Source organism: Myiozetetes cayanensis, unplaced genomic scaffold (genome assembly GCF_022539395.1).
Source record: "Myiozetetes cayanensis isolate MyiCay16 unplaced genomic scaffold, myiCay2020 scf12, whole genome shotgun sequence".
Classification (NCBI taxonomy): domain Eukaryota; kingdom Metazoa; phylum Chordata; class Aves; order Passeriformes; family Tyrannidae; genus Myiozetetes; species Myiozetetes cayanensis.
The window spans coordinates 18,541,329-18,613,417 of NW_026086826.1; the positions used below are offsets into that span (position 1 = coordinate 18,541,329).

The 72,089-nt window shown below is 38.6% G+C and overlaps 1 protein-coding gene across 1 annotated transcript; it reads left to right on the forward strand.

The window, feature by feature from the left end:
- The first annotated feature begins 11,472 nt into the window (after positions 1-11,472).
- On the forward strand, positions 11,473-41,911 carry PLPPR4 (phospholipid phosphatase related 4). Its single transcript, XM_050306834.1, has 7 exons — positions 11,473-11,634; positions 25,321-25,506; positions 28,926-29,055; positions 30,723-30,918; positions 33,698-33,755; positions 35,017-35,190; positions 37,160-41,911. The coding sequence occupies exons 1-7, from the start codon at positions 11,557-11,559 to the stop codon at positions 38,495-38,497; spliced, it is 2,160 nt and encodes a 719-aa protein (XP_050162791.1). The 5' UTR covers positions 11,473-11,556; the 3' UTR covers positions 38,498-41,911.
- Positions 41,912-72,089: the final 30,178 nt, after the last annotated feature.

Genomic DNA, 72,089 nt, shown 5'->3' on the forward strand with positions numbered 1-72,089 from the left:
AATGATCTCACAGTACCGAATTTAATTACTGTTTACATAACACTCATACCATTGCCTAAGACTGCAAAGGATGTTGTCTCCATGTTACAAAAGTGTAAAGTTCAGCACAGAGAGCTTATGAGAGAAAAAAAAAAAAAATGGAAAAAATTAATGAGAGAAACAACAAATGGTTATGCTCTGTGCCAATGCCAACCTTCTGCTTTTTGGAAGGTGATCCTATTTTTATAGGTTTCAGGAATATTACTCTTGGAAAGAACCACATAAATGAGTGGGAAACTGAACCACTGGAGAAACAAATTAATTACACTGAAAGAATTCTCAAATGTACAAATTAAGCAAACTGAAAAATAGACAAACTTTCTCTAATCCTCTGTGTATAGATGTTACTTCTTCAAACAGATGATGAAAATATTCCAGACAAGACACAACTACTTAGCTGAGAATGCCCATGAAAACAAACTGTTGTTTGGAATAAAGAGAGGTAAAGGTTGATCCTTTGTACCTGTCAATGTCTCTCACCACATCTTTGATACACCAGGTATTCATTACATATTCTAAATGAAAGATTATGTCAACAGTCTGGAAAAGTGTCCTTGATGTCAGTTCACAGTACTGAGAGCAATGCACACAAGCACACTTTAAATGCATTTTCCCAAACATTTGAAAACAATTAAATTGGATGGTATGAATTGAATGTAGAAAAAAAATGCAACATATCTGCATATCTGGCAAATCTAGCTAGGCAAGGGATTAGAGAAGCAGGACACTGGTGATCTGTTTGTAATTCCACCTCCATGTAGAAACTGCATGTTCTTTCTGCCAAACTTTGCAATAGGAGATACTGCTTTCCACTTAGTCCCTTATCTTCTTCAGCTGGAATGGCGTTTGAGCTGCCTGCACTGCAACATCCTACTGACTCCAGCAACTTGAGATTGTTATCCTGGATTCTATTAGCTGGTCACAGATCAACAGATAGCTCCTCGCAGACAGCAGTGGAGTTACCAGCATGAGAGAGAGAAAGGCTTCCTGGCTACATCTGCAGCCACCTGCCTGAAATGCTCAGCACTAAAATACTGAAGGGGAAAGAGATAGAAGGACACTGCGGGACGAGGCAGAACAGGACAGGATAGGATGGGACACGACAGATGGGACTGCCAGGCATACCTTGGACAGCTCCTCAGCATCACTTCAGCCGACGAGCACAGGGCGGTGCCACGCGGGCAGCAACGACCTTGGTACGGGTGATATTTGGAGGGGTATGGTAAGCACAGGGCACAGACACAAGTAAAGAGAAGGGTGTCACATTGCTCTTGCCTTCAGGGCTTAGTCACCTGGTGTCTGCTTTCTGTCTCAAATAACTATTGCCCGAAGCAAAGCTGGTTGGCTGGCAATATGCGGGAGACAGAATGACAGGGAAGAGCAAAGAACTGGAGCGCTGGGGAAAAACGTGCAGGGAGGCTGGAAACAGACATGATGAAGGTAAACCAAAGAGGGTGAAGAGATTAAAATGGAAGACTGGAAGAGATGGATGGCAGAAAAGGATAAGGAAGGGAGGATGAGGAGGAGGCAGGAAAAGTAAGAAAAGTAAGAAACTATGTAGGAAGGAGTGAACAAAATATTAAGATAGAAGAAGAGAAAGAAAAGGTGTGTAGAGAATGGAGTGACAGAACTGGAATGGTGAAATGGCAAGGAAAATGGGGTAAATATGCAAAAGAGACATGCTCAAGAGATGCACAAGCATCTGGAGAACACAAAATAGAATGAGAACATACAAAAATGTGTAGCAAGAACACAGAGAAATGTTGAACCCATATTATGGGTGGCGATACCTGCTTCTGGAACATCACATCAAATCTCCAAACACTACGTCTATACGCCAAGACAAACCAGTATTTACTATTTCATCCACTAATCCATTAACAGATGAATGGATACACTTGAACTACTGGAAAATACTTTCCATCCTCCTAACAGTGATCATCATCTTGACATCACAGTGATATAAAATGTAGCATTTAAACCTGTTTAATTAGGATGACAGGGGCATTCATTGCTTTAAACTTTGCTTTTGCACCATAAATAAACTGGCTGATGATAGCTAGGAGTCATAAACAATTTTCATCTGGTATCCAAGATGGTGATATGGTTCATCTGCATATTCATCAAGTGGCAGGCACATAAACAAGAAAGTTTGGCTGATTACTTGCCCTACTTCTTCCACTATAGTGAAATTCATAACATTTGGATCTTCTAACAGCAAGTCAGATTATCAGAACTTAATTTCAATGAGAATGAAAGGAAATATTCCCCACTCTTATTTAATTATTAACCAAGTATAGAATTTTACATTAAATTGGTAAAGTCTTCTGTTGCCAAAGCAGTGTATTAGATACAGAAAAAATAGTCAAAATAAATTATTGCCATTAGAGAGACAGATGAGCCCATTCAAAGACCAGTAAAATTAAGTATTAAAGCAGTTACAAAAATAATACTGCCTTCATCTATTTTCCTTGGGTTTAGACATGTAATTTGTCACTGGTCACAGTTCCCTATTTATCATTAGAATTTGTATCCAGAAAGCATTCTACCAGAGCAGAAAGGCAAATAACAGTAATGAAAAACACATGAAAATTACATTCTATCAAAGAAGTACTTACATTGATGTTCTGTTATCAAAGCCATTTAAACTCCAAAAAAATAAATCCTTCAATCAATGTAAATAAGCTCCTGGGAAAGATTAATAAAACTACACTATTTTATATTTGAATTAATTTGGAATTGATAAATTTTGTTTAAGTTTTGCTTCTTTGAAAATCCAACAGTTTGCTTTTTAATTTGAGTTAGATTAAAGATATAAATAAATATATTTCAGTGCAATTCAGGTGTACTGCTGAAAAGTGGGCAGGGTGACACCCCTTTGTCCACAGCATGAAAAGAGTTTTTAAACAATTTCTGATCTCTAATTAAGATGCATATCAATTTGAAATCCTGGTACATAAAATGCTGTGGGTCTTTTAGAGTAATATTTCAAAGGAGGAATGCCTCGCTTTTCATGGATTTACAAGTGTTTGGATGAAGTTAGTGTTTTAGCTCAACTCAGTTTTTAGCAAAGCAGATCACTAAGGGCTCCTTTAACCTAGAGTGAGTGATCTGTTGGCTCAGGCAGTGCACAGCTCCTTGCTCCACAGTTCACTGACAGCTGCTTGTCCATGAATGCCATTTACTCCCATAGGGTTCCAAAGGAGCTTCTCACCTTTTGTAGATCTCATGGATCTCACCACCTAACTCATAAAGCCTCTCCTCAGGTTGGAACTGCCTGGGAATGGCAGCTGAATTTTGTTGAATTTGGGCTACACAGCATCTCCCCTCTATACATCTACAAAATCAACTATAAAGACTAGGTCACCTCCAGTTATGAGCAAAACCTTAGTGCCTCATTTGGGATTTCTTACACTGATTTTTTTGGCACAGAAGCCATAAAGACATCAGATCTCCCTTTGTCTCTAGGCTGATGGATACACTGCAGACATCTAAAGCCAGCAGAATTTTCCACCAGCCAGTCTCCAAGGCAGAGGCCTGCAGAAGCTATGGTTACTGGGTGCTCTGAATGCTTCCACAGGGCGTTGCTGCAGGCAACAAAAGTGAGGTGCACTTGAGCTGCTTTGGTTTATTTTAGGTAACACTTTGAGCTGTAATTTCCTAAGATTTTATATGTAGTCTTTTTCTTTCTAGAATGTGTCAAAGTCAGGAACAACCACTCAGGGAAGGCCAGGTGCTAAATGGAAGAACATGAAGCTAAAAGCATTAATTAAGTCATCAGATATGTTTAATTCCATGGTTTTCAACATTTCTTTTCATCCTACCACTTGTGCTTACTGGAGCAGCTACACAAAACAAGAACTTACTGCCACACTATGCTGTGAGCTGCAGGCATACACACAGTCTCCACTCCTGCTTGCACTATTGCAAAACCATCTTATATCTTCCACATATTCTGAAAACGTAACAAGCTGTAGCAGGACAGTTATCTGGGGACTGAATCTGGGACCATCAGCAATAACTGCCCACTCCCAAATGCTATCTGAGAAATCTGCAGATTCTTGTAGGTATGTACGAAAAGACAGACTGAATTTAGATGCAAAAATGACAATTTGAAAATTATATATATTAAAATGCACGTGGTCCCAAGCAAGTGTAAAAATATCTATTTACTTAAATGAATTATTTATTACTAATTGATTAAAAAAAAGACAAGTTATTCCTGTCTCAAGAATGAGTACAATCACAGAAAATTATACCCATTTAACTCTCAAGCACTCATTGTACAGGCACATCTGTGAGGAGAATATGGCCTACGTCACTCAAGTCACAGAAAAAGCATCTCCATTTTTTCTGCAAGTTATGGCTGAAAGTTATAAACCTTAAAACTCAGTGGAAAGCCATAATGGCTTGAATGTGTTTAAGTTATTCCAGTCTAGGGGGATGAAGAACTGCACCAAGAGAATCACCACCTTACATGATGGATATCTTCTCATTATTATCGTTGACATTACACCTCTGTTCAGGCTTTGCACTCTGTACTTCAGCAACACACCTCTGTCAGATGAAAGTCCAGAGGTTTCTACAAAAACCGAACTTGTCACAAGAAACAAACTATTTGGAATAGCAAAAAATATGACATTTAACTCGCTGCATCGGCCTTTATTCATTGGTAATGTATAGAAACTGGAGTGCATCCAGTTAACTGTGCATATAACTACAGCCCTTGAGACTACACCTGCTGTGCATGGGCAGCATTGCTGCTTGATCTGTGTGCGGTAAATCCACATTCCCAGGAAGCACTGCAGCTACTGAATGTGTGCAGACAGATGGCGGATTCCATCACACGACAAGAGAAGGATTGTAAATTTGCAACTTTTCATGTCATTGGAAAAAGACTGAGCACTGTAGCTTTAACTGTTTGGAAAGCTAAAGATCCATTTCTGCCACTGTCATTTTATGCTATGTGCTAGAAAATATGCAGAGCATCCCAGTAAGCTGAAGAAGCATGCCTATTTGGCACACCTCTGCCATGCAGGAACTATTGCTAGAGGTAAGTTTTTAACATCCAGTGCTAAATTCTCAGTTATTTTCAGCACATTTACATCTTTCTGCATATTCAGGAATAATTAACTATTCCCCTTCTATGGTGAACACCTGTTGACTGTTTGCATCTACATTCCCATTGTTAACAAACTTTTCTACACTTATTCCAGCAATGGTTGATTTTAGCAGCTTTCTAAGCATGATCACAAAGGGGCTGAAAGCCACCGGACAGCTCTTCAGTCACACGTCACGGAACCAAGGTACAAATTTATTATGTAGCCTCTTATATTTTTGCCAGAGTGTTTATTTTAGAAAGAACACTGTCTCTGTGAATATCCAAATAGTTTTTATAATCCAGGTATTTCTATTCAACTTATTCATAGATCAGGTTTTTTCCACTTTTAGTTTAATAAAATGATAGACTGATTCCTGTACTGTGCTATTTCTGCACACTATTTACTGATAATGAGTTTTTCTGCTACCTGATGAGGTTGATTTTTTTATATATACAAATAATAAAATAGATATTCCACGGGTTCTCCCTTTCTGTTAGTTCAGACATAGAGTTCTCTGGTGCTAGAAAGTATAAATAGTTAATCCTGATATCTATTGAGTACTGTTGTGGACTTGCAGTAATTTTTAGCTGACGTGACTTCATTCGATTGTCACACTGGCTTGAGACATCATAAATACAAAACCCCCCATATCTATCTGCATATGTACATATAAGATATGTTCTTATGCCTTGGTTTTAATAACTGACAGTGAAAAATAATATTTAATGATGGGGGACAGAAGTTTTCTTCAGCTGTGAGGCCACCTAATTTGTCCTTGACAATGAACAGTGCTATGATTATAGACTTCCAAAATAATTGATGTGCTCATATGAAAGTTAATCTTGGACTTCAATACTGTAAAAATAAAATATTTTTCACCACTTTGTTAATTTGGATCATCTAAGAACACTCTGAATACACACATTTTAGTACTTTAGATATTTTTCCTGCCTATGAATAAGTCGGTATCTTCTGTTTTTACAATTCACCTGCTAAATTTTCTTCTAAAAGTCACACATGCAGGTTGCCTTTTTTCTCACAGAATTTGAAACATGCATTTTTCATTAAAATTCTGTATTTTGAGAAGGAGGCTATTTTAAGTTGGAAAACCATGACATCCAAGTCTTGGATATGCCAAAACTATGTTCAGAAGCAAATACGTGCAGTGGTTAGAAAGGAATGGATTAATAAATATCAACAGGCTATTGAAGTCCTGAAAGGTCAGACAAGTATACCAGCCTTTTTCTCATGCTATTTCATACAGACTGCAGGGCAAACAGGTCCCTGCTGGGACTTCAGCTCTTCATTTAGACAAATGGACTTTACTGTTAATTGCATGACTGCAGTTTCTCATTCAACCTCTGTCTGAGCTCATGCACCAAATGGCTGATATTTAATTAGCTGGTGATAACTTGCCTAGATTCAAGCACAATATCTGTGACAGGTCATCTCATAATAACCCAGATTTGTGCTTTATTATTATCCATATGAAGTTGCTTTAAGGAGCCATTGATATTCCAGAAATAGTCTGAGATTTTCACATTCTGACATTTTCATGCCTTCATGCCTGTAACTAAGATCTTAAGTAGAGATGTATGCAGGTAGCCAAGAATCTACCATCATCAGCATTGAAATAAAAGCAGACTGGGCATAATGAACATTGTGGCTCACTGGGCACATAGTGAACATGGGCTCTTTTTCTTGCATTGCACACCAGGCAGCTCCACTAAAAAGCCACATAACCATCCCATCTGTTGATAAATCTGACTTAAGGGGAAGCAGCTCATAGAAACCACAGTCCAGCATTACACTCCTGCAGCCACGTAGCTGGACACCCAAAACTTGCTTAAGGTCAGAAAGCACAGGCATGTATGCCTGCAAAATACTATGTAGATGTGTTCATAAACAGTATTTAAAGCCACAGATTCAGAAGAATGATCCTGGTATGACTCATGCAAAACATGCAAAATTCATTACCCAAACCAAACACTACAGTGTAAAAGGCAGCAGGAAAGCCAGGGATCATTCAGAGTCATCTGCTACTTTAAAGCCGTGACCTATATCTGGCAGCCAAAGGAAAGACATTAGAAAACAGAGCTTTACAGCAACAGGAGATTATTGGGCATAGTGGAGAAACAATTGCTTCTTGCAATTACAACTTCAAAGCAGAATTTTACTCCCCCATCTGCACTGTGGATCTCTTTTGTATGTTTGAGTTTATTCCACTATGATCTCCCAGTGCTGTCACATGCCATCTATCCAACAGTACTATGTGCTGCTCACATGGGATCTACAGATGGGTCAAAGAGGAAAATTTTGCCCAACATGAAAAAGCAGGCGAAAAAAATTTTGCACTTGAAGGAAGCTAATGCAAATGTTAACAATTAATGGGATGCCCTTGATATCATTCAGCTACCCAGTTTTGCTACATCCTACAATTTTTCCCTTTCATAACATCTACAAGGTTCATACATAAGGTGCCTTGTTAGGATTCTAGAAAAGATGTTGCCATGTTGTCTCACATGGGCTTTGTCCTGGGAGCCACAATTTTCTTTTCTCCAAATAAATTTACTAAAGCAGTTGCACCAAAGCTTAGAAAGCCTGTTAATGAAATACTTGTAAAAATGTATTTGTCTTATGACCACAACAATCTTTTAAATGGATGACTGTAAAACAAGCAATGTCCCCTCATCTTCTCAGGGCAGATTTACTTACTGAATAACATGTGAATTCAATACACACAGGAAATTCCCCCAGCCAGACATTTTCCTGAGAGACTAGGAGGGAAGAAAGAAGAATATATATACAAACACACACTGCTGCATTTCTGAATTCTGATATGGCAAGCAAAGCAGAACAAAAAACATCTGTCAGTTCCACACAGCAAAGCCCAGCTCCCATATGCCACTCTTTCTCCAGAGAGGATTACTCTTTTAATATGCTGAGTTCACATCATCTATTCCACAATCAGTGGGCAAACCAAAACCAAAAAATCCATCTATATAATACGAGTTAACCCTGATCCATGCACACATTCCCAGAGGAGGCCTTCCTGCAGGGAAATTGTGTGGTGACCAGGGGAAAGCAGGTTTTCTTGGGCTACCAAGCAACCAACAGCAACTGCAGCTGCTGCAGCGGCCTCTGGCCAAACTTCTGCTTGCTACAATCCCCCCCTCCCTGAGCCACTCTCTGACCAGGGCATCTGCACAGCCCTGCACTCAGCAGCTCTCTCTAAATCTTTGTGGTTTTATTTCATGCTGCTTTGCAAGTGCGTTTATTCAGTGATACAGCACTGGTCCCTGCTTATGCAGTATGCTTTCTGTTCCCATGGAAGCAGTGAAACCACAGTCACTGCCTGTGTCCAGCACTTACCAAAGCCTGGGAATAAAGGCAGGCTTTGCTGCAGAGGGAAGAGAGCACCTGGATAAAGAGACGATGACCTGCAGTCACATTTTAACACAGCAAACGTTGCTGGAAAATAATTTCAAATCATGTTTCTAATAACTCTGGCAGCTGCTGTCTGCCTGGCAAGTACAAAGAAAGGTGCTTTCTTCACCTAAAGAAGCTTCAACAGCAATACTTCTTTAAGGGGCCAAGGTCTTGGGTCAAACTGAGCTATTAACATTCAGCTTGGAATCACCAGGGACACCCACTGATGGACAAGTTTTCTTTTTTTTTTTTTGTATGGAATAATAAATGCTCTTAAAAACTTATTCCAGATGACTCAGAAAAGGCCTATCCTCTACATCTATGAATTTCATTTTTTAGTTCCCCAACTTCTTTAAATGTTTCCATGAACTTAACTGGTTTTGCTGAAGTTGATTGGTTTTCCTGAAGCAAAGCACAAACAAAAAATGTTATGCTTTAGGCTCACATGTTGCCATGTTACAGGGATTGCTTGAAGGTGGGTAAAAAAGCTGTCAGCGTTAGTGCAGATCCTGTACATATGACTCTCCTGCACACAGATGCATTCATAAATCATGCATCATCACACTTTCTTGTAAGACTATCTTGATTGAAATGGACAGGTGTTTTCTGATTTAGTTACTGTCAATACATTTTTCTTTAGGAGATGGTATGGATGAGCCACTCACTGTGGTGGGTTAACCCTAGGTGGACACCAGGTGTCTACCAAAGCCACTCTATCACTTCCCTTCTCAGATGGAGAGGGGACAGTTGAGTCTCAGAAAAGAACCTAAGTGAAATGTACTCTAGCCATGTCCATACTTGCCCATCACCTAATTAGACTAGTGTGAGACAAACATGCCACACTCTGGGATTGAGGCATTGATTATCCTTTTCCTCCTCTGTTTGACTAGATAAAAGGCAAAAGTGCTTGACAACGTCTGTCACTGACAAAAAAGTGACTGCTTCACTTCAGCTGACTCATAAATGACTCCTCTTCTAACTCCTTCTATCAGTATACTCACAAAGTAGTGAGAAAAAATCCCAGAGAATTAGCACAATTCTTACGGCCCAGTGCAGTCACACAGCCTGCATTGCATCCTTCCCACCAGATTCCTCTTTATAACGAGAATTTGTAGAACAGAGGCTGGATACTACCTTGTGGATACTACCTAACTATCACAGATGCACTCTTAATTGGCCTTTAGGCAGTACAATGACAAAACTTACTCACTAATAGGAGTTTTTCCAGTTTCTAAAGTTATGTTACAATGTGAATTTCTCAGTTCATTTTACCAAGCACCCTAATCCTCCTGCTCTCGCAGAATGAAGAAATCATGTGTGAAATGATGAGTGTGTGTTGATGATTTTTCAAGCCAGATTCATGATTTCATAATAATCAAGGCTCATACGGTAAACACAACCCTAAGTGGATATCACTCATTAACACTCTCCCCAATAATAATTACATATTTGGCAACAGCAAAATCTTACTACAGCTCCTCAAGTCTTGCTGTTTTACTTGGAATAACTCACCAGCAAAGTTAACAAAAAGGGACTTTTTTAACTTAAAGGCTGGAACACTGATGGGTAGGAACCACTACCGGACATCCCCACACCAGAGTAATTTCCTGGAATTTAGTGCTGATAGACAGGCACAAACCTCCTCTGCTCACAGCAACCATTCCAGCCACCTCCACTGCCTGGAATCCCCCACCTTGCCTTTCACAAAGTTACCAACAAGTGCCCTGATTCCTAAGCCAGCAGAAACCCTGGAGATCTTTCCTAGCAGGGTTATGACAAGAATATGTGTTGGTATGGCAACACGTGTTGCAGCTCTGAAAAGTCTTCTTCAATGATTTGGAGTCAGGCTACAGATTTGCCTTCCACACCTGCCTGCAGGCAGGGAGTACATTTTTGATTTTACCCTCTCATGAAATGTCTTTGCTTGTCTGCTCAGTGCAGAGCATGGATTGGCATATCCGCTCTGGATAAATGAAAAGAGAACAGCTAGAAAAGAAAAGCAGCTGATGACAATTTTCATCTCCATTGCCATAGCAGCCAAAATACTAGCAACCATCTGAACAAGAACAGCAGAACAAGAACAGCAGGTTATTTCCCCAAAAAGAGGAGGGACAGGAAATAAACGACTGCTTGAGTCACACTTCTCTCCTTGAACATTAAAGCTAAACACCACAATGCAAGAAGAAACTTACAGGCACAAGACTTTTGTAGACATTATTAATGTGCTACAAAGAATGAAAATGCTATCTTGCACAGAGAACTCCTGCAGGCCTTATCCAGGGTACCTCTCACTGACATCAACAGGAGCTTGCCTGAGAAAACGCTGCAAACTTTGATCCATAAATAGGATCTCAACACATTTCACCATGGAAACAATTGTTCAGGTTAATTCTGCTCTCTTCAAGACTGTAGCGGGAATTGCACCAGATACTTCACAGATCAGAGAAATCACGTGCCGCAGTATTGCACATGGGGTTGAAGAGCTCAGTTTGGCTCAGTCCCAGTCACACCACACCCCCTGACTGGCGCTGAGGCTGGGGTGAACTGTCGTTAGCAACTTGATCTCAAAAACAGTACACCTGCAAGAAAACACTGGTCATATAGGAATGCGATTCCCAGAGCCATTCGACTACTCCGTTTCAGAAAAAATATCTCCCAGAAACAAGATAAATGCCGCAGGCTCCCCACGGAGCATCCCGAGCATCCTCACGCCCGCAGGGATCCTGCCCAGGTCTCTCACGCCCGTACACGCGCAAATCGCCTGCCGCAGCCAAAGCCTCCCGGCGGGGGCTCCCCCCGCACCCCGGCGCGAAGGAGTTAAGGCTGGCGGGACCCCCGCCCGCCGAGCAGGCTCCTGACGTCAGCCCCGCGCTGGGCGCAGCGCTCGGCGCGGCGGCGGCGGGCGGAGGGGAGCCCGCGGCGGGCGGGCGGCTGGAGCGGCCGGGGCAGCGCTTGGCCGCGGGGCCGCCGCCCGCACCCCGCCAGCATGTCCGCGAAGGAGCGGCCAAAGGGCAAAGTGACCAAGGACAGCGTCACCCTCCTGCCCTGCTTCTACTTCGTGGAGGTGAGTGGGCGCCGCGCCGAGCGGGCTGGGCTGTCCGCGGGCAGGAGCGCGGGGCCGTTCCGACGGGAGTGCGGACAGGGATCGCCGCGGCGCTCGGTCCCCACCGGCCGATGGAAGACCCTTACGTGATGCTTTGCCTCACCGAAATCAGCATCGAAGCCCCCTATGAGGAGCACTAATAAATTAACCTCTTCTTTGCGATCTTTTGAAGCGGGAATTATTTCTAAGAATTGCTCAGAAAATGAGAGGGTTGCTCAGCTGAAGTGAGCTATGTGCACGGGAACCTCTCGGGAGGAAGACATGTTTCAAGGAGAGCTGGCTTCCAGGCAAACACCGCTCACGTTGCTGTGATAGAATAAAAATCATGTTCATAAGGGAATGCTTGGAAAAATAGAAATGTGCTCATAATTATAATCACTGGTATGTTTTTGCTGATCCCTGGACTATATGCTTTCTCTATCAGGGCTAAAAATGTCTGTTTTGAAAGCAGAATGAGGTTCTCGGCACATCTTAAAGAGCAAAACCTGCTATGGCTGCTCAGCTGGTCGCAGGTGGAGTTGCAGAGACACTGGCTGCTTGGTGTGTTACTTGGAGGCATTTAGCATCCCTGGAAAGTACAGTCACTTAGGTGCCTCTCTAAAATCATAAGTAATGTATGACATACATATAAGTACGTAGACAAAGGTTAAGCCTAAGGATTTGTCTAATGGCACAGCAGTAAGAGAAAGGTAAAAATGTTCTATGGGTTGAGCAAAGTGTTTCAGGTGACCCCACTCACAGGGAAGAGCTTGAGCCACTTTGAGAAACCGAATAACTACCTGAGAGAGATTGTGAAATAACGTGAAGAGCTTAATGGTAAAATATGGTGTAAGTTAACTATGACTGGCACTCAAAAGCATAAAAATATATACAATACTTAATGTATAAAATATTAAAATATAAAAATATAAACATTGGGTGAAATATAAAACAAACATTTTCTTCTCTCAGGTGCACTTGAAGGGCTTTGGAGGTTCTCTGGGAGGTAGAAGGGGTTGGACTGAGAAGGAGTTTTAGGTACTAGTGGAGTGTTTCTGCTCCCTAAGCACCTGGGCATGGTCAGCAGCTAACCCTAAATAAGCTTCACCACTGGAAAGCTTTGCAGAGGGTGGTTATATGGAAGCATCAGGCTCATCCTGTCAATGGAATTAGGCCTGTTCAAGAAAAACCATTTGATGGAAGAACTTGCTGTGATATATATCTTACATTAGCTTTGCATAGGAGGCAGAGGTTAGGCTTGGAGAAGCCCCTAAAATAGGTAGGGGCTTCTTTATTCTCTGTGCTGTCTTTGCTGCTTTGGGAATCCAAACAGGAAGGGAGTCTACTGTACCTCAGCTTGGGCATAACTCTAATGCAGGGGATGATATACAGATCCTGCAAGACACAGCAGAACCTATGCTGTTTGGTGGGCTGTGCTTTGGCCTGCAGAAAGGTGGGAAAAAATCCAGAGCAACAGCACAAAATGTGTGCCTGCTGCTCTTCTTAAGTGTTGCCTTATATAATATTGATTGCATACTTGTATTTCCCCTAGAAGCTCCCTGCAGCTGTTACAAGGAATAAGACAAAAGATTCTGTGAGCATTGAAGAACTTACACTGATTTCTGTGTATAATTCCCACATGAGGCAGGCGAGTTCTCTACACTGGTGTGGATTCTTAGGACCCTGAGCAAGTCATTTACAGCTACACCTATAAATAGGTGGAGATTTCTTCAACACCCAGTTGCTCTGAGAGAGTCAGAGTCCTCAGCTAATGGAATGGTCTCCTAATGAACTTTTAGGACTTCTATGTTATACAGTCACAGGAGCAAAGTCTAGAGATTACAAAAACTCTTTCCTACCAAGAGCAAGTTCTAATTGTTGAACTGCAGACTTGGGGCCCTTCTTGAACTGAGAAGTAAAAGGAACATCAGGAAAAAAACAACTGACTGCAATACACTTGAGCCTAACATTGATTAGGAAACTTTTGGTGAGTTATCAGCCCTCTCCCATTACACAGCAGGAGGATTTGAAACCATCTCTTGCCTTTCAGTTGAGTACTCAAATCATTTGAGTGAAAGGGTAACAACAATCCATATGATATTAAGAAACATGTTGGTTGTGTTCCTTGGGTGCACCCACTCTGTGCTCACACATGCACACTAACTCTAATCAGACTATTGCCAATGCCTTTCTAAAGATTTGTTGCACAGCAAATGCCAGCACTTCAGCAGCGTCAAGTAAAGGACATGATGATTTAGATTTGTCCCTTGTGACTGGCTCAAAGAGAACCAAAGATTAAGTTGTACCCCATAAAGAGGGATTTAATCAGAGATAACTTAAGTGCAATGAGAAGTTTGCAAATGTAAGGGATAGAGGAGTTCACCTAGTGTGGTTGACAGGCATTACTATGGAATATGGATTTCCTTTATTAGCAGGAGGTAAGTTCCTGATGCAATCTAACAATGGCCAACTACTTAAAACCCAAAACTTACCCTTAAATAAGGTTTTCTGAATTTTAAGGCTTTTACTTTCATGAATGGGTGATAAGAAACAGGCTTTTAACCTCTCACCTCTGAATGCTGTGAATTCTTTTATGTTTTTTTTTTCTTTTGAGACTCATTCACTTTTATTTTCCCTGTCCTGTTCGCAGCAGACAGTCCCTTCCCACTCACTCTGAATTGCAACAATAAAAAGGCATAGCCCATTAAGTTTGCACCTTCAAACAAGAAAATTAGGGTTTGCTGACATTCACTCTCCATCAAGACCTACCTAGGAGGTCTAGGCCAAAGGAAAAGCAGATTGTTTAGAAAATACATTTTAACAAAGTGCTGTTTTTTTCTCATGAATGCTATACAAAAAGATAGACTTGGAAAAAAGGATGTTGGGTTGAGGAGGAATTCCAAATTTCAAGTGGTAGAAAAGGGATGTGTTCATGTTATACAAATGAAATATATTTCAAAGAGTGAAATAATACATGTAACAACCAATATAATGCAGGCATGTAGAACTTCAGAAGTAGCAGCAAACAGATGCAGATCTGCAGGGCTTTCAGCTATTAAGATCCTTTAGAATGTGTTATGAATGAGACTAACTCATGTAAACAAATGTCTTCAGTGGCAACAACTTCAAGAGTTGGATAAAATATGATTACATAGAATATATGCAGGCCAACTGCCCTGGAGAAGAGGAGACTGAAGGGAGACTCATTGCAGTCTACAGCTTCCTCACAAGGGGAGGTGGAGGGGCAGGCACTGATCTCTGCTCTGTGGTGACCAGTGACAGGACCCAAGGAAATGGCCTTATGGCCCCTGTCAGGGGAGGTTTAGGTTGGATATTAGGAAAAAGTTCTTTCCCCAGAGGGTGGTTGGGCTCTGGACCAGGCTCCCCAGGGAGGTGGTCACAGCACCAAACCTACAGAGCTCAAGAAGCATTTGGGCAATGCTTTCAGGCACAGGATGTGACTCTTGGGGATGGTCCTGTGCAGAGCCAAGAGTTGCATGCTCATGATCCTTGTGAATCCCTTCCAACTCAGGACTGTGAACTGATGGATAATTCAAACTAGCAGGTTTTGCCAACAAGAGATATAAAACCAATATGCCCCTCTTAAGTTCATTAGTTATTCTTCATTTATAGAGGAAAAGCAAAAGGAGAGTCGGGCTAAAGCTTTGACAGACATAGAACTGTAAAGGAAAGAAAATGAAGAGACAGCTTCTGAAAAATGTGGATGGGTCATTCTCTAAAAACATCAGAGGCAAATAAATAAGTATTATGAAGTAAATCTTAACACATTTTCAGTTACATATTTGCAAGTTTTATGATTCATAAAATAAAATAACTTGATGATTTATCCTATGTCTCATAAGAATGCTTTAGAGGTTATTTTAAAGGACTGGTAATACTTCTGCTTAGCAGAACCTCTGATTAGCACACACTCGTTAGAGCTGAATAATTTCAGATTGCCTTGTGCATACTTACCTGAAGGATGTGGTAATCAGCACTGCCAGGCAGTTAGGCTTGTTTTACTCCTAATTATGCTTATGGTATTTTAGGGTTGTGTAGACTGTATGGGTTATCTGAATTTCATTTGCATAGCTGAGAAAGACGAAACTTCCCATGAAAATTCATAGTCCCTCTGGCCTAGTGGGAATTACTTTTCATGGTAAAAAGTCTACATGCCTCTGGGAGAACTTGAAGATGAGTATTCCTGGAATAAGTTTTGCTTTTTGTTAACTGACTTTGTTTTCAGCATATTCAGAGTGTATCATAATTATATTCACTTAGAGAAGAAAAATCAATGTCTTGCATTTTAATATGAACTTGGAAAACTTCCAGAGTTAGGCAGTTTCCATTCCTGGCAGAATGGTCACACTTAGGAGGCAGGACAGACAGACAGATTTCTTCTTAGTGAAGGAAAAAGACTGTCTTTGCTCATGCTAACCCACTGATATACTCTTGGTTTAAATCCTGTTTTCACAGAAGTTGCTATAAATTTTGCCTTTGACTTCAGTGGCATTACTGCTTCATCCAGTGCCTCTGATGTGGGAATGCAAAAGGTCAAGGTGTTGTCAATCTGTGTGACTTGATGCATTTATTCTCCAGCTAAACTGTGTTCCTGTGGCACAGCCTCCCTCTGTTGGATTGCTTAACTTCCAGCTACTCAAATCAGAGATATTTCAGACAATGTCCCTCGAGCAGTTATATTTTTTCCTTGCGTTGTCTTCTAGACTCTTTGTAGGATGCATGCATACAGATACAGGCAGCCTCTTTTCCTGCATTTTTCAGAGCTCAGCCAGGCCTCAATCATACCAGGGTTGTTTCAAAACACTTCTTTCAGTACTGGAAAACCACTTATTTTTCTTGTTCCCCAGAGGAGTTGGAATTCTCACCAGCAGAAGGCACAAAGATCTGTTTCCACTGTAGGACTCCAGGCTGCAAAACTCAGGAGGTCATCAGCTTCCACTGAAATAAGTGCATTTAGAGAATGGCCACTGTGTCTCAGCAACAGATGCTTTATTTCCTTTTGTTTCTGACTTACACTGACAGAGGTGGGTTTGAAACATCATTTGATGGCTCAGTGCCACTTCTCAGTTACATCTGGAATGTTTTCCAGCTGATCAGTCTCCATGACCCACAAGGTTGAAATGATAGTCACCTTTAAGTCACATATAGGTGTGACTGCAAGAGGCACAAAAAAGCCAGAGGAGTGCAGTGATTAGAATAAGAGAAGAGGGACAGTAGGCTGTAGGACTAAATCTTTCTTCCTAAGAGCATGATGTTTGGATCTAATGTAAGGATTAAGCTATGCTGCTGTGCCTTGAAGGCACATGTAGTCATATTTCTCTCTAGATTGCTTTTCTGTTGTACGAAAGTTAACTGGGATGGGGGGGGGCACCCCAAAAAAACCTGCAGAATATGAAATTATCTCCATACTGTCAAAGTAGGATAATACTTTCCAAATACATGTCTTTTTCTCTGAAAAGAGTCAACCATGTGTGAGAGCAGAGGAAGAAGGAGAAATACACTTAGCTGTCTGCTCATTGAGCTGACCTCGTCAATGTGGCTGACTCAGAGAGGACAGATGTCAGATTTTTTATAACACTGCATTAGACACCAGCATCCCCCAAATATTAAGGAGCTATCTGAGGCCTGAGGAGGCTGCTACGCTCAAAGCAGCTATATAATTTGTTGGCCAAGTCATCAATGTTGCATCCTCGACGTCACTTCTGTGCTTATAAAGAGCTGTACAAACTGCACACTACCAGCTTTTTAGCAGGAGATGACCAGAAAAGGGAGTGCAAAGGGAGGTGTCACGCCTGTGCCAAGGCTGTCTTGGGAGAACAAATGCAAATGACACAAGTTAGATGTCTCTTCTGTTTTTGGCTTTGTGCTTGGCAAGTGTAGAGTTTGAGTAGTTCTTAGTGAATGAAGGCCCTGCTCCCTTTCCAGTCCAGCAACATCCTCTAATACTTCCAGTAGTAAAAGAAGGCCTGAACATATTAGAAATTAAAGAAATTATTGCCTCTTCCAAAAATTGATAACCCCTCCTGTGATTTTTGTCTGTATTTATTAAAAATCTATTACTCTGCAGCCAAAATTAATAAAATCCAGAGTATCATGGAACCTTAACATGCACAGGAGCTGAGCTGTTAAATTGTTTCTTGACTGATGATCTATCACTAAAAGTTCAATTTGTTGGGAGTTCTGAAGTGGCAAAACAGCATGGGAGTAAGTCACTGGAGAAAGGCTGGCACCCACAGGATTAATTTCTTTTTTGTATATATGGGAACAGCATGTTTTAGAAAGTACAATAATGTGTAGCATTGTGTAGGGACTGGCAGTTTGCCCCTTAGAGATGGGGATTTTGAGGAAACTTCTAGCTGAAATTTGGTAACACTGACCTGCAAACAAACACCTTTTTTTGAAGTGCTCTTGTTCTTGATTTACCATAACCTTGCAGTGGGAGCATAAAGTGAATTTTGTAATCAACAGTATGTGCAATATCCTAAATCTTATTATGTGTAGTTATTCATTGACTATAACTATTCATTGATTTAATTAAACAATAATAATAATAATTAAGAGAATGATTCATCAATTATGTTTGAAGTCACACTGAAAAGAAACACATTAGTGGTATTTTTTGGATCCTAAATTTCTGCCTAAGGATTTACTTTCTATTTAAACACATATACGTAGTTAAATAGAAATATTTGCAAAAAATTTTAGATTATTCCTGCTTGAAAATATTTTGTTTAACAACTTTTATTTTGTTTGTCTCTCCCTGTGTAATTGCTTCACATACATTTATAAAAAATGAAAAAGCACTTTTAGGATTACCATGCATTCAGTATGCTGAGATTTCTGATAAATAAGAATTATATCACTGATATATCAGCTCTATTTTTGGTCTTACACATACAGAGAGGTTTCTATTAAGATCTGATAAAAGATCAAGACGTTTGATATCGGTTGTATTTTCCAAAGCTAGACTCTAATTGGCAGTCAAAAATAATTAAGTTAAATTCTAAAATCAGTGCTGGAAATATGGATAACTTCATTTTCCAAAATGGTAATGATAATAGATTTCAATGACATCTGGGATTTGAAATTAAATCAAATAGTGTTAAGTCTAGGAGAACAAAAGTCACTATATCATGTCTCTGCACATGAGTTCCACAAAACTTAGATAATGCTGAAGTAAAAATCCTTTAGAGAAAAGACTTAATTCCTTGTAGCTTTTGGGACAGATGAAACCTGCATCCAAAAAAGGGACAAGAAGGAGCAGAAACTTGAGTTCAGAGAGAAAAGCAAGAAACCTTTATACAGATGCAAGTCATACACTTCTGAAAAGCCTGAATGCCTTCTCTTATAAGCCTGAGGCATTTAAGAATTAAGTTTAGAACATAAAAATAAATCTAAAAATCTGACTTTTATGTCAGGCACGTCCCCTGTTCTATAGCCATCCTATGCTTAGTACTCTCTTCAGAGAGTCAGGAGTTCTCAAAAACAAGAGAAAATGGCAGAATTTAGGTGATAGCATTTCTTAATATTGACCTATTATGGAAGGATTTCAGTCATGGTTATGACCTCAGTATTCATTCCTGTCAGGATAAGAGAGACTTAGCCTCTTTCTGTTCTCTCCTCCTGTCGGTTGTGAATCTCACAGCGAAGTACAACAGCAGGGCAGTTGAAAGCTGCAGTCACTGTTAGTAGTTGGGTAAGAGAAGGAATACCTTGTTTCCTCCAACCCATCACAGCCCTCTTTCTTATCTCATCCATCTGTTGTGCCCTGTCATTTAGACCATGAATTCTTTGGCACAAGGACTGACATCGATGATAAATTTAATAAAATCCTCCACAATACCACAGCCTTGCCGTGTGAACTCGACATAGTTATTGAATACACCATCCTTCTCCCAAAGACTTTTGGCTGGTATTCTTTTCATTATGGGAAACCAATGGCATTCATTACCTATCTCCCAGAAAACAAGAGAAACATCAGGAGACAGTTCCCATGCTCAGAAATCCCTTACTTGCTGTGAACAGGTTGCAGAACAACCTGAGGATCTGAGAATTTCCCAGCCACCCTAGTCTGAAAATTATTTACACAATATGAATCATCCAAATAGTGTATCAGGTATCCCTTAACTCTTTTTTTGGACAGGTGGGCTAGTCATACTTCTTTATTCTGCATCTGGCAAATCATGTCTTGACTTCTCTGAAAGCTACTTCCCTCTTTCTGCCTACCTTTTATACAGGCAGGTAAAACTAATCAATTCCACAGCCTCTGTATTTGCATCCATTCTCAGGAAAAATCACTCAAGTCATTGAGCAGCAACTTAAATATTCAGCTATCCTTACAAGAGAGGCATTTAATTTTCCCCCCTATTTATTCTGACTGAAATGTAGGCCAAGCTTCTTTTTACTTTTGTAATCCATATTGAAAGAGTGTCTATTGGTAGCCACCATGGAAGAGATTGAAATGGTTAATGGCTTAAAGATTGTTAAAATAACTGACTTTTGTCCACAGTAGCAAACTGTGCAAAGAAGCAACTGCTCACCAAAGCCTACCCTTCCCCAAAATATGTCTACACTTTGGACTGTGACAGGACTTTGAGATAAGATAATGGTGTTATTATTGTCCAGTTATTGCAGAAGAGGAACATATCACACGTGTGAGAGACTGGAATGCTGATGGGTCAAACAGTCAAGGTGCAAAGTAACCACCCAGGTGCTGAGGGCATGCAAACTCACCCCTCAGGCTACAAGCTGGGTGTTGAACAAGAGAAGGAAAGAGGCACATCCTGTGAGGCGGGATAGTGTTTCTTTGTCCTTACACAAATGACTCTGATAACTGACTGTGATAACTCTCCTCAGGGGAAGTACCAGGATGTTCACAGATAGCCTCAAGGTGTCCATCTCTGCCAGTGGGCAATAATGGATTCAACTGTGCTGATGTAACAGGCATTTCTACCAAGCCTAAGCTAATGACACCCCTATGAATTCTGTTTTGTGGGCTTCCCTGTGTGCCAGACTGCAACTATCACTTTGACAGAACTGGGACTCTGACCACCAAGAAGACCACAAGAAGAAGACCAGTGGGACACTGTTGGAATCCATGGAGCAGTGATGCTTTTTCCACTTAATCTATCTCTCTGTCACTCTCTTTCTGTCTCCCCCTCTCTTTTCCTGTTTCTTTCTATCTCTCTCTATCTCACTTTGCTGTTAAATAAAGATCCATATGGTCTCATTTGCACCTTAATTTGGGCAGAGGCATCTCTCCTATAATTTTAATAACTGGATCATAACAAACCAACACAATGCAACATCACCACATTATCTGTATTTTAGTTCTCAATAAGAGATAATATCTGTCTAGTGCATTTAATAAAACAAAGGTCACAGAACTGCAATGTACAAAACAGGTTCAGACATTTGAGTATGTGACATTCCATAGTTGAACTCTCACAAAGCCCATGAGTTTTAAGATGTTACTCTCCTGAAGATAAATAGGGACTCTTTGCTTAGTTAAGTGCTTAGAAATACAAGAGTTAGATGTATAACTAGCAGCGTACAGTTTTGGAGAAACAGAATTTATAGAAGCCAGGGCTTCCCAGGTCCCATCCGCTCCAATAAGATTTTCATACTAAGGCTTGACCTTCCATTGACCCATTTGTAAGACCTCTGCTGTCATACCAGACCTGTATTCCTGCATTACAGAGTGTGCCGTGTGGTGCAGTTGCAGATGTAGGATAAGAGATGGGGCATATACTGGTACTGGAGAGCTCAAGGTTATAAACAACTCACCCAATAATCAGATAAAGAAATGCAGAACTGCAGCCAGCAAAACTGATTTAAGGGGTAACAAAGAGAACAAAGAACAGTCATCCAACATTACTGTTTTGGTTTTTCCTTCACTGTGTTAGCATACAGGAGGTTTTCTCCTTACAAGATCTCTGGGTATTTACATCCTAGTTGAACTCTTGGGTACAGAGAACATCTTTTCTCATGCTTAGACAATTCCTAGATCAATACAGCAAAAGCTTTTAAAATGTTAATAACATAATTATTATTAATAGCAAAGTCCTATAGCTTAATGAAGGCTTTTAATTTACAGTTTAAGAAAACAGCAGGAGGAAAAAGAAAAAAAATATTTTTAAAAAATAAATAGACCATAAATCAAACTTTTCCAGCAGCTATGCTGATTATGGTTCAAGGCTCTAATCCAAACAGAGTTTGACCATTTGAGTCAAATTCTACATTTACAGATGTAAAGTACAAGATAAACAGGGATCTCTCTCCATTAGCCAACCAAGGAAGTAAGAGTATAAAGACTTATTAGTTAAAATATGTGAATTGATGTTGGGGGGTTTTTTATTCTAATTAGGAACAGGAAAATTCCTCTTCCATTTTGTAATTAAAACAATACACATTCTACCATCTAATTATATTTGACATTTTCAAGGTGTTGGGAGTTGAAGTCTATAATTACAGAAATACTACTGCCTTAAGCAGAACACTCCATAAATATTCATATATTAAATAGCCAGTTATATATATACTGGCTGTTCAGAAGATCTTTAGAAAGATTTTTTTTTTCTTAAGAAATGTTAGGCTTTAAGAAGATGCATTTAATATTTGTGATTTTAAAAAGATTGGAAGAAAAATGTCCTGTGGGATCTAACATACTGTGTATAGCAAATTGACTACAAACCTATTCATTAGTATTGTAAGCAGTTACGTTGGAGACTCATAGTCCTTTAAAATTATTTCTTTTCCTTTAGCAGAGTGGGTAATTATAGTCAGAAATAATATGGGAGTCCTGTAGTGAAGTCATAAGACAGTAAAATGCAATTCTTACAATTCCTTGATTTTGTAATTAATAATAAAATTATAGCTTACATACAGTAGTTTAGAGAAAAGTTATCCACATCTTTTATTTTAGTGTCTCACAATAAAATACCACTTCACATATCACCTATTTTTGATAGTTGAATATTGCCATTTAAAACAATTGCCTTCCTAAGAATCCCATGATAAAAGTGGAGTTGGACTTGTGGGTAATGCATAGCCTATTGCTCAAAGAAAGACTCCCTTTCCTGATATAGAAGAAATGGAAAAATACACACTGAAGGTGAAACTCTGAAGGCAGGGTGTTCCATGAGTGTGCCTGCTCTGTGTTTCCATTCAAGGAAATGAACCTGTGGGGACATCTTGATAAAAGAGCGTAATTTCTGAAAAGAAGGGCAATAGGCGCCCTGCCTGTTTAGTCCATTTAGTTGAGTGGAATGTTTGTGTTCTGTTCTAAGATGCTTTGCCCCATGGGGCATGGACCCTGGCTAAGTCATTAGTTATGACTTTCAAATACTTAGTATTTGATAATAAAAGACGTTGCAAATGCTTCAAGAGTTAAATACGGTGCGAAAGGGAAGTTGCAGTGCGTGTGAGTTCAGATGCTGTGCAGAATTTCAGTGTCCAAGCAAGAGCAGCAGAGACTCAGTGTGAGCTCCCTGCACACCGGGACAGCGTGAACTGTGGCAGCCTTCCTTCAGGAGGACACTTACCCCAGTCAGATCCATAGTCTCAGTGCTGGCAGGTGTTGAGAGAAGGGCACCCAGGATCTGAGAGTTTAGGGAAGTTCTCTTCCCTTATGCACATAGTGACTGGAATCAGTCCAGCCCATGTTGAGTAACCATGCATGTTTGCTTTATGGTCAGTCAGGGGCTGCATCCAGCAGGAAATGAGGAGCAGTATTATATAATGTATCCAGCTAAAGAGCTGGACTTCTTCATATGGTGGGCAGGAAGCAGGACTCAATAATTATTCCATACATATTTATGTCAGATTGTATAATAGTTATGTATTCACGTAACGTGTGTTACATATTGTGTATGTTATATGCTATACAAAGTGTGTATGTGTAATACAGTGTTATGAGTGCAAATAGATATATACATATTTGGGTTATATATATATATACAGTATTTACTGAAGCAAACTTCCTAGATCCTGGTGTTATTTTTATAATGCTCACAGCACTTAAGGATGCCAGTACACATTTCCTCTTTCTGTGCAACCACAGCCTCTATACTACGTGACATGACAATGCAGTCAATTTGCACATAGATAACCAGACAAACAAAATTCTTCCATTCTCCACCTTCTTCAGATTTTGCTTGGAACACTTTGAATACACGACTTACCCTCTTTAAATGTGTCCTTCAGCACATCAAAGATAAGCTGTTCTTTTAAACAAAAACTAAGTCATATTAAAAGATGTTTCAATTAAATTTAGCTAGAACCCTCCTTCTTTAATCACTCAGTTACATTTTATGGAAAAAAAGCCTACATTTTAAAATGCTTAAATGCCTCAAAATCTGTGCCACTTAATGCGTTGTCCCTCTGCCATGTATAGCAAATTTTATTAATCATTTTTCTGAAACACATATCGATCCCATTTTACCTCTGCTTTTTTTATTGTATTGTAGAATGGGATGAATAACATTGATTTTAATGAATCAGTTATTTTTGTAAATGTGAACTGAACATTGCAAGACCAATATGATCTAAGTACGCCTGAAATTATGTTAGGTCTATCCTTAATTCTCATAATAATCCTAATTTCTCATAACCATAGGTACCTTCATTGCAGTAGAAACACTGGGAAGGAGTCATTGCATCTTCGTGGAGGAGCAGGAGGTTCTTCTAGTGTTGCCTTATTCAGGGAGGACTCTGGAAAATAACAAACAAAACGTATTTCTGAGCATGTACTAAGAGGATACAGAGAATAATCATATCGTGCTGGTCACCTCTGAATGCCCCAACACCCACCCTCAGGGCAGGGCTACCCTCTCTGTTCACTTACAAACCAATGGCTTTAAAATGTCTTTTTGCTATTTCTCTTGAATGACTTCCTTCAACAGAGACTTACTGGTTGAATCTGTGCTTTCTGGAGCTGGTGGCAAGCAGGGGTGAATTTGTCCCCAGAAGGGCCAACTCTACTCTTAATAAATTACTGGAAGTAATTACGAAGGGTAAAATCACTAAATAGCAAGAGGATAAAAGACCATAGCCATCATGGTTCCAAACAGACCGAGTCTTGCCAAAGTTAATTGCTTTTTTGATAGAATTGCAAAATGGATGTGCAAAGGCAGAACGCTGTTTTATCACGTATTTAGATTCTAGGGAAGCACTGGATACTGGTTTTCATTAACTATTACTTTGAAACTTAATGCAAACTGGCTTTGATGTAATGACTGTCATACACATGACACAGAGTTGCTCAAGGACTGAAAAGTGTGATTGATGAACAGCAGAATGCTGAGGCCCTACATGGGAGATTTCAGTCCTGGTACTTCCTTTTTAAAAAAAATTTAAAATCAAAGCTTGTCTATTAGTGATTCATAGATGAAAAGGATAAATTATGTGTGCTGAAGATTGGACTGGGTGTTTTGACTAGCTTGGTAGAAGACATGCTTATTGATATCAACTGAACAGTATAATATCTCTAGAGAATTAATTATTTAAAGATAATAAAATGGATATGACAGGAAGCAGTGAGATGTAAATAGCAAACATCACAGAGATTTATTAACATACTCTGTTGTCTTTGCAAAAGCATTGCTATTCCATTTCCAAACAGTAATTTGTTGCTTTCTTCTCTTCTAGTTGCCCATATTGGCATCTTCTGTTGTTAGCCTTTATTTTCTTGAACTCACTGATGTCTTCAAACCAGTTCACTCTGGATTTAATTGCTATGACAAGAGTCTGAGTATGCCATACATTGAACCTACACAAGAGTCTGTTCCCTTCTTGATGTTGCTTAGTCTGGTTTTTGCTGGACCATCAATTACGGTAAGTTTGAGGTGCCACTGTCACTTAATAAGGATTTTGAACAGAGTTTCAGTTGGCATAAAGAAAATAGCTGCTTTGGTTTTGGTTAAGCTGCAGACTCTCATCCAGGCTAATTACCTTAGGATTTAAAATTTGCCTTCCATTCTTCTGAAGCAAAAGGAGACACACTCCTTAAAACATCCCCTGTAGCACTTCATCTACTTTCACTATTCTGACTGTGGGCATTAATATTAAGAAACAGCATCTACAGTTGGGTGAGAATAGCTTGAATCATTCTGTTACACTCTGTAAACACTTGAACTTTAACATACAGGACATCTCCATACTCTGAGATACAAAAAATTCAAGAGTTTGTTGGAAATAGCCCTGATTTTGCCACTTTTGTTAGAACTAGCTTTATTTGATAAGAAGGTATATCAGTCTTGTCAGTGAACTCAACTCCATTTTCCTAAATAACACTGGAACATTCCTAAATTGCAAGTTAGTCATTAAGAGCAGGCAAAAAGGGGCCATTTAACCATTCACCCAAAGGGAGGAGATGATTTCAGCAGAATAGAAATGTCCTATATTATATGAGCCATATATATATATATATAAAAGAGGGAATTCATTTTGTCTGCTTTTAGCAGTTCAGATAGGAAGCTTATTCTCACACCACTCCTGACTGGCAAATGGAGAGAGAAATTCACCTTGAATGGGTGATTCCATGTACCTAAAAAGCTGAATCAACCATTTGAAAGGATCTCTTCTCTCCCGTGACAGCAGTGACTACACATCTCAGATAGGCACTTCTCGGAGGCCAGCAGCAAATGTATCTCTGCTGCCAGCTTCTCTGAATTCCCTTACATTCAACCAGTTCTTTTCTTTTATAATACTATCTGATTTACAGTTAGAAAAATCTATATAATGTGATGCCTGTATTAAAATCATCAAGTGCTGTTTTCTCTTTGCTTTCCAGAATGTTTTTATTTTGTCTTTTTTTTATTATTTTTTTTTAAACTGAGCTGTTCTTACTGCGTTTGATTTCTGTTGCTTTAGAAATCATTTTTGAAGGATTCTGCACAAGCAGCAAGCTAAAAATTGCACTCATTTAGGAACTGGGAGCTAAGACTCTCTGTGATCCTGGTGCAAATGAGTGCTGCAAACACCAAATACCGTGATCAAAACAAAACTTCAGTATTGCAGTTTGGCTGGATTTCTTAAGGTTAGACAGCGTTTCTGTTAACAGCAAAGTGGACTTTTCTCAAACAGCTACAGAAGGAATCTCTCTACACTCATTTGGGCCACAGTAGAGGGGTAAAATCTGATTTTTTCTTCAGAGAGTTTATATCAAGCCTAGGTAATATCAAACACCTTAAATCAAGATAAAATATGCCTGTTTCATTATCTCAGTCCCTCCTTATAGCCTTATATAAGTATTAAAATTGGAAGTAATTTTTTCTGTATTATTGTGGTTGATATAATAATTTTTCCCATATATAAACCCATTCACTTTAATTTTTTTTTTCAAAAAAAAAAGATCTAACATTCTATAATTTATTTTCCCAAGTCATTATTACAGAAAGATCTGTGTGGCTTTGGGGCTTTATGTTGTGGCTTTTTCCTTTGAGCTTTTTTGCTCATTATTAGTGAATAGCAAATGCTTTTAAACAGGCCTATTCTGTAGCCCTGAAGGGTTAGAAAAAATAACTACCTGTATTATTGACATATGTCTTATAGTTTGTGGCATAGATTAAATTTTGTATATGTATTCACAAACCACAGGAGACTTCAGTGTGGAACAACTGGACTTGAAGAAATTACCAAGATGGATGTTTTAAGTCTGGAATATAGATATACCTGAATTGCAACATGACTGCCATTTGCTTCAAAGAACTGTGAATCTGATCCTCTGACAGATTTTCTCTCTAGTTATTCACTCAGAAATGTTAGGACCAGTTATTTAATGGTATCAGTGTAGGTTCAAACTCTCTATCAGCCACTGATTAAAAACCTGCTTAAAAGTCCTTTCTAACGGAGATCATCAGGAAATTAGATCACATTAATCTGGGAAATCAATTCATGCAAGAGGAATTCACTGCTGGCAGTTTCAGTCCTACTGCCTCCTTGATTGGGGGAGTTTGTTTCTTTGGAAATTCCAGCCACTGAATTTTCCTTGACATAGGCCTTGTAGTTCCCCGCTTTTTTAACTCTATCACACAAGCTAAGCCATCTGTCTGCTGTTTTCCCTGTACCAGACATTCACTAAAGCTTGGATAAAAACTATTAGAATGTCTCAGGCTTTTAAGTCTGAAGTGCTGCTAATTTCTTTGGGAAGTTTCAGATCTAAATTGATCCAGTGTAGACAGATAATAGTGAACATAGTTCTCAGCTAATTAGAATTCCTTAAATAACCCTTACCATTGACTTTTCAATGTCATAAGACAACCTTCAATACTTCAGTTTTTCTGGCAAAGAAATTTCAGTTTATTAAAACTTTAGCTAAAAATAGAGTTAGACTAAGCTTGTCCATTTTACCTCCCTTCTCCTTGGGTGAGGGGTGTTAGTGTGGACAAACTTCACTGGTAATTACAGCAGATTCAGCATAATTCAGATGCTTTAGCATCTCATTGCATTGTAAGCTTTGTGCATTGCATGTATTAGTTTTCAATGCAGTTGTGGCTAGGCAAGCTGAACCTCCTGTTAGTGGTGAGAACTGCCTCATTAATTTCAGTATTTCAATCCAGCCCTTACTCTGAACTCTGTACAAACCCTGTACAGATTTCCAAGTGGTTGTGTTATTGAACAAGGTAAACAATAAAATCTGAGACTCCAAATGTGTAAATAAGTCTGGATTTTCCAGCAAGTAACGCCATTTTTCATTCATATTGTTCCCTTTATAAGCTGTTGTCTAGGACTTTGGTCATAATCTGCTTTGCTTGGTGTGGTCAGAGGGACCATAAGGACAGAACTTTTTCTGCTGCTGTGGATCTGGTTAAAACCCTAGCCAAATTAAACAAGTACAGAAGAGCAGGCTGTCATGTAATTAGAAGCTGCTAGGGATTGCTAGGCTTGCAGCCAAGACTGAATGCTAAAACCACCTCAGGAGCACTAGGATATTGCAGTGGCTCTGGATTATTTTAGAGGTGAGATTTTATGATTATTGCTTTTTTATTGTAGAAGCATTAAGCTTCAGCTGTAGATCAAGGCCTGGAACCACTGAGCACAATATACTGTATGCTATTTGCATTTAATTTCAGGCCACCTCCTTGCCTGCCCTCACTCAGGCTGAGTTGCATTGCTTTATGTTCACATATTGATACAAATTTTTTAAAGGGATGACATTGGTTGTGCTACAGTTATATTTCAGCCCTTTAAATTCAATCAGGATCTTCTGAGTAAGTACTACTTTTAATTTAATGGCTTCTTTGTCATTGCAGATAATGATAGGAGAAGGAATTCTCTACTGTTGCCTGTCCAAAAGAAGAAATGGGATTGGAACAGAGGCCAATATAAATGCAGGAGGATGCAACTTCAATTCTTTTCTTAGAAGAGCTGTCAGATTTGTTGGTGGGTTTCAAATGTTAGTCACAAAGTAGACCTTTCCACATGGATTTAATTTTCACCATGCAGGTTTCCTTCTCTGAAGCAGCCTTTCAGAACAGAACTGTCATGGGCATACATCTTCTTCTGCTAGAAAATGTGAGAAGAAACTGTCAGGCTGCAACAGAGCAGCCCTGTACTCAATAATGCAGCATCTACACACTCTGTTTTCCCAATTCTCTCCTGTACTACTGTCAGTATTTCTAAAAGAATAATTTGTTTTTCCTTCCCTGCCCACCTTGAGCTGGCTGCCTTTTAATGATTTCAGTGTATAGTTTCCCCTGCCTGTCTTCAGTGCATCATAAGGATTCAACCCACCTGTCACAGTATTCAGCCTGACAGTGAAAACTTGTCAGAAGCTCAGTAGGTTTGACATTCTTTTTCTGGAATGTGTTTATCTTCCTCTCAAAAAGGGCTGGAATCTGGCAACTTAAATGATAGAGGAACATGTTAAATTGTTTTGTTTTACTTGGGTTTAACTGTCATTAATGAGAAACTGTACTTGAAAAGGCAACTGGACTTTGATTCCCTTCTTACAGTTAATTCCCTGTACTGATGAGAGGCTAAAGGAAAGGTTTACTCTGTTTCAGAAATGCAGAGAGGGCAGCCTGAAAACCTGCTAGGACAGCTCTTCACTGGGTTTCTGTAGTCGTGCAAGCAGGAAGGTAGTGGCAGGCAAGGTTATACAGTCTGTGACCAGCAAAGCACCCTCTTGAGAGCAGCAGTGAGGAAGCAAGCAGAGGGTTGGTACATTCCAACATGAGCAAGGATACCCCATGTCCACTCCTTCTCCTGTTTGGTATTCCTTCACCAAAAAGACAAGCTCAAAGACACATGAATTTCATTCCTAATTCATAATCTGGATTAGAAGATTCTTTCATATTTTAATGACTTTAACATTCTTTCAATTTTAGGATGAAAAACAGATTTATCTATATGAACGCAAGTAGGGAATTTTGGGAAGATCTTTAGGAGAAATGCATTTGAAAAAGTTCAGGAAAGCAATTGCATTACTTCAATTGCCTTGTGAATTTGCTGTTATTAATCAGACAGAAACACTGATCCCTTATGAAATAGACTTAAATATTTGGAATAGTGGCAAGGACACAACACTCAGAAAATATCAGAGGTGTGAAGGTAGCCAGAGTTATCACCAGCTGGGGATTCTGTGGTGGTCAAAAGAGAATAGGTCTTCTAAGCAATGATCTGATGGGCTGCTGTTATTCTTCCTGTTATTCAAAGCTCATATTCCAGTGGGAAAGTACAAGGACTGGATGAGCACGTGTGTTCTCCTCAAATAGTTGGTTATCCTTTAGTAAGTTCAGAAAACTTTTTTCCAAATTGAAGCAGCTCCAGTGTAGTTCACTTTTATGAAAGGATGTTGGAGGACATCAAGCCATCAAAACAAAATATTAAGTATCAACAGGAAGAAAACAAGCATAAATTATCTTTTCTTTTATATTAAAGAATTCAACTCTGCAACAAGCTTTTGTAAAAAAACCCTCTTATTCTTGAGTTAAATTCAAGTGTAGTGACATAAGCCAACAGAGTTCTGTTGAATGCATTTTGCACAATTAATAAATCTAATTAATGCACATAATAAAGTTAACGAGCTGTGTTGATTTCTTTCCTAGGTGTTCATGTGTTTGGTCTTTGTGCAACTGCTCTTGTTACTGATATTATACAGCTATCAACAGGATATCAGGCACCATATTTCTTGACTGTTTGCAAGCCTAACTATACATCCTTAAATGTATCCTGCGCAGAGAATTCATATGTTGTGGAAGATATTTGCTCAGGAACTGATCTCAATATTATCAATGCTGGAAGGTTGGTTCTATCTTTCATTGTCTACATTTTTAAGTATTCTTTTTTTTTTAATGTTTTCTGTCCCAATTTCAAGATTTTTTTTCTAGTTAAAGTCTGAATGAGTTTGTCAGTTTTTTATAACAAAGGTGAGTGCATAAATGTCTTTTTAGTAATGTTCAATTTTCTTTTTAAAGATATTAGTCTAACAGTGGGCATATATAATTTGTCTCTTTCAAAGGAGACAATTTCCTATACAATTATTAATATGTATAGCATCTACTATAAGAATTATGGTATAAGTTCTACAGTCCCTGAGGTTAATTTGACTTCAGTAATCTGAGTTTGTAAGGGACTTGTTCTGAGATTCCTAATGGCCTTCATTTTTCATTTGTACTTCCCAGAAACTTTGGCTCCAGAAATTTGTCTCTAGATTCCCGTAGGAAAAGTATAGAGAAGAACACATAATTATCCAGCTGACTACATGAAATAATTTTTCTGCAACATCCCCAAATATCCAGTGGTCCCTATTGTCCATCTTTCCCTCTATTTATCTTCAAAGAGCCTTTTCAGTCATTTCTATTCAGATCTCCAGTGAGGTCTCTATCCTCTGTCATTTCTGATGTTCTGACTCAGTATGACTCTTCTCTCAGTATGACTCTTTCTCTGCCTTGTTCTCCCTCTCCCCATCCTCATGCATGAGCATTAGAGTGATACACTGTCATCTGAGTTCAGGACATGTTTTCTTTGAGACCTTTGTTCACCTTTTCAATACGGAACCATACAAAAAAGCTACATATTTTTAGCTTGAATTATTTTCATTTTAAAGATAACAAATAGAGGAACAAAAGCAGTGACACCATTAGAGAGTTCAGAGAGTGCATTTAGTCTATGCTTGCCCTGACACACCTTATATCCATAAAATAGTGACATACCTTATATCCATAAAAACGCCATCAATTTAAGGTTAAGTTCTGAGTGGTATTAAGTTCATAGAATCAAATCTACACATTAGCTCCACAGAGACTGTAAGCAGATTTATACTTCACTAAAACCTGCACAGAGTAAAGGAGTTGATTAGCTATTATAAACATTTACTTTATTTTCATGTCTTTATTCGGTCCTCAACCCTGAACTTGTTCCCAGGGGATACAATTTGTGAAAGGTTTGTTCAGGGAGGAAAAAAAAGGAAGAATTTAGGTCTGTCTCTAGAAATGGAAAAGGAACCCTGCAGATTTCATCTTGGCCAGAGTCATGAATCGGCTGGAGCCATGGGCTCTAATTCAGGTCAGCAGTGCAGCATTCACACTGAACTACATGCACATCTTTGACTGCCAATTAATTATGTAGAACAGACAAGGCAAAATGCATAGGAAAGAAATTCAGAAAGTAGACTGCTGCTTTGCAGAAAAGAATATCTTTGTTTAAAGTTAAAGGGCTGTGTTTCAGTTTTTGCTATTTTAAACTAGCTAACTCAGTTGTTGCTGGGAAAATGGCTGTACATGGAGCCCAGTTAGAGTAGCAAGACCCACCTGTGAAGCCAAATAATTGTTCAAGTGTTTATCTCAGGCTGAGCTTTCTCGAGTGAAAGTTGCTGCTGTGACTTCTTCACCAAGACAGCCAGCATGTCCATACCATTTTAAGGAGATAAATGTACAGATATAAATGGCTATGCATCCTCACTGCACCTAGAGCTCAGAGGTCACAGAAGTTTTTTTGGGTTTCTACAAGCTATGACCTAGATGTCCACCGTACCACAGTGTTATTAAATCCATCCCCAGCTTTTTTTCCCTCTACTGCATGAAAATCTCTCCTTTGTGTTCCCATCACTTTTCTTCAGTTGTTTCTAGAGGATTGAAATGGGTCTATAAGAATAATGTTAAAATGTTAGGCTCATGTGATGGTTCTCTCTTAGCTTCTACTTACACAAACCCTCCTTTTCTTGTCAGAGAAGTAGAAGCTAAGCTGTTACTATCTAATTTTCATATCTGAAGTTTCTGACTCAAGACCCAGTCCACATCATTAAAGTCTCCAGGTTTTCAGTGGAGCAGAAGAGCCTCAGCAACTTCAAGAATAGACTTAATATTGCCTACTGTCTTACCGAATTTGTACATGTTTTCATTTATCTTCTTGTTCTTGGCATCAGGAAGGGACCCAGTTAATTTTAAAATACCCTCTCCATGTTCTTGTGCTCCATTCACTCCTGTCACGTTATAAAAATAAACCTAAAGACAATAGCTAATAAAGATGTAGTTTGCCTCTCTCTGAGAAAAGTGTCACTCTGTCATCCCCCCATTATTGAAGCAACAAAGCAGGGGCATGAACATGATGAATGCAGTTGCATGGAATTAGGGCCTGATTATCAAAGTGAATGAGTTCTTACTTTGAAAAGAGTCAAAGTAAAGTCAATGAGAATAATCATAAGATCAAAGTTCATGCATTTAATAAGTTTTATAGTTAGGTACTTTTATGGGCAGTTACTTTTAGAAATAAATTTATAGATATTTCTCTGAATCAAGAAAGCAGTTTGTACCTTGTTCCCACTGCTCTCTTAGTACACACACTTGGTACACAAAAAGAATTTCACAGTAAATATTTACTTCAAAATAAAGGCATTTCATTAACATTGGTCCTTTCTCCGGAATCAAGAAAAGAAATTTAGAAATTAAATGTTACTCATAGATCACATATTGCTTAGGAAGTGTAAGATGAAAATGACTGTACCACCCAGTGTTTTTTTCAATGAGCTCTAGCACAGTGAATTTGAACTGAGAAGCATAATTTGGTTGTCCTTCTTTGGCAGAAAGTCATTCCCTTCTCAACATGCCACCCTGGCAGCCTTTGCAGCAGTGTACATTTCGGTGAGTAACTAACTCTGTTCAGTTCCCTTTATACAAGACAAAAGTCAGAAAGCAATTTTCTGTGTACTGTAAGATGATGTGTTGCCTGGATATCTTGGCTAGATGTAAGTTTTTATCCTCCCAATTTGAAAGCAAATAAAACTACTAGTAAAGCTGGTTTTATTGTAGCTGGTAAAAAACAAGGAAAAGATTCAACTGCTTCACATCCTTTGTTAAGAAGCAACAGAATGTGTAATGTTGAAGTATATTTGATGCCTCATATAATCCACATATAAAATGCAGTGTTTATCTGTCTTACAGAGTGATATATTAACTTACCCTTCAAATTACCCTTTATGCATGCAGCCTTTTCTTTATTACTGTCTTCACTTGATTCTCTGCTTCTAAACTTGAGGTACCAAGGGCTACACATTCATGTGATGTAGTTTGATTTGACCTTCATAGAACTGCAGTTTGGATGAAATGGCACAATCACTCCCAGGGGCCTTCAAGGTGCTCCTGCAATGCAAGTGAATAAAACCCATCAGTCACTAGCAGAGAGCTGTAGGACGCACTGCAGCCATCACAGCTGATTTTCCTAATCTGGCCAGTAACATTTCTTCAGTATGGCCTACAGTGCTTGTACAAGTGCAACTTCCTTGAAGTTTAAAAAGAAATTCCATCACTCATGCAGTAAAAATCAGAGGAAAAAATAGTGACAACTTAATCACATTAGATTATAGAAATTGTGCACATACTGGGAGCTTGCCAGTATTTATTCTGCCCCAAGAAAAGGCTAAAATTTGGAGTAATACTGATGAATCACTCCACATAATTTTTGTGACCTCCCTGACATTATGGCCCTCAGTTGAGAAATGGCTCTCTAAAGCATCTGGTGGTAGCTTTTGTTAGAATATGTTATTGCTTTCATCTGGCATGACATCTGGCTTCTCTATTTCACAAGCAGTGGCTCCTTAGTCACATTTACAGAACATTTAGGCTGACTGTGAAAAGTATTTAGGCATAAAGTCCTTATGCTGATTGATGTCAGTGAGCAACACTGCCTGTGTTTTTGAAATTTTGCATTCCTTTTGATGTCATCTTTGAACAGCAAGTGAGCAAATTTTAACAGGGCTGTAAAACAAAATTAAACTGATTATTTGTGTTATTACTGTGTAATAGTGATCTATGTGTGAAAGAAACATTGAATGCAGGAAATTAACATCCTCTTAGGTAAATTTAAGTTTCTTCAACTGCGTCTTCATTTCTTTCTTTTTTCAAGATGTACTTCAATTCTACGTTAACAGACTCTTCAAAACTTCTGAAACCACTCTTGGTCTTTGCTTTTATCATCTGTGGAATTATATGCGGTCTGACTCGTATCACCCAGTATAAGAATCATCCAGTTGATGTTTACTGTGGCTTTCTCATCGGAGGAGGAATTGCTCTCTACTTGGTAAGTCTAATAGTCATAGTTAAGTTTTAGCAAATAAAACTGATAAGGCTGTAATAGGAGTACTGGTATTTTTATGAACACTTTTCATCATGGTCACATTCCATAGCTATAAATATAGTCAAAATGTGTTGATGATGATGAGTTAAGGATAATCACCCTAAAAGCAGATAGGAAAAAGCAAATATGTATTTCAGTGTAAAGTCCAATAACAGTTCACAAAGTGGAATATAGTCATCTGGCATTGCATACAGAAACAGCTCTAACCTTATGTGCTTCATTAAATATTTCAAAATACTCATCTTTTCTACTCCACACTTAAAAGCATAACACAAGAAAAATATTGGATTAATTGGTATTTGTTGCTGACCCGAGTTCATATTGCCAGTGTTAGTTTTATGATCTCAAAAAATATTTGAGTTAATATCAGCAACTCAGCTGAGTAAATTCCTGAATCTACAAGAAATCAAAGGCAATATTATACACTTGTGATTCTTCGGAGCTCTTAGGGATAGTATACAGGGAAAAAGGATGGCCAAATCAGGTTATTCCTATGCTGTTCCTCTGTAGTGTTTTGAAACAGATGGAGCACCTTGGAAGGGTCCTGTAAGAAAGTATGTAGGATAGGCCTGTTTGTATCTGCCAGTAGGAATCTCATGAAGCATTTGCTTTTCTTGCTGCTGTCGGTGTGACTCCAGCAGGAGAGCTGCTGCCCTGGCTGCTCAGCAGCAGTGCCTGTGAGCAGTCAGAGCTGCTTCTGACACCATTTGTGCTCGAGTGTGGGCAGGTGAACAGAAGAGTCTTAGCAACCAGTGGGATGATTTTGCCCCCTGAGAAGTCAATGATGAATTTTAGTATAATACTAAAATAAGTTCATTTCCTGTCCCCTTTTTTCTGTGATTACATAACCTAAGGTACATGAAGATGGTCTACAAAGGTGATCAGGGGAAAAACTGTCTTCACAGTGGCAGAAGAAACAGCAGCCAGGGTAGTAATAGAAACCCCACGAGCTACTAAAGTCAGTTTCTGTGATTGCACTGTGAGCAGAAAGGCACTCTGTTGAGAATATTATTTCAAATTATTAAGCTGCTGTAGACTATCATAAATGGAGCTGTTGTTCCCATGTTTGAAATCCACAAACAAACATGCTTTGTTAGGTCTTCATATACTGTTGCATGACAACATACTTCAGAGTATATTGCCCTGGATACACAGTATTCAGTAAATCTGCCCTGAAAACTACTCACCAGTAAGAGGAAGGGGAGGGGAAATAATGTGAAAATGAAAATAATTACGAAAAGAGTGTACAGAACAAGTAACTCAAGTGACTGAGTCAGGTATTTGACCCTTTCATGGAAGGGTCACTCCTTAGCAGAGTCTTTTTATTAAGAAAATGTTGTATGCCTAAATCTTATTACAGTTCTGCACAGCTTGGAAAACAATTGATTTAGAGTTGATAAATTGTTCTGTGATGTAGGTATTGTATTACATGGTTATTATGCAGTAGAAAGGACAGAATCTGTTACAGCAGAGAACAACTCAAGCCATTACAAGATTCAGTAAATCAAAGGAGACAATGGTATAGTTGTAAAATAGCTTTGCCTCAGTGACTGCAAACATCTATTTTGTTATTTTCCTAACAAAATGTTATTTCTGTAGCTGCATCTGTTGCTTGATAAAAAGAAGAAAACTCATGGAGGCTAAATCTTTTCCTTAACTGTTTGTTGCCATGAATTGTATGCCTCAGTTATCCTAGTGAGACAACTTCATACATATCCAGATGTACCAGACTGAGGACACAATTTGGACTAACGATATATTAGTGAGGAAAGGAAAGTGGGCATACTCCGTCACTTTAGCAGGAGTAATTATGTCACTCAATGCCTATTTAAAGGCAGAAGAATGTAATCAAAATAACTTAAAATGTGTCTTTTTCCATAACTGATTGTTGATGCTTCTCTTCAAATATCAGGGCCTGTATGCTGTGGGGAACTTCTTACCAAGTGATGAGAATGTGTTTCACTCAAATTTTCACAGAGAAGCTCTAAGGTCTTTGACAGACCTCAGCCAAGATGCCAACAGAATCCTGCCAGGTAAAAATGGTAGCGGCAGCGATGGCATTGTCTCTCACCGTACAGAAAGTATCCTGAATAGAAACCACAGAGATTCAGGGTCTCTGACCAATCTCAAGAGAGCGAATGCTGATGTAGAAATAATAACACCACGAAGCCCAATGGGAAAGGAAAACATGGTTACTTTCAGCAACACTTTGCCAAGAGTCAACACACCATCCATGGAAGATCCAGCACGGCGAAATGCAACAATACACGCGTCGATGGATTCTGCCCGTTCCAAACAGCTGCTTTCCCAGTGGAAGAACAAGAATGAAAGTCGAAAGTTGTCACTGCAAGTAATTGAGACCGAATCTGGCCAGTCACCACCAAGGGCTATCGAAATGAGGTCAAGCTCAGAACCCTCCAGAGTGGGTGTAAATGGTGATCATCATGGCCCAACCGGCCAATACCTGAAAATCCAACCTGGCAGTGTACCAGGTTGTAACAACTCAGGTCTTTCTGGCGGGCCGAGGGTCTCTATCCAGTCACGTCCTGGCTCATCCCAGCTAGTACATATTCCTGAAGAGACTCAGGAGAATGTGAACACATCCCCCAAAAGTAGTTCAGCTAGAGCTAAATGGCTCAAAGCTGCTGAGAAGAGTGTTGCATGTAGAAGCAATAGCCAGCCAAGAATCATGCAAGTCATAGCCATGTCTAAGCAGCAAGGAGTGCTTCAGGGCAGCCCAAAGGGTTCAGAGGGAAGCACAGTCACTTGTACAGGAGCCATCAGATACAAAACCTTGACAGATCATGAGCCAAGTAGCATTGTTAGAGTTGAGGCCCATCCAGAAAATAACAGACCTGTAATTCAGATGCCAACAGAAGGAGAAGGAAGTGGGTCATGGAAATGGAAAGGTCCTGAAAAAATCACCCTCCGTCAGACATATGAGCTAAATGATCTTAACAGAGACTCTGAGAGCTGTGACTCCTTAAAAGACAGTTATGGGTCAGGTGACAGGAAAAGAAGCAACATAGATAACAGTGAGCATCACCATCATGGTATCACCACAATAAGAGTCACACCAGTGGAGGGAAGTGAGATCGGCTCAGAGACTCTGTCCATTTCTTCTAGCCGGGACTCAACACTTCGGAGAAAAGGTAACATCATTTTAATCCCTGAGAGAGGGAGCAGTCCAGAGAATACCAGAAACATCTTCTATAAAGGTACATCCCCAACACGAGCATACAAGGAATGAGAGGAGACATATCCGCTGGTCCATACCACCACAAAGTAAACACATCTTGACACAGGTTCTGCTCGCTTTGTTTTGAGCTGATATTTACCCTTATGTGCCAAATTATTGATCAGGAGCCCAGCGCTGCTGATGTGCAATGTGCATGAGCCTGTGGAAAGCATGTGGTGGGGGGAAAAGCACAATGCCAGAACTAATGTGAAACATTTTTACATGCAACTTGTTTCTTCAGACTCAAAACATTTATCTGAGGGTGATGATGTCAATCAAAACAATAGTCTTGAACACAGACACTGTATTTCTTGAATGTGCCAACTTTTTATTTTATATTTGTGTCCAAATTTGACTGACTTTTTCACAGCAAAGGCTGTATCAGTGGTATATATTCACCTTTGCAGAATTTGCACCAAATCTTTAATACAGGATGGTGCTGATGATAACTTTACATGTTTTGAAAAATTGCATACTTATTACACTCTGCAAACATGACATATTGATGTGCAGTTACTTTAAAAGTAATATTGCTAATACTATGATGATGCTGGCTGCATTCATTTAGCGTAGGAAATATTTACAGCTTTGTTATAGTGGATCTGTCACATTCAAAGATTGCAAAGGTTTTGTGTAGTTCTTTAAGATGTCTACTGCAACAAAAAATGTGTGGGTGACATTCCATTAGAATGGAATGACTATCTATTTTGAATAGTTTTGCTGCTACTGCTCAACTTTTGTTTAAGAACAGGTGCTACTAATGAAGAGGCTGCTTCTTAGTGGGCTAACTTGTAGAATTGTTTTAAATTATGTTTTTTAAGGGGTCTTATCAAGTACTACAGGTAATTCAGATTTTACATTTTTAAACTTCTTATTCTGTCCTTCAGCGACCCGTCCATTTTTCTATTAGTTTTTAAACATATAATGCAGGACGCCAATAACTGCAAGATCTGCGAATGTTAAAGGCGAGCCGTGAGTAAATAAAAATAAACAGCCACTTTCCTGACCAGCTTCCAAGGAGACAGGAATTAATACAGCAGCTCACACTTAGGAGCAGTCATTCACCTCACTTACTTAGTATACCACAAGAACAATGACAAGTTTCACCCCAATCACTCTCATTTAGGGGATTTGTGCTTTGCTTTAAAAATAGAATGCCTTGGTATTGCAGAATCACTGAATGAGTGTTGCATTGTGCCACTACTACTGTTCACCTCCCTGAGACACCCTCCAGAGCCTTTTAAGCATGATATTTTTTTTCCCACCACTGCCACTTAAGATTATGAAGGTCTCTGCACCTGAGAGAACATGGAATATTTAAGTAAATTGAGCTTTGAATATAACGAAAGAACTTGCTTGCTAAAAATCTCCATTGCCAAAAATTATTGAAAGGGTAAGCTCTGAAAGGAATAAGCGTAGCATGTCCTGGGCATGCTAGAAGAAATGCCTCTCTACATTTGGCTCTGACTTAAATCACGAAGGAAGCCAGGGGCAGTGCTCACCCCCTGCAGCTCCTCATTCTCTCCTATTTCTACCTGTAAGAGAACTACTATCAGACACCCCCCAGCCCCCTGCCAGGAGGGGGAGGGAATGAACAGTCACCTCAGTGAATAAATTGTCGCAGATCAGGTCTGTTCTCTGGCTTCTTGAGGGGAGTGTTCTGGTCGAAGTCCTCTTCTGATTTAGGGTATCAGAGAACCAGATACATACTACATAGTCAGAAGCTGTCTACAGACCCTTCTCCACAGAACTCTAAGGAAAAGCCCAACCTCCCCCAGCCAAGTAGGAGGTAGAAGGAAGAATCATCCCATTCAAGAAGATAAACAGCACAATACACAGACCAAAAAAAAACCCCCAACCCAAAAAAAAAGACCTCAAAACCAAAACAAAATCCCAACCCCAACCCTAACCCTGAGTAATTTCACAAATATGAGGATGGTGTTTGCTAATCTGTATAGAAGAAAGGACTGAGAGTCAATGGAAAGCTTTATATACCTTCCCAGTTTTACAGGTGCTCCAAGCTTAGCTGAGTGCTTGCTGTCAGCCAACCGTGCCAAGCAATGCTTCCATCACCTGCCCATCACCCAGTGCTGTGGATGAGAGCTGGTCCTTAAGGAAATGACCGCACTCTCTCTGCCAGTGATAAAAGATGATCCTGTCATGCTTAAGATGATTGGGAGAAAGTATTCTGCAGGTTACATGTAAGAAGCTACCCAGCAGGGTTGCAGCATATTGTGTACGTTAAAGGCACAGTGTGCTGAAGATACACTTTAAGGCACATAGCTGGGAAAAATAATCATAGATACCAGGGGAAAAAGAAAAAAAAAAAAAAGTAGGTTTTTAGAAATAAGTTCTCAGACTCTAGTATTTTCAGAATTTGTTTTTTCTTTTCAAAAAGATGAATCTTTAGTCCTTGGTATTTAATATCAAATTTTGTACAAGATGCCTAGGAATTACAAACACTTGGACTGTCATGAACAAAACCCTTTGGTTTTAGTTTAGTCTAGGTATATGATAAAGCAGGTAGGATTAGCTTTAAAGGAATGGGTAAGACACAAACACTGTTGGCCTATCAATGCAGGGAAATAAGATGCAATCGTTTGTTAGTTTGTAAGTGCAGGGGAAAAGAACATAAGTAGATGAACCTGGAAATAATGGAAAATTGAAATGGAGAATAATGGCAATAAAGCAAAGATTAGAAAATGTTCCCTCTGGCAATTTAGCTGTTTTGGAAACAGCAGGATTCCTGGTGGGAGTGTTTGTTCTTTATTCCTCGGTTTTAGTCAGATATATTGGCATATGTGTTGCTTTTATTACTCTAAAACTTGCTGCACTATTTCAAGTGCAGTGTAATATTTTTCCTAAGGTTTCCTATTTCTTAAGAAAAGATTTTAAAGCTCTTGTGTAGTCATTGAAATTGTGTTCTATACATAAATATTGATATATTCTTTTTTACTCAAAGTGCCAAAGGCTACTGTTTTTAATAATGGCTTATCAAATTATATTACGTTAGAGAGCAGAAATGTAATAATATATACATTGGAACTCAGACCTCTGCATGTATATTTGATAAGGAGCCTTTTGTAAAATTACTCTTTGTTTACATTCCACTGGTACCTTAATTTAAAAATTACTCAAATAAATTGACAGGTGACATCTTCTTAGTGTTCTGATTTTCTTACTTGCTAACAGGCACGAATTTCTTTGTTAGGCTGTGCTTTACTGAGAAAAGAAAATACTTAAAATATGTTTTTAAATGAGAATTCTCTATATAAAGTATTGTGTTTAATAAAATGTTATGCAATGTTTTCAAATGGAAAAGAATTTGTAAATTGCTATAAATGTATTTTGTTAAATAAGTACAGATCAATGCTACTGTGTGAGTTTATTGTGCTAACATCATGAAATAAAGATAAAATTCCTCATTGATGTTTAGTCATCTCTGTGGTGAAGCAAAGTTTCATTCCTCCCCAAATTATTTTTCAATATCAGATATATCATGACATGTAAAAGTGGTCATCAGTGGGAAACCTCAAGACCTCGCATAGTGGGAAGAAGTTTCAAGGAATGGTGTCCAAACAAGCTTGTCCCTATCCAAAAAACATTTTACATTAAAAGAAAGCAAGTGAATTGGGAATGTTAGGCCATGGGAGGACGTGTCTGCTAGATCATTGTGGAGCACCAGCTGCATTGCTAAAACACTAATGCCTCCAAAACACTTTGCTAGTGTTGGGTGGAGCCAACACTCCAGATATGGTGAAGCCAACCTTGGATTTGGGAATGAGAACCGGGCAGATATCAGGAGCAATGCTGAGAGGATGGGCTCTCCCCAGGGGAAGAAGTTAGGGTGCAGGAGTCAGCAGGTGACATACACCTTGGCTTGCAGCAGTGGAAAATGTTATGTGTAATAGCACAGTGTCAAAAGCACTGTTACCTAGAAACCACACAAAGTAATGTGGTAAGCAAACAACAAAGATTGTCTCCAAGCCTATCTTAAAACACCTTGAAACAGGGCAGCAGCAGGCTCCTGAGTGCCTAGGATGGAAGGCAGGGCTGTAGCTGAGGCATGCACCAACATTGCCAACAGCATAATAAGGACACGCAGCCTCTGCAGTGCAGGGCAGCACAGCAAACTGACTCTGAGAAGCCTTTCCCACCTGTGCCTGGGCCTTCCTGCAGGCTGACACTTTGCATTTGTGTGTCCTTCTAGCAGGTGACTGCCACGGCTGGGGTGGCACTGGGCAGCTGCTGTCACTGCTGCCTCCAGCCAGGCACTGCCGTGCCGAGCAGTTCAGCAATGCCACACGTGCTGTGCTCGCTGTGAAGGCACGCGGGGATGGACTGATAGTGCCCCAAGCTGTGCTCCAGATCTGGGTCACTTGGCAATCCCTGTCCCATGACTTTCATGACAATTTAAGATGGGGGCCCTCAGGCAATACAGAATCAAAAAACAGTATGTTTTCTCTCAAAGAAAGGGGTGTGTGCGTACAGCTGTCTTACTGTGCCCTCTGTGGTGACATAAGGAGCTCTCTTTGTGTAGCTGGGGCTGGACAATGTCCTTATCCCACAGCAGGAGTAGCCAGTTTTAGGAGAGGCCCCTCCTTTGTCCAGGAGCAGATGCTGGTGTGGCAGTCCATTATCTGCTGCAGCAGACAGTGCCTTAGGTGAAGCTGTGTGAAGAATGAGGGCTGTGGCCCAAAGTTATGGTGTTGCACCCTCTGGGACACGGTAGCCTGGGAAAGCTACAGGTCCCAGGTATGGCTCAGAGAGACCCTGGGACAGAGTGCAAGAGAATAAAAGAGCAGGCTAGGGTATGACTGCTGTGGCTGACATCTAATGCAAATCTAATGAGTTCTCCTCTGGAAATGACCCTTGCCGTGAATGACAAAGGGGCCTAGACAATTAGCTCAAACATTTTAAAAGGCACATTTTAAACATCTGAAGTTAGGCAAAAAAAGAACTCCCCCTCTGAAGGGTTACCTTTGATGTAGAGGTTATATTATAAAACTTGATTTAAGATGAAAAATTACCTCTGCTGACAAACCTTATCATATTCTCTTAGACCATTCTGGCTACAGCAACACTGTCACTACATTAAGAGACCTGACTGTGATCCAGACTGATGACTATATCTGATCATGCAAAGGAGTTTTCAAAGGTATGATTGATCAAACTGAAACTTAAATCCATTTTGTGCTGGATTTTAAAAGATCTTCAGAGGTCTCCATATAACAAGTCACATACTACTGGAATCAGTTTGGCATAGATTTATGAAGACTTTTCGTGTAACAGATCAGTGCACAGCTAATTTGGCAGGAATATTTTAAAGGCATTAGAATCCTGGTTCATAAAATCATAGATAAAATCTCTTCACAAACCTTACAGAACAGAATGTATCAAACACCAGACAAAACTTTTAAGTGTCTCCATACTGCACATTCAAAATGGCAGTAAGGGAATTTCAGCTTCATACATGTGCATAGAAACACACAACACAAAGTTACCGTGTTTAAGCCAGAGTTCAGAAGGAGAAAGCTGAACAGACAATTTAAATGAAGGAACAAGTTGTGGCAAGGCTGTAAATGCTCTCTCTAAAATTTTTCTGCTTTGCCTGCAGTAATATCTTCAGGCATTCCAAGCATGCATAAAGACATCATTTAGTTATGCCCCCCATATATGAAATCTTTTCATCCAATGGTTTTGCCATAAAGGTTAATAGGAAACTTGCACATTCAATGGCTTTATCAGCATAGCCCTGCTAAAAAAAAAAAAAAAAAAAAAAAAGAGTTAGGATGAAAACTTACCCAGAACTAAAGTAAGTCTGCTCAGCCCTAGAAAGCACCTCTCATGCTTGAGGAAAAGAAGAAAAGAAAAAAAATTATACCCCTGCAAACTCTCCCTTCCTACAAAGGCCAACTGTCATTCAGATTTTTCCTACTAAATTCCTTTTTCAGTGCTGCTCAGAAAGAAATGAGAGTCATGGGGATTTGTGGATCAGTCAAGTCTCTGCAGCTACTAAATGATGCATAAGGAAAAGCTCTGCTCTCTTACCAAATCATTCAGAGGAGAGTGGAGCATATCTGAATGCAATGTGATCCTGTTTCAGTTTCTGTTCCTACGTCAAACTGAGCTTGTGGATTACAATGCCTGTTGCTGCCCTTTTCAGGGGCTAGAACACATCGCACAGCTGGGAGCACATTTACCTGTAAAGTATATAACAACAGAATCAATTCTTTGCAAACAATACCCATATTTGAATTTTCCCTTAAAAAAAACTTTTTTTTTTTAATTAGTAGAGTCTATGTTTATTAAATTTTTCACTATGCATTCTTTTGATGTTCCTTCACATACATATTCATGTGAAGTTCTTTGCCCAAGCCACGTAACTCATCCTTTGGGCCGGTCATCCTGAAATTTGTTTAGTCCAGAAGGGGTGTGGATACCTAGCAGAATGCTAAGTGTACACTTTTTTTTTACAGACCATCATCAGGGGCTGAAAATCTGATCCCAGGCCCAAAAGAAGTATTTGCTGAAACCTCTGGATGGTGTGAGTTGCAGTCTCCTCTGATACTCCATATCTTTCTCAAACTGTATAGTTTGAGACAATTATCTTCACTCTTATCAGAGAGGAGAGTTTTCACTGTTCCAACATCCTGCATCATCTCCCAACACTGAGCCTGCATCACCCTGGCAGGGGAACAGTTTTAGGCTTTGGCCACTTCTAGGTTTTAGTTTCCTGAGAACTACTATGGGTATGAATACAAGCTAATGCCTTGGTTTACTATCAGAGACAATGAGGTTTCCACCTTTTAGTAATGAGCAGAAAAATGGAAGAGAAGCATGCAGTTTAAAATGATCAGGACAGCTAAGACTTTATCAATGGCATGTTCTGGTTGGTAACACAAAACAAAGGTGCTGTGAGCTCTGTACACCTAACAGATTACAGCCTTGCCTAACCTCCCAAACCAAAGCGGACCACGGGAAGAAGTTTCTTTAAATGCTTTCATTTTTAATGAGTTTTATGAAGGAGTCCTCCATTCACTAACCTCTTTTATGATGCAAGTAGAAGAATTCAGATACAAGTTCACAAAAGAAAACCCCCACCTTATAACTTATCGAAGAAAAGAGAGTGAGTCAGGAGAATGTTTAAGGTGTTTTCCAACCCAATCAACAGTGAAAGAACAAAAATCACAATTTTTAAGTTTGCACATGTAGGCAGTTAATTAGTACAATCAGTGCTTTCTCAATCCCTCTTCAATTATTCATCAAATAATTGAAGACTCGGTCACTGTAAAACAAATTATTTCCTCCATAGTTAAGATACAAAATGTGACTAGTTTACAAAGCCCTTGAGCTTTTGTCATTGGAAGGGGGCAGGGGAGAAACCAAACGAACTGGTAAGAGCATGTCTGTGAAGTGATACAGAAGTTACATGAATACTTTATGAGATTCAAGACTAAAATTTTTGAAAACTACAACAAGGAAGAGTAGCTAATCCAACACTGGACATACAGCTAACACAACTAAAATACTTCTGAACTTGTGAGAGGAGCATATTGCCCGGTCAAGCTCACTGAGTGGATTTCTAGCAAGGATGGTGAGTTGGGCAGTAGCACTTGTGTGCCACTAAGCTGTGTTAGACCATATAAACAGTCTGTCATAAAGGAAAACCTGTGGAGAGACGTAGCAGGAGATCTGCTGCCACAGAAACAAATGTATCATAGAACAGAATCATAGAATTAACTGAGTTGGAAGAGACCTCCAAGATCATCAAGTCCAACCCTTGATCCAACCCCACTGTGATTACCAGATCATGGCACTCAGTGCCACATCCAGCCTCATCTTAAAAACCTCCAGGGATGGAGAATCCACCACCTCTCTGGGCAGGCCATTCCAATGTAGCTGGTAGATATGCTGCATCATTGCTCCACTGAGCACAAACCGTGGATCAGCACTATACCACAAACTGCATCTAATTTTTTTGTTCAAGAAGAATTTCAAATTTGAAACAGATAAATGATGATCAGTTATTATATATAATACAGCATAGCTGCACAGACTTACCGTATTTTCTAACAGAACTTAATAAGTAGTGGAAAACCAGAGATGAAAAACTCAAAAATATTAAGGATTAAATATCATTCAGAAGCTTTAATCTGAGTGCTTTGCATTCTCCAAAAAATGAAGAAAGCTGTAGTGCCTGATTGTTCATTTTTTATCCTGACATTACTCCTCCAGCAGTTAAAGGGTGCTTTACTTTTGCAGGTTTTGTACCTATTTGTCAAAGAATGAAGTTCAAATTCGATATTTCTAATGCAAGACCATCTCTTCTGTTCTAGTTGATGGTACTTTCTAGTACCTAAGGAATCCAACTGCCAGAACAATACACCACAACACTGCACGTTTCATCTTCTATTATAACTAGTCTTGTACCACCCTGGTAAAGACATAGCAGCCTGTTTCACCTACAGTGCAACTGCTTTATGTGGAATCAATGAACTCTTTGAACAAATAAAAATAAACCACTGTCTAAATCACTGCAGAAACTGGAGTTTTAAGTTTACTTTTAGAAAAAAAAATTATAATGTCAACAGTGCAAGGCTGAAACATTATTTTTCGGTTGTCAGTATCTCATTTATAATTCTATTGTGAAGTGCAAATGTATTTCTGCTTTTAAATTATGGCAACATGAAGCTTTACATTATCCAGAGAGAGTTTAGCATTGATATATAGCTGATGTATTGAATTCTGAGCCCACCTGATTCTCACTTCCTTAAAAGATTGGACTACATAAAACAAAGTAGTAGTATAATAAATTATAGACAGAGATGTAATATCTGTTATTTGTATTATATTTAGAGCACAAAGATGACATTTGATAGATGCTATAATCTCCTGCAAGTGTATTAATCCTTACTGAGTGCTGCCAGTTCCTGGTAGAATTCTGATGTTATCGCTTAAATAGGAAAAAATTATATGTTTGAAAATTACTCAGTTTTGCTCTCTTCTGTGAGACAAAAATAAAGTGTTTCATTTAAATGCACTCCTACATGGTTTTCACTGTATAATGGTACTCTGTGGCAGCAGCTTGCACAGTAATGCTGCTTTCTTCTAAGAAGCATGAATTGACCTTATATAGACTGCAGTAATTGTTTCCTGCATTAATGAAAAGTTCTTTCATATTTCCAGAACAGAAAATTCAATTCAGTTAAGACACTATTAATCCAGAAGTTCAGATATTTGCAGTGTTTACACACCTCTGGTACCAATACCATAGAACAACCTACCAAGCAGAAGCCTCTGGATATGAATATTACAGGTGTATCAGTTGAGCATAAAAGTGTTGAAAATACTTTCAGTCTATGTCTTTTTAGCATATACTTTCCAAATACACATTTGGAAATCTATTTGATTCTGAGGACTCTTCACCTTGCTGAGAAAAGGACTGCTGTGTGGCCCAGCGTGTTGGCCTATGGGAACATATTACACCACATCTCTGTTAACTGTATTGTCACTCCACTGAACACAAAGCTCAAATCTATGTCTTTTGCTCCTATTAAGGCTCTGATTGGGACTGCTTGGTCTATAGCAGAGTAATGACTGCTTATTAAGAAGGTGAGATAAAAGGACAGAAGATTTGTGTATGTATATATATATAAAAATATATATTTATATATCGTACGCTTTTCCTTTTCTGTCATCACCTTAAAACAAATAAAAACACGTAGTGGTTCTTGGGACAGTGAAGACTTGGTTACAATGAGCAAGATCCTTTAACTATTATAGTGGATGCTAAAAATTTCTGCAACTCTGTATGTTAACTAACATAATCACTCAGTCTTTTCAGTCTGAGGTCCACTGCACTGAATGGTACCAAGAAAGTCTTGGGGAAATGTATACTGTCAAGATTATATAACTTTGTATGTTTGAAAACTATCAGGGAATCTTCTAGCTGTTACTACCATGTACAGCTCTGCCCAGGAAAGCAATCCTGACATGACATGATGTCAAAATATGGCAGCTGCATGGACACGTACCTGATTGATGGGTAGATTAAAGATAATGAGGTCTGGAAATCCTTTCTATCTCCAGTTTCTTCCATTCTCCTTTAATGCTCTTAGAAAAGTGGAAATCCAGGTACTTTTAAATTTTTTTACCATCTAGCACTCCTCACCATAACATTGATACCATGTCCTAATAGCCTCCCTTTTCTCATAAAAACTACAACTCCATGCAAAAGGTTATGTTTGCCCGCTTCTTTCTTTTTACCATATAATTACTATTCCTTTTCCTTAGATTGCAAATGTTTTGAGAAGCACAATATGTCCCTGTTTGCCATTACACAGCGAGAAAGATCATGACAGTAACCTGTACATGGTCCAAAGAGGACCCCAGAGGCATCACCCAACACAAACTGCTACACCACAGCCCACTGAGACACTATTGGGTCCTACTATACCAGCAGTGTGAATCACTGGCAGCATTGTGCCCCTTTGTCTACAAAAAACAAAAGCTGACTGACAGGCTGGCTGACACTGCTTCAAGGTACCTATTTTGATTGCTCTCCATTCCTTCTCTCCCTGCTAAGAAAGAGCAAAAACATCCTACAGAAGCAAAGTGCAAATAATGTGCAGTACCATCACATGTAGCCTTCAAAACAGGAGAATGTCTTCCAAAGCAGATCAGATAATCAGCACTTAACAAAACTATGAGTGCAAGCAGGGGCTAATTATTAACCCACACTAACAAATGAAAGCAGCAGCATTTCAGCTCTTCCTTTAGTGCAAAAATTCAAAAACTTGAAATGAGAAGTGTTCTAAGCTTGAGCCTAGCAAATGTCCTAATCCCCTCTGTCACCAATCTCCTTCCTGCCTGTCAAATTCAGTTGAATGGCAGGCAGTTTGTATGAGCCTCTGTACTGTGTAAGCTGCAATAATTCCTTCTTTTAGAAAGCCTTTCACTCCTGCTCACTGTAAGAGGCAAAAAATGTCTCTGTGTGAATCAAAAAAGCAAATTCAGCAGAAAGCAACCCATCAACTCCCATTAGCACTACTCTTGGGTACAACAGCTGGGATGGGCCAGTGGCCATAAGTAGCCACTTTCTCATTGTTTTACTTCATCTCTCAAGAGATAGTGATGAGATCCTATTAGCATCTAAGTCCCATCAGACTATCTTATATCAGACCAAGACTGTTTGGACAGATGAAGCTACAGAGCTAAAAAATACTGAGAATGACACGTTAGGACATGAATTGGTCATTTCTTCAAGGAAGAGGAAGGATTATTTCTCTCTTACCATTCCCTAGCAACAGAGAAAATGAGGGGTTCTTTTTCAGTTATAGAAGAGCCTTGATTTCAGGATTACCAGAAAATAGAAGCATCTGCTTGTAACCAAGGCATCTTCTGAATAGCACAGGACCTTCGGTTAAAGCCCTAAGAGCTTTTAGACCCTATGTCTTATTATGGCAATTATTTCAGATAAAAGGAAATTACAAAGCCTGAGGTATGGGAAGGCTTTCATCACATCATGTAGAGCTCGTATTATAATCCATCCCTAGGAGAGAACTTGCTTGACAAATACTATAAATAGGAGCCTACATAAGAGGATAAATAATTATTCATCTGCTGATAAATTCTGACATATCATCCTTCCTATGCAGCTTGATTGAAAGACATAATCAGAAAGTGCTTGATCTGTTAATGGGCAAACAGAACTCTAAATCCAAACTACCTTGAAAAATACTGAAGGCTTTAGAATGTTGCTTTACATTTTTCCCTTTGTCAGTGAGGTAGTATCACTGAACCCTAAGCATCATACGAATATCATACTGGGGGGCTGTTGTTTATTTATACTTTTTTTTTTTTTAAATTTTCACCTTGTTAATGTTTAGCAGAGTTATTGTCAGGGTGGCTGGTCAATGTCTCATTTGAGAGATAGGGTTAAAATGAATTATAATTATTTACTTAAATGAATATACAAAACCCCCAGAAATTCTTACCAACTGCTACATTTGCTCTTTTAGTCAGAGTAATTGTGTGAATTTCAGAAGGACAAGCAGGTAATATTGAAGAAAAAAAACAATAATTAAAAAAAAAAATCTGAAATCTCCAACTGTAATCAATCCCATTATGCAACCATTGCTGTAGACTCCAAAACAAGAATTTCACCCAGTCTGATTCCTTACAGTGACTGAAGAAAGTTCTAGCCAAGACACTCAGGTGACTATACAAGTATGTGTCACTAAACAGAACCTAGAAATAGAAACAGATACAATCTCCACAGGTTCTTTACTTCTGTCTGGACAATTTGCAGGGAGAGAAAGTGCTGAAGATGAATGAGAGAAGTATTCCTCCTTGTCTGCCAGAGTAATTATTTTATAATCACTGTACTGCTGAGAGTTTGGGGCCTGCTGTGGTAGCAGATCTGAAAAATCAGAACAACACATCTCTAGTGCATGAAAGGATAATGATTTTCAAAAGATTTAAAAATGCATGAATGCCTAACAACCTGTATCCCAAAAATCTTCTACTGAATCTATGGGTGGGTAGTGGGGGAAGTAATAAAAATGTTAACCATATAATATGGCCACTTTTTTTTAGATATTTATAGATAGCTTGAGGAACAACTTAGGGTTGGGGTTTTTACCATTTTTGCCCATGAACTGAAACATTTAAAATAAAATTATAATAGTTCATGTTAAAAATGAACCCTCCATGCCAGATCTCTGAAGAATTATGATGCTAAAAATAAAACGTTACCAGGGAAACTGAACGGAGCAGAAATTAGTGATAGGACCTGATCTAAAGCCACAGAAATAAAATGGGAACGGGATCAAACTACACTGAGGAAAATAAATCAAAAATAAAACAATCCTTCAACAGCAAAATCTTTATTCTGTTAGGATCTCTGGTTATAAAACAAAGCCAAAGTAAAACTCCTAGTATGGCTTTTTCAGCTGTCAGAATGTCCTCACAGAGGGGTGGGTGAGGGTGTCCTTAGCACCAAGTGACTGCACGGGGTCCCCAGACTGGCACTGCATTGATTCCCCCCGGAAGAGCTAATAACGAGTCCATTTTACATAACTAAAATTTCATCTGTTCTATTGCTTATATTAGCAACTCTTCCATCTTACGATTTTAAACTCCTTCTAGAGAAAGCAAAAGGTGGAAAATTATCCAGGATATTTTTAATTTGGAGTCTAGATACTCTAATTTTAACAGAGAGACACAGGCATTCATAAGGAATATAGAGTCACCTACCACAAAGTAAAAATTTCAAATTTCTCTATTGCTGAAAATGTTAGTCTACTGCTATAAAATGGGCAAATAGCTATTTTCAGACAGAAGACATTACTTCAGGCCTGAATTATTTACAGAGAATTACAGTGACTCCAGACTTGACATCTCCATCCTACATTTGCTAATTTTATCACCCATCTCAAGCTTATTTCCTCACTTCACCCACAGCTTCACTGTAGTATTGGTGTGAGATCTCTCTGCCACAATATCCATTCCTACTCAGTGATGGCAGAAAGGCTCCCCTATTGTCTTACATCTCCCCAACCAAAGAAGCCTTAAAAGGGCAAAAGGTTAATACTCACAAAAGCAACTGTCTAGCAGCTGAGCATTATTTTCTCTAAAATGTTATTGATTTCTGTTTTCTGAAATCTGACAGAAAGGTTCACAATATAGGAGATAATCAGTGATTTTTAATGGCTATTCATTTTACACATTTTTGGTTCTTGGTCCAGATTTCTATTTCCAACCCAAACACAGCTCAGTATTACTGTTAATATTAATCATTTGTTCAGAGTTGTCATTGTGAGCTAAACCTTTTCAAGTTGATGCCCCAGGTTCCATAAAAAAATTTACAAACTCAAGGGTGGATTTTTGACTGCAGAACATGATAATGACCCATAGCTTACATCTGGATAGGGAAACAAGTGTATATATGTACCAATGGGATTTTACAGGGATTTGTAGACTGTCTACACAAAATTAAACGAAGTTATAAAACTTCATCAGTCTGTTTTCCCTTCTGTACTTCCAGCTTTTTGCAGACGACTGCAGGACATTTCCTTTGAATGGTAATTCCCACCTGTATATCCTGTTACCAACACTTACAAGCCACATAAAATAAAGAGGGTTTGAATTACTTTCCATAATTTCAAGACCTTGCCCACAACAGTGCATATATATTGAAGGCTGTAAACCCTATAATCCCTTAAAATCTTTTAAGAATACTGTAAGCCTACCTCCTTATTAGCTTACTGTTGCTAATTGCAATGTGAGCTTTTATTTTTACTCGCTGTTACAGAACACTGGCTTGTCAGTAAATAATGCTACTGGAAAATTTCAAAGTTTGAGGACCTGGCCTAAATTCAGCCTCTCTAAGAACAGGTCATAGAAGTAGGGCACATCAGACTGGGCTCCCAGTGGGGAGAGGGAAACATGTCATGACTTTTTTTGGGGAATGCAAGCAGTGCCACAGACACAGTAGCAGGTGACTTGCCTCAAAGTTGCAAATTCAGCCTTAATTGATTTTCAAGAGAATACAAGGATCTGCTTTAAAAAGTATTCATTTGATGTTTAGCTTCCTGACACCGCTGCAACCAGTTGTGTTATATAAGAAACCTCAGAGGAGATATAACAACTTGTTGGTATCCAATATTTAGCGATTTCTGAAGAAGGGACACACCTGAATCTCACAAATTTATTATTTCAGTCTCTCACAAGTGGGATTACAGCAACTGAGACACAGTCTTTCATAGAATCATTTAAGCTGGAAAGATCTCTCAGACTTAATCTATCCATTAACCCATCACTGCCAAGGCCACCACTAAGCCATATCTCCAGGGATGGTGGCTCAACCACTGCCCTGAGCAGTCAGTTCCAATGCTTGATAATCCTTTTGGTGAAACAATTTTTCCTAATATCAAATCTAAACCTCCTCTGATGCAACTTGAGGCCATTTCCTCTTTTTCTATCGCTTGTTACTTGGGAGAAATGACTGACATCCAAACTCCATTCAGACAAAAGAACCCCAATTCCCTCAGCTGCTCCTCATCAGACTTGTGCTCCAGACCCTTCCCCAGCTCTGCTGCCCCTCTCTGTAAAGGGCTCAGGACAGGACACAGTATTCCAGGTGTGGTCTCTGCCTATTACAGAGGGACAATCGCTTCCCTGGAACTACTGGCCACACTATTCCTCATACAGACCAGGATGCCATTGGACCTCTCAGCCACCTCAGCACACTGCCAGCTCTTGTTACAGAGACTTCTTGCCCCAAGCCACTCCCAAACCTGGTCCCCAGGCTGGATGGCTGGACAACAAATGTCCATCCCACTACTTCTCTTCTAAGTGACTTCTGTCCTGTAAGTTACAGGCTGAACCCAAGGAAAAGTGGCATTGATGGCAAACATCAAGGTTTATTGTTAAGTTATGGTTAATGGTTATGTTAAGTTAATGGTAAGTTAATACATCTTCTTCATGTCAAGGGACTATTAAAAAAAAAAATGCACACTTCTATTTTTGATGTTTTGTTGAATTGTAAATAAGCATAGCAGTGACACTTCTACATTTTGTTTGTAAGACATAAAGCAGAATTAATCTTGAGGCTTATTCTGAGGCACTCAAACAGCATTTTATTTAAGTAGGTAATCTACTATCATGCTATAGAGCATGAGACAGCAACATAGTACGCTACATTTGCCTTAAAAAGTTCACTTTTTAAGAATTCAAACCAGCAAACCTCTGACTTGAGTGATTCCATTACAAGCTCATTTGTTCTTTCAGTATGAACTGAGTTAATTTATCTTTTAAAAACCGCTTTTTAGAAAAGCAAAAGTCTCAGAAAAAGAACTGGTTTGAAATGTATTCATTCCCAATTTTGTTGTTTAAACTTTACATTATATGTCTGCTATTTTTATTGTTATTCATTTATATATACATATATATATATATATCCATTACTTCAGACTTGAACTCAGTCTAAATGATTTTCAGGAAGCTTTCAGACTTTTAATACCATAAATGCAAGTGCAGCTGATGAACATGTCAATGCAGCCAAATGGCAGCAGCTGTCTATATTCCACTCCTGGAAAAGGCTACCAGGAAGGTGGCTTATCAGAAAGAAGAGAAAATCCCATGATACCTGGCTTTCATTCTACGAATGTTTTTCTAAATGCTACAGTGCAGTGTAGTAGGAAAAGAAGGCTTACTGAACCTGATAAAAGCAGACTTCTGCTGGAAATCAAAGGCTAAGTACAGTCAGAGATGGAATAGGTTTTCCCTTCCAAAGAAGCTCACTTGATGATGGGCAATATCTACTGCATGTTCACAAAATGGTCTGAGGAAAAAGAACTGATTTCTGAAACAGACTGGACAGTTTGGGAGAGGAAAGGCATTGTTTGCTCATTGAAAAATATCTCTTTCTAGGCAGCACTGTATCAGCAGCCTCACTGGCTGCAGGACAGACAGATAGATGGCTGCACATCCACCTGCTGGCTGAAATAATTATATCATCAAGTATTTCTGAGTTACAAACAACACAATACAAAACCAGCAACTAAAATGTACCCTCCTACAATTGTACCAACACATATATTTCTACAGGTGCTTTAGCTGAAATGTCAGCTTGGCACAAAGCACCTCCTGCATTTGTGATTACCTGCTGACTGTTCCAAAAGACATGTATGACTCAACATTTCTGTAAATCCAGGACTCATCTCCTCCTCTTATTCACCACCACTCCTCAGCATTGTTCAAATCTGTAACCAGTAAAACAAACCTCAGCATTCTTCAAATCTCTAAGTCAGTAAACAAACAAAGCCTGTGGAATTCTATCTTTGCTGTCAGCTATGGCTGATATGCACAATACACATCTAATATACCACATTCAGTTTTCTCGATGTTTACGAAGTTCTTTGGGATTAAATAGCCCTGTGTGCTTCTGTATCTTCTAATAAGGACTGACTGGAGCTTCAGTGTGAAAACCAAATTACAAGAATCAGTGCTAGAAAGGCTTGATGGAAAAAAATACTTCAGGATATGGAAGACCAAGCAGACACATCAACACAGTAGTGTAAGAAAAGCCTCAACTGCTCAACTGTTCATGGTTCAGAAGATTCTCAATCAATGCCTTTTTGGTAATACACAGGGCCTGATGCAAACTGGTTTTAATGCAGCCATGCTAAAAATGATGATTTCCTAAACTAGAGCCACCTTTTCTTAGTGTCTGATTCAAGACCATCTATCCTGGAATTTTCTGACATTTGCTATGCAGTTTATTATCATCTACAGTTTTTTCATGGATGGGAAAATGATAAAAACTTTCTTCTTCAAAACATACATCTCTGCTGCTCTTCAATTCTTGTTATTCAGTTCAAAAAACTGCAGCTGCCACTATGAATACATTAAGGCTTCATAAAACAGCTGTCCTTAAATATCTCATCACACCTCTCCACAGACAAGTATGGCATAAAGCCATATTTCTGTTTTCATTCTTTTCGTCCATGTCAGTTACAAATGAACAAATTCATACAGACATTTTGTGATAACTGATGAATTTTGTTACACTGGGGATAACTTTCACTTCAAAGTGGGATTGTAAAGCACCCAGAAGAAAGACACTAGAAACAAAAATTAGCAAAGCAGACATTATATTTCTGCATGGTTCCTAATGGCTAAAAATGCCGACTGCTTTTGGATGGCACCTAAATATCAATGTTAACTTCCTTTTTCTACTTCCAGATGAGACCTTGTTTATTGATCCTCCTGCAGAAAACCTCTGAAAGGCAACTTGGGAAACACAAAACATTAAAAACCTGATTTTTCTGTCTCATTTGGAGCAGTAACACAACATTAAAAGCAGCTGAGTGCCTGACACATTAAGGATTTACAAGAAAATTACCTCAACCAGTTACTGTTTAAAAGACAGAGCTTCATCAAAACATAAGCTAGATTCAAAACAAATATAAACTCTGCATTCCAATGACCACTTAACATACAACTTACAAAAATAAAGAAACAGAGCAATTTGTTCTACAAGAACAAATCTTGTCTAATATTTCCCAGCAAAATTAGACAGATTTGCCAGGAACCCAGTCAGTTCTATTGGGAAACTGTATATGTGCCTGAAAATCTCAAAGAGAAGCTCTCCCAATCACGAATTTATAGCACATGTTGCCAGTTCTAAATGTCCTTCTAAAATACACCAATTAATAACTTAATTGTTCATGACAACGTGTCAACAAAATCACACTGAGTAACAGAGAATAACCACAGTCTGCAACTGTAGGGAAATGCATCTGAATTCACCATTAGGAGGATGTGGAGTATGCCCACCACATGCCTTATCTCACACACAATATAGGATGACCTACAGATTTAGCTTAAAACTTTCTAATTTCCCTAATGAAATAAACTTAGAAGAAATAAGGGGGGAGAAGGTGGCAGAAAAGAAAAAGGAAAATATGGCAGCTTTTACCCACAGATTTCTTTTTTTTTTTTAAATAAATGAATGTGAGGTAGTGAATACAAAATCCTCCAGGCTTCTGCTCAGACTTAGTACTAAGATTGCTAAAAGCAGTAATTTCCAGAAGTGTTTACAGTAAGCCGGTAGGCAACTTTGTGTTAAAGAAAATGAAACAAACAAATGTTACCAAGAGAGCATGCAAAGATATGCAGATTTAATGTTCTTGTAGAAGTAACCCTTTGCCTTGGTCAGGCTAACATAATCACTATTAGCTATTGTCAGTGCAGAATACTGATTTAGTGTGGGGTAACGTGCCCTGTACCAATGTTATTTATGTCTGCTTTCTTCCTTTTCATTTGTAGATGTTTCAGAATTGATGACACATGGCAAGAAAAAAATCACAGCTGTCATGGGACTAATTTTTGTTGTTATAACTACAAAACTCAATATTTCTCATCTTTCAAGTGGTCTTAGTTATGATTAAAATGGTTTCTAACTGTAGTTAGATAATGATAAAAATATTTTGTGTGTTTTCGTAACTGATTGATTGAAATCACACTTGCTATTTTCCCTGTGGCTTTGTCACTCATTTCTACATAGCAGAGAAACCAAAGCAAGCCAGCATTCTCATATAACTGATGAAAAGGTTTCTCCTCTGTTTTTTTACCTCTCTCTCCATCAACTCCATCTTCACAGCCTCCAGCTTCAGCCTAACCCCTTGCTGTTGCTGGCAACGTTGATCACAAGAGTCAGAACCATAATTTCCAGAAGTACAGTTTTCAGATGGGTTGTCAATCAATTCAAGGAGGCAGCCATGATTTAAGGTTCCCACTTCCTAGCAGAATATTCCCACACCATAATGTGAGAATGAAGAATTCTGACTCTTTCTCTTCAACGTACTACATTTCCCCTTGCAGTGAGTTGCACACTAAATACATTCAAAACTTCAGACAAACCTATTTTAAAGACTTCCTTCTTTTGTAAACAGTAATAAATCTTAACATATGATAGTCACCTATTTTACATATTACAGAAAAAACCCAAAGAAAAGAGGTTTAATATATAAAATGGGGGGGGGGTTGGAGGGCAGTCACTTAAAAACTTTTTTTTTTCCAAGTATTTTTGTGTGTTCTTCCTTTACTTTTAGAATAACAGATAACCAGTGGTTTTATTCTGTGGTTCTAAATAAAACACATACTAAGGTGAGTTATTTCTTTTTCAGACCAGATGGTTCATTTATATATGAAATTTAATTCATGAAACTTTTTAAGCACTTCCAGAGACTCACATAGATTCAATAAGGTATTTCCATGGATCTCAACAATAAAAGACAGGCTAGGACCCACACAGAGGTATAAACAGGCTACTGTGAAATGAAGTACAGATGTTATCAGTCATAAACCAGAAAACAATTCATAGATAAAATTTTATTCCATCAGTGGTAGAACTCTGAGCAGCTTCAGTTAAAGCAGAGAGGCTGTAAAATCAGGATCAGAACAGTGTTCTACATCATTTAGATACCTCTCCCTACTATTTTTGCCTTGAAAATGAAAAAGCAGGTGTGATTGGAGTAGTCTGTTGTCCGCTCTCCTTTGTCAGAATGTGAGAGCCATTCACATGCAGTCATTAAATTGCAGTATGTCACCTAAACATGGGAATTTATACAGTTGACAGGAGACTGTGGTGCCCAGGATGTAGCTGCTGATATCCAACATTCAGTTGTAAGGTGACTTACATCACAATCCAAACATAAATTCCTACTTAAGAATTACTTTATGTTTAAATAATCCTATAGTAAGAATGTTCCCAGTATTGCCAGAATAAGGTAACAGTGATAATACACAGTATCTAAACAACAAGGTAAGTGATTCTCCTTTTCCCTACACTTTGTACAGGCTCTGTCACAGAGCAGCTATCAACAGTAACTGCCACAGATTTTGTATAACATTTTCACAAATGACTGCAAAAACTACAACACATTAGAAAACCCTATGCCATGTCTATGGGAAAATCAAGACTTTCAATACTTGAATATTCCTGTCCAAAAATTAATATGTAAAATTGTGTCCAGTACTTTATGCATACAATTATTTAGTAGTCTGTCATACGAAACCTTAGCTTTGCTGAGAAAGATCTTTAATGCCTTCTGCCTTCTACTGTAAGAACTCTCTTAACAACTGTAGTTTCTCCTGGAAACAATAACACTAAAAACACAACCTGACAGCTCTGTAAGAGTAGGTGCCTGTCATATGCAATGACAGACATTCATCCATCCACCCATCCATAATGACACAGCCTAAAATTATTATTTTTTAAAAATCATTTGTGTTGTTAAAATGTCTTATGGAGAAGGAAACATAATTTTAAAAAAATACAACCCTTAATGTTAAGAACCAGTTAAAATAGAATTCTTTACAGTTCACACCTGTTCTCAAATTCATTTGAAAAGCCAGAACTCCAAGGAAAAAGACATCTCTTTTGCTTTTGTGAGCCTGAAATGTGTTTTTCCTTCTCTTTTTCATAACCACAGGAGTCATCAGAGCTAAAGTAATATTATATTAGGTTGGCATGTCTTAAGAGCCTTGATTATTATCATCAAAGTCACTGGCAAAAGTTAAATGTAATTAACAGCCCAGTTGTCCAACATTACTACTAAGCTACAGTGGCCTTTGACCTGATCCTTTCTCCACAAAAGCAGTAACAATAAGCCTCCCATCACTGGTCAAAGGGATCACCTGATAATCTCAGAAAAATTTTATAACTAAGAAGGAGTATTGTCTTCAGCCTAAGCCATCACAGACTAAAGTACCTGATCCTAAAATATAATTGCTCTTGGGATATATAACACTCTCTTTTAGACAATAGATGGAGCTACTCAAATATTCTCTCTGCGAAGGGAATACAAATTCTGATTATGATTTTTATAAGATTTTGTTTTAGAAGAAGCAGCAGCTCTAGCACTAACAGTGAACATTAGCCAATTTTGAGGATCAAGAGTTGAAGAGAAGAGTACTTGGGACAGTTTTACAGCCAAGAGGTTTTAATCTCAGTTCCCTAGAATAAAACTGCCCAAAAAGCCACAAATCTATCAATGATTTCACTTACCACTAGTGTCTTTTATCAGAGCTTCACTAGCAAGATGTGTGAAGAATGTTCTAAGCAACATAAGTGATAAGTGGAGAGGGAACTTTAGATATACCAGAAAGGTCAAAACCCACATTAGGAATATAATTTAGGCCAGCTAAAAGTCCTGAAGTCTTACTTTGTTCATCAAATAGATACATCTAATATATACATAATAGTATATATAAGCTGATATGGAGATGCTGAGTTTGATCAGAATAAAAGAAAATAAATTACTCAATTTTAGTCTATAATTAAAAGTAAAATTTGAGGCTTCTGCAAATACTAGCAGCTGCCTTTTTGTGTGTGTATGTATTTATGTGTATACCCTCAGTGTCTTAGGTCAGGAATAAATGCTCATTTAAGACAACCATACATTGGATTGTAACAACGGCACTTCTATTCCAGGGTAATACCTGGCCATAAGATCTCCATGACTATACTACACCTCACTGTGGAGTAGCAAAATAATATTCTTTAACATTTCAGTATCATTAACCATAAACCACAACATGTTGTTTTAATACTGATACAACTTTGTACCAAAGCTCTGAAATCTTAACGTGGAAACCCAGTTTTAGATATTTAATGAAGCAGGTTGTTCTCCAGTTGACAAAAACTCTGCATTTTCAGAGCTGTGTTTTTGGCTGTAAGGTCAAAATTTTAAAGCACAGACAGCTGCTGTCCAGGCTGCGTTGAAGCATCCAGCTTGGATACATGGTTCAAGTAAAGCATTACATTTTAGCTACCAATTGTAATGAAGTACAATTTAATCTTCAAGAGCACTGATGCTTGCACCTTCTCTTGAATTTTACAGAAGCATTGAATGACATTTAGGTTATTGTTTGGATATCTGAATTTGCATTAAACTTCAAAACTAAAGAACTTCAACTTAAGAACAGCTAGAATGGATTATCTAAGTTGGGAAAGATCAGAATCTTTAAAGAAAGATTAGAATTATTTTAAAAGATTTAGTGATTACAGAACTTTCCTAGGCACTTAGCAAATGCACAATGATTCTGATTCCCTCCTCAAGGAACCACATAGCCTAAAGTCATGTCAGATTTGCTTTTCACAGTGGGCTGTCCCAACAAGTTCTGATGAACTAATAAAATCTCTTTTTGCTGTTTCTTAAAAGAAGGTACCTATAGGCAGCTGTGAGGGGCCAGGGAACAGAAACGGAGAGATTTATGCTAATCAAAACCCACTTTAATCTTTAACACCCTTAAGTGAGGATTTACATTAAATCCTCTCCCTAGTATTTTAATTCTAAGCCAGGAGGAACAAATCGTAATCCATGGTGTCCATGAGAAAAATTTGATCCATTTGAAGATCAGCATTCATCACACCTACAAAACACTAGCCATGTTATGGTGTGAAACAGCAAAACTTTCATTAAATATTATTCTTTGGCAGAAAATTTGACATCAGTCTGCCTGGGAACCCTTAAGATCTTACACCAGTCTAGTGTATTTTGAAGAGAACCTACTGAAAATACAGCCATTGGAGCTTGACAAGTTGCTGACCTACAATAACTTCTGTTCTTCCACAAAGACACTGAAACGCTCGTTGAAGAAGTCACCTTCTTGTCACGAGCAGCATGGCATTAGCATGGCATAGCATGCCTGCAGGAGACAGCCAGAACCCAGCATTGCCACATAAACCGAGTACTGGGCCTGTGAAACATAAACAATTTCTAAAGCAGAACACATTTGGTATGTTTGACACTTTCTTGTCCTACTTCACACAACCAATCCCCTACAAAATCTTTAAGTGCTGTTTCTCAAGTGAATGCTTAAGCAAGAGTCTGAAGCTTCACTTTTCTTAGAAATACCATAATTTTGAAAACAAGTGTGGAAAAAATTATGACAGCTGATGAGCTTTATGAATTAAACTGGCAGAAATTTCTGCTGTAGCAACAACAGATACTTTAGAGCTAGTTTGTGGATGGCCTTCTGTATGGAGGTTTGTTGAAGGCCACAGTATATAGTCTGCAATCAATACACAAGAAGAATACAGCTATAATTCTGGCTTCCATAAGGAAAGATCTAAAAATTAAACTAATAATCCCAGTAATTACCCAGAAGAAATGAAGCCATGGCTAAGCTGCAGGCAGTATCGTGAGCAAAAGGGCTGTCTTATAGTACATGTCAAAGGTCTCCAGGACCCATCCCATGTCTCAGATAAGAGATGCAGCAGTAGCTCATCTAGAAAGCAGCTACAATGAATGCCCAGAGAAACTGCTCCTGAACTGCATGAGTTGCTTGCTTACTGCAATCAGATTGTATCTCACATACACTGGACTGACATGTGGCCCTGCTCCCCTGTGACCTACTGACAAGGCCCCCAAGGCTCTCACTCCTGCTGCAGAATACCTGGTAATCTATACAGGGATATTTATTCTCTCACCTCTGGAGTCCTATCTCTACCAGATCACCCTTCACTTTCTCCAGTTGATAGAAAAATTTAGGTTTGTATGGTGAGGAATTCTCAGTCTCCAGGATTGTGTCCCAAATATGATACCTGGGAGATCTGCCCTGTCTCCATGAGCAAGAGCAGGAGTCTGCAGAGATCCAACCCCCAGGGAGCAGTTCCAGTAGGTCGCATCTCCCCCCACTCCGACTGTTTGCTGCTGTGTCTGATAAGGTGCACTGATCATGGAAGTCGCTGACCTGGAGACACATCTGCCATTACAATTTTAAGCGTCCATTCAGCTATTAATGAGGGCATTTACTCACATGAACAAAATTGCAGTGTGCAGGGGGAGCCCTGCTCTCTGTTACAAAGATTGCATTCCCACCCCTAAATTACTTTGAATTTGACAAACACTAGCATTTTTTGTAGTCAGCATAGACACAAACTGTCCAAGATAATTCAGCACAGTACCACTGTGAAAGCTCTTCTAGAACTGCTGCAAAGGTCGATAAAACAGTGGGCGCCGGCTCAGTTTATTGAAATAATTTAAAATATGGCAAATGTCCTATTTTTTTTATTTTTTTTTAATTAAACTGAAGTAGAAAAATCCAGCATTGTTTGGATCAGAAACAAATATAAGGGTAAAGTCTGTAGGTAGATGAGAATTGTTTGACTAAATATTTTCAACTAAAAATGTGGCATTTTCAGAGCTAAAACATTTTGTGAAAAAGAAACACTTTAACAGATTTCTTGCTTAAGAGAAACGGAAAAATATATATGGATATCTGAATAGCTTATGCTGCTTTTTCAGAACACAGAAAATACTACTTTTGGTTAGAATTTCTTTTTATATCTGCACATATGATCTTAGAATATAAAAAGAGGATAAGAAATAAATTCAGTATTTCAAAGTAATTTGAATTAGATGTTTCAATTTTTTCTGACTGTATTTTTCCCTAATATAAGTTCAGTAATATTTTTTAGGGTTCAAATTTCACTGTGAGAAAGAAGGTATTTAAATAGGGAAAAGAATTCCCCACCCCATCATAAAGAAATTATTTTTATTAAAAATTGCTTGGCTTGTTTTAAACCATGTAAAAAATCATGGTTCTTTATACACTATAACTAATGCATCAGTAAATAAGAACTCTATCTCCACAATCATGGCTTTTGTGAAATAAATTTTATATGCAGGGGGGAAAATTGCCACGAACCATTTCATTTCCAGCAGGTGAGTTGCCTGTAGAGCATCTTATACACAAAAAGCCTTTTAAATGGCTTCTCTTTTGCACTTACGTAAAATGCACAATTGTTGGGGGAAAAAAAGCTGAGAGAGATAATGACAGGCAGGCTGAGCATACAGGAACAGGCAGGAAAATTTCTTTTCCAAATCCAACATATTTGGCAGGCAGGTCTTTGGAACACACATATTAGCTGGCATTTATATTGGAAAGCAGAAGAGTGTTCTGGTAACAAGTACAATCTTTTACATTCTGTCAGAGCCCACAATATTTATTTTGTTCAGCCCAATCATGCATTTCTCACTTTGTGTTAATATTTCCTGAGCACTAGCTAGAGACCCAGCTGGTAGACATAGCAACATTAAAGCCAGGTAGAAGCACTAATGAAAGAGCTGAAAAAAACAACAGTATAAGAAAATACACAGTTTCACCAGTGAAAAACCACAGCTGAATTTGCAAATCCTTCCTGGTTCATTGAATACCATGAGAAATTTAGGTTTTAGAAATAAAAGGCCAATTACCTGAAATCTATAGGTTAATATTAATCATGTAAATCAGCCCAAAGTTCTCAGCAGGAATTTTCCCACATGATGGTAATGAGCTCTATAAAGACTTGGTGGATTAAGTACATGGATTTTTAATCGTATCTGTCCAAATCCATACGGTAATTTAATTTGTGTCCAACATGCTATTTTCTCCCTCCAAATCAAGCCTTTTCCCTCCAAATAATTTTTCTTTGATCTTTTCACTACCACTGAAAAAAGATTTCCATACTGGGATCTCCCATCATGCTGTCTGCACTTGACAGTGTGCCACCCACGCAGTTTTGTACAAGTGTTAAGCCTACAGTATTCATAAGCTCTCTAAACTGCAATTCAGAATATTTTCTACAGCAGATGTTTTTCCTTGCCTCTGCTTTCATATTTAGTAAGATTAAAAAAAAATCAGCACATATTAAAAAGAAAGATGATAGAAATATAATTGCAACCAGCTGAAGACTGGAAGGAAAACCTCCATTCAAGGACATCTGAACAATCAACATCCTGGTCTAAGCCCAGATGCTAAGAAGGGAGAGCATCTTCTACCCCCCATTTCTACTTCCACCGAAATGATTAAGGGGGTGGGTTGTTACATGTCTTCTGTATTTGTATTGCTCCAGTCTTTGGATGTGTACATACAATGACTGAACTTACATGTACAGATCAAAGAACCAAAGATGGGTCATCTTGTGCTGTGTATGCAGTGACACGCGGGAACATTTGAGTTTGTAGGTGGGGACAGTGAGACTCCTGCTGTGCCCTTGGAAATCTACATCTCCTGTGTGGAAACAACTTGTTCATCTTTTTGTATGTGGTGAACCGTTAGGGTTTTCCACTGAACTCAAAAATGTTCAGACTCTGAACTCGCTTAAGAGTTCCCAGTAAGCATGGTCACAGTGCACGCATCACTTTCTTCTTTTGGGAGCAGGTTGGCAGCAAAACAGCGAGTTCTGTTGCAGGGTAAGCTTAAAGTCTAAAACTCAAATCCACATTAAAATATATAGGAGGGAGGCTTATATATGTCACTGGTTTACTTTCCCACTCTTTCATAACTTTGTGTAGTATTGCTGTATACCACATTCATCCAATTGGGTTACTTATATAAACAAGTGAAAAATTCGGCTGATAGTGATGAACTTTAACAACTCTGTTAGGATAAAAATGTGTTACACTGTCAGAAAATTAACGTCTAATGATTAATGACAGTAGTAACAAGAGAATCTTCCTTTTTAAGATGAGAGAACAAAGTATTCCATTCACACTGTAAGACTAACAGGAAACCTGCTATTTTTGTGTCCAGGATAATGCTTAAGGAACCCCAAAACCAGAAACAGAAATAGGATCCATATGAGGACGAATGCATATAATGCTAAAATCAGAGAGGGGTGATTCAATAAATAAATATGGAGGTAGGATTTTGTTTGCAAGGCCTGCAGAGGTTCAGAAAGAAGCAAAACTCCTGGGCGACTGTATAGTGTCAGATAGCGCTGGTCATTATCATACAGACAACACAGGAATCTTTATCGGTAGCTTACGCGGGATTTTAAGTAACATATTACTCCATTTTGTGGAAGGGAGGCAGAAAAATTTCTCAGAACAAACACTGTCACTGTAGTCTCCATGACCACCTCTCTACTGAACTTCTCACACAAATTATTTGTCCTGTAGCTCAGAGTTCTCAGGTCAAAGGCTCAGTTGTGAATTAGAACAAGTGAGATAAATTATATTCAGTGCTAAATATGAGAGTCAAGTCACAGCTCTGTTTTAATTCCATTAACTTTTATGGAAGCTACTTTTGTTAAGTAAATTTAGCTCCTGGATTTTAAAGCAAAGACTCTAGTATATCATGGCACTGCTTAATAGTCTAACAAAGTAATGTTAAACAGGATCATCAGCTTTAACTAGGAACCACAACAAGTAAAGCAAACTGAACTGTGCTCTGAGTAAAACAAAGGAAAAATCTCAAAAAAAAAAAGTGCAGTAAGCAGAAACCAGAGAACTAAATAACACCTCACAGCACTTTATTGAACTGATTATAGCCGTCATTTGGTCTCTTAACTCCTGCTGAGAAAGTTACCAGAATTTTAGAGGAATAAGAAGTTCAAAGTACAAGTGCTGTGCTGAAAAACTAAGCTGTTACTTGCAAAGAAAGGAAAAGCTAACATTTGGTGTTACTTAATATTGTTTACATGCATTGAAGTCCTTATTATTTAGCTCGAGAAACAGCTTCAACACTCATCTACTGAGAAGTGATTTTGCTCCTTACAGTAACGTGCTCCCATTGCCAGGTTCATTAGACATCACAAGAACTTTTGAAAATACGAAAGCTAAAAATGAAAGGGTAATCAACCAGAAGAGGGAGTCAAAAAACCCACAAATCCAGGAATCATTATTTATCAGAATCATTAATTATCAGAAATGTACATGTGAGACCACTTAAATTAACTGAGATTACTCAGCTGGTTAGAGCCTGGTGCTCAGCTGGTGAGGACAGGTGACCTCATTGCCCTCTACAGCTTACTAGGGAGGAGAAGTGGAAAGGGAGGTGCTGATCTCTTCTCCCTGGTATCCAGTGATAAGACAGATGAGAATGGTTGAAAGCTTTGGTTGAAAGGAAACGTTTAAACTGGATATTAAGAAGCATTTTTTTACTGAGAGAGTGGTCATGCACTAGAATAGGCTTCCTAGAAAGCATCATCAAGCCTATCAGCATCTTAGAATTTGGGCAATGTCCTCAATAACATGCTTTGACCCTTGCCAGTCCTGAACTGGTCAGGCATTTAGACCAGATCATCATTATAGGCCCTGTCCAATTAAAACACTCTGTTATAATTCAGTAGGCTAAAAATCTCCCTGATCTTACCTAGATCACCAGATCAGTACAACTAAGACACATAAACTTGTATAATCAACTTCATCCAAAGGAATGGTTTAATTTAGCCTTCCCAGCCCAAATAACCAGGTACCCATTTGCAGACAGTTCATAAAAAATAGTCTTTAGCACAAGTCCAGAATGAGTCTTGATTCATAATAAGAAAAATTAAACATTCTGCTTCATGCATTTCCATGTGTAATTACCATTATAGAACTGAGCTGAAGGCAGTTCTACAATTTAACTACACATTTCTCTCCCATGCCTTCAGTGTCAGCCATAATTAACAGATTCCAAGGGCAATGACTGCAAACACACTCTGTTTGGGGACTGACCAAGTCCATTCATGTCAGGAAGCTGCATAAATATCCTGGAATTGTAACAGAAAATGTAAGGTTTAAGTGCCAATAGGATGACAGGCAACTGACACATCCATGTAACTGCATTACCTGTGGTCACTTCAGCTTACACTAAGTGCTTCTCCTCTCCAACACACCTTCCTGGCAAAGACAGCTGAATATTTATTTACCTAGAATTACTGAGTGTGCATTGTATGTCTCTTGCTCAAGTGTACAAACTACTGCACTGATACTTCAAAATCCTGGAGAGACAAAAAAATGAAATAATTACCATAGAAACAAGTGCCCCTCGCTAGTGCAGTAAAATGCAGAAGAATTATAATTTTTCATTCATGCTTGTATGAATTGGCTATGCAAACACAGGAGTAGGTATTTATTCATATTTATTCTGCACAAGCTGCTGTGAAATAAGCTCCAGAGAAGGAGCAGTGAAGCCAAAGTGCTACAAGAAACTCTCACATATTGTATATTTTATGTCTCTGTAGAGCTACCACACAGTAATGACTAGTAGAGAACTGCCTAGAACAACCAAATCTGTCCTGAATATTTCATCAGAGACATCCATCTCGGAGTTCTTAACAAATTTGGGACAACTATGTTAAATTAATTTATAAAGTATTCTCTGTGAAATGTATGTCTGAAGACTCACACTTCCTGGCTGTCCAAATAAAAAAAAAAAAAAAAATAAAATAAAAAAAAAAAAAGTAGACAATAGTATGCAAAACTAAGTCATGAAGTTTTATTCACATTAATAGGTAATATTCTGCTTGGTTGATAAGCACTTGAGTACTCATTGGCTGAAAAGAAACCATTTACCCTTCACTTTTTGTTACTTATTTCTGTTTGGTGAAATGAAATATGGATATTAATCTGGTGCAATGGAAAACCAAAACCAAAGAAGCTATTTAGACCAGTAATATTTTATGAAATGGGTACAGGTCTCTCTCTGTGACAGTTTGCACTATTCACTGTTAATCTGGTCTTTTTTTATTGCCAAGCTTCAATTAGCACCTCAGGGAAAAAAAAAACCCAAAACAATTCATTGCAAGGTTTTCATCAGGGAAGCTACACCTGTGATCTCCAGCAGCCATAATGGTGTGTCAGTGCTTTCTCTGACAGCAATTATTCCCATCAACATAAAACTAAGTCTTGAAGAGTTAAGTATTCTGCATCTTCATGACACCACCATAGGTAACAAGAGATGAAATTTTCATCTGTTGAATTTCTGACCACAGTTCAATAGAGGCTGGCATTCAGTCTGTGAAAGCAAGATTTCCTAGCAATGCATACAAATTCACACTCCTTAATACTATAGGATGTGCTTCAGTGTTCAATCTTCCTCTCACCATGTCTCTTGGGGAAGGTTCACAACTCTTACTGCTCTCTTCATTCAGTCCATGCCTGTAGAAGTGGACCACAACATGCATGGGCATGTCCCTGGGTATTTAAGATATTTCATTACATACCCAATCCATAGCACTGTGGGAATCTGAACACATTTTGCACATTTTTTTGGGCTGGTTTTGTTTTGTTCTTTTTTTTCCCCCTCAAAATATGTCCTAGGGTCAACAGCTTTGTACCTACTGCTGTTCAGAACAGTCTGTCCCAAGGAAAGAATTGTTTACTGCCATATAGAAGAGATTTCAAATGGAGCCTCCTTTAATGGAAGCAATTTTAATAATTATCAGCCAAGATATCCAAACTGACAAAAGTACAGTCACAAAATTACTGAACTGAACAACACATTTCTCACATTTCTCTGAGATTAAAAATTAATTGGCAGATGCCAAAGGGGAGGGGAAAGTGATGTCACACATTGCATCTTTTTATGACAGATGGTTTCAAATGGATTAATGAGGTGAGTGCTGAATTTCTAGGTTGTGGTTAATATTTAATCTCCAGCCAGCAGACACTTCTAAGATTTTTACACCTGAGTGGTCAAGAAGCCTACCTAATGGAACTGTTAGAAACACTGTGCTAATTTGAAGAGTATCCACCAAATGAAAACAAAAAAAAAAATTAACAGATATTGGAAAGTTGAGGGGGGAAGAGAAGGAGGGAGACCTTGTCACAACATCGGTATGGAAACAGAAATTCAATGCATTCTTTTCCCCATCTGAGAAGCAGGAGACTTACAAACTACATGAGTTCATATTATGCTATGTCAGCCAAATTAAGAGGAAGAAAAGGACCAGTAAGATAATTAATTTCCTCCTCCCCCTCCCTCCTTCATCTCTAGACAGTTTTAGAATGGTAAAAACTTACCACCTCATAAAAAAGATGCTGGAAAGCAGCTCTGTGAAGGACTTGGGGGTATTCGTGGACAACAAGCTGTGCATAAGCCAGCAGTGTGTCCTTGTGGTCAAGAAGGCCCATGATGTCCTGAGGTGCATTAGGAAGAGTAGCAGGTCAACACTGTACAACAGTATCTACAAGAATTAAAAAATGAATGAGAACAAAGTCAAATGAGAAACATTAACATTCCTGGTGCAAATATTTACTATCCTAAGACAATAATTATCAGGACATTTTGTTTCATTTCATTATCTTACTATTGCATTTATTCATTTCCTGGGATGCAGATTAAGCCATTCTGAAGTGACTTATTGTTATATTGAACATCCTGCATTTCTCCAACAAAATGGAAAAAACAATGCCTAGTCACATACTCCTATACTGTAGCTATTATTCCACAGTATCTGGTTCATAGAGAGCCTGCAATAGGCCACAACTCCATGACATATCCTAATCTTTGAAGAGTAAAGGGAGTATCATTATTCTCTAATAAACCAGGAAGAAAAAGATTAAGAAACAAATTACTGTCTTTAAAAAAGGAACAAAATTGTTAATTATGAGGATAACAAATTTCTTTGGGCTTCAAAATCCTTAAAGAGAATACTACCAAGTAAGTTGTGACAAAATGAAAGAATTACACTTTTCATTCGAACTGCAGTCCATGTGTCTGTACACCCTTCTTTAAAAATTCTTTATACAAAGCATTTGTTTCTACAAAGAGCTGTCTCACAAATTGTTATGTAACGTATTTTTTAAGTCTTTATGAAGAAAAAAATACACATACATGCAATATTCATAAATATATAAAAATGTTCCATGTATCTTTAATATTTTATATAAAATAGATTTTTATCTAAACAAAATGCAGAATATGCTCCTTGATGACTGGCAATATCCACAGCCTTTGTGCTCTGTTTCAGCATATCCCAGGTAGACATTCAAGAAGTAAAATAATTAGCCAAACTGGAATACATGGTGATTATCCGAAATGGTACTCAGAATTCTGCTCTAATAAATGTGATGAAACCCCTAATGACTTCAAGCAGCAAGGGGAGGGGGAATTGAGGGAAGAGAGTTTGAAGCTGTTTTCATTATGAAAACCGACAGCTCATGGTTCCATTTTCACCCCAAACTGCCATAGAGATTAATATTTTTCTTTCAAAGCCACATTTTTATAAGAGATTACATTTTCCTATGAAAGCAGAAGAGCTCCATTCAAAGACATTCCCATTTGTTGTTGTCAGATTCTGCCTAACTGGGCTGAAAACCTACTGTAGCTCTGCGGATCTGTGACCTGCACTTCACTCCCTCCAGGCACTATAAATAATTTCCATGGAAACAGCACTGAAGAAGATATCTGCAAGCCAAGAGATATCTATAGACTTTCTGTTGGATTTATGTCTTTTATTTTTTTCCCCTACATTTTCTCAGTTAAACCAACATTAAATACATTTATTCTATAAAATATATTACACACAACATTAAAGTTATATAAGAAATGAAAGATACAGGGGGAAAAAAATGAAGGAGATTCCTACTCCACCATATGTATGCCTCTATAGATTATCTTCACATCCTGCATTCCCCTTTGTCCTGAGGAAACAGTACGTTGCATTCACACTGCATTTTTTTCACACATGGAAGCATTCTCCCTTAGTCATAAGGTACGAAGAGGTATATCGTAATACCATAGGTATTTAACGAAGACTGTTCTAATTCACACCTTGATGAGGCTGAGAAGAAAAGAAGATACATGTGAAATCACAGCTGAAAGGCTCTGAAACAGCCCCATCAAACCAGGAAGGGAGGAACTGAACACAGTGGAAAACACGGCAGCCTTGCCAAGTGCAAATCCTCAGCTCTTCAGGCCTGGATGTCAACTCACAACCAGTGAGAATAAGCTAACTTCCCAGCCACTTCTCTTTCAGCAATGGAAAGATAATGCTCAATACGGGCACTTAGAAAAGACAAACTGGAAATCTACTGAATTCTGTCCCCTCATGATACTCCAATTAATGACAGCCCAGGTATATTGGAGATGTACAGTACTTCTCCTCCTGGCCACAGTTTGCCCTCCCTGCAAGCTGTACAGCCTGTATTAGTTTCTTTTTCCACTGAAAATGCAGATGACTAGTCCCAAGTTATAAAAGACTCTTTAGTCCAAGATCAGTCTACAGCTACGGGGAGAAGCAGAGGCTACCTTTTCTCTCCTTTAGCTGGACTTGTACAACCTGTCTGTAGCTTAGGGGACAAAGGAAGTGAGTCAAAGCATCAACTCAAACACA

Bases quoted from the DNA above. Each gene is read 5' to 3' on its own strand.
- PLPPR4 (XM_050306834.1), top strand. From the start codon at position 11,557: ATGTCCGCGAAGGAGCGGCCAAAGGGCAAAGTGACCAAGGACAGCGTC. The intron at 30,919-33,697 runs GTTGGTTCTATC...CTTCTTTGGCAG, and splicing joins AATATTATCAATGCTGGAAG to AAAGTCATTCCCTTCTCAAC. The intron at 35,191-37,159 runs GTAAGTCTAATA...TTCAAATATCAG, and splicing joins GAGGAATTGCTCTCTACTTG to GGCCTGTATGCTGTGGGGAA.